A 64,188-nucleotide genomic window follows, 5' to 3' on the forward strand; every position below is an offset into this window, starting at 1 on the left:
CCAGCAGTGGGGGCACTGTGCTGCTTCACAGCAAAGGCAGGATTAAATCCTCAGTGAAAATCCACAACAAACAATTACCATGCGGCAGATGTAGGAAATCCTACTGTCAAAGCTATAATCTAAGCACGTGAAGTTACAGACTTTGGAACTTCCTGAACTCTACTTCTCTGACAATAGACGATTCTTCTCTCAAGCATCCACATCCTCAGCCGCTGTTATCTGAAGGGCACTTGCTGGGTTACACGGTCTCTCATATCACTCTCACCTTAGTTGTTCACGGTAACAGACTTCTGCGCTTCCCCTCCAGATGCAGTTTAGCGGCGGCGTGCACAACTCTTGCATTCCCATACCGACTCTTAAGCAGCATCTCTGCGCTGTCATTCAGGGAGGAGCTAAACATTCCAGCAGCAGAGACATAGCCGCGGCCTAGCCCCGGCAGGAGCACCAGCCCCAGGGGCGTAACTATAGAGGATGCAGGGGATGCGGTTGCACCCGGGCCCAGGAGCCTTAGGGGACCCATAAGGCCTCTCTTCTCCATATAGGAAGCCTAGTACTATGAGTAAAGCATTATAGTTGGGGGCCCTGTTACTGGTTTTGCATCGGGGCCCGAGAGCTTCAAGTTACACCTCTGACCAGCCCGTCTCTCCTGCGCACACCTCTGACGACACACACCACACTACTCCATTACCCCACTAACCCCTCCCCCTTCTACTCAAACAACCAATCATAACACACTGACGAGACAGAGACAAATGAACTTATCTACAGACAAACAAACTCACAAAAGATGGAGGGCCCCTACTCTGGAGGGCCCCTACTCTGGGTCATTACACTTGTGAGTCCCTTTTTTTTCTTTTGCAGTAAGTGGTCTGCCTGAGGGCTCCTGCATACTGGCGAGGGCGATATCATCATGTGATTTACGCCCCGATATCGTTCTTGCAAACCTTCTAAAGGCCCCTCGATGTAAGGTGTTCCCCTTATCCCATTGCTTTCACTGGGAGAACATCGCTGCTGCCGCCAGCCGCATTGGAAGCAATGGGCAATGTCACAAAAAAGTGGGCATGCTGCTATTTTTTTGCTCGCAGCATCGCAGGAGTGAAGACATCGCAAATGAGGATGAAACCATGGAAATTCATTTGAAAATTGATTTTCTCGCCAGTGTGAAGGCGCCCTTATGGATACTGGGGGAGCGCAGGGGGTCTCCACTATTGGGGTTCACTTGTAGGGTGTAGGGCATCCTGCTGGATCGAATAGCGGCGTCACTAAGTCTGCCTTCACATCCGCGCTGAACCTCTGTCGCAGATCCGCCACAAAATACCGGACAGCTGATTATAGTCAATGGTGTCCGTCCAGCGCTGTTTGCTTCTGTCATAAGGCGGAGTTGTTCAGCCATAGGAATTCCACATCGGAACCACCGCCGCAGATGTGAAAGCAGCATGGCGCACTACACGTATCAGTGAGGTCGACACCCTTAAAGGGGTTGTCTCGCGAAATCAAGTGGGGTATACACTTCTGTATGGCCATATTAATGCACTTTGTAATATACATCGTGCATTAAATATGAGCCATACAGAAGTTATTCCACTTACCTGCTCCGTTGCTAGCGTCCTCGTCTCCATGGTTCCGTCTAAATTCGCTGGCGGCTTGCTTTTTTAGACGCGCTTGCGCAGTCCGGTCTTCTGCTCTGAGCACGAGCCGCTTCAGTGTGCTCACCGCTACAGCTCTTCTGCGCATGCGCAGACGAGCTGTATCTTCTCGGGAGCGCGCTGGAGCGGCCATTCTGCTACCATCCTCTCTTAGAGGAAGGTGCAGAGCCGCCCAGCCGCCCAGGTAAGTGATGGGTGACGGACTGACGCGTGACTGACTGCCGCTGTGGCCCCGGAGCCTACCGCTGGGCCCCGGGGCCTACCGCTGGGCCCCGAAGCCTACCGCTGGGCCGCCGGGTGCCTACCGCTGGGGAGCCGGGGCTAGCGTGGGGGAGCCGGGGGCTAGCGCGGGGGAGCCGGGTGCTAGCGCCGGTTACCTGCTGCCTGGCGGTGGGTGACTGGTCGGCCGCGTTCAATCCCGGGGTCCGGTCGGCGGCTGCGGGGGCGTCTGGTTGTCAGGGAGACACAGCTGGTAGCGTCTCGGGAGCGCGCACGTCGGGCTACAGCAAGCGACGGGAAAAGAGCCGGCGGCCATCTTGGGGAAACTTTTTATAAGTTGCTGAAACGCTGGAACTGTAAGTACAACCAGCTAGAAAAGTCATTTACAGGGGGGCTTAGTAATGTATGCTTAATTAGGGGGACTGGGCAAAAAAAAAATTTCACTGCTTCCTCGAGACAACCCCTTTAATATGCTGGATTTATGTGCAAGTCTAATGTTGTGTCTTTACTCTCCACTGTAAACTCCATCATGTGAAGCCCTTCCTTCCACATAGCGCCCCCACTGACCCTCCTCTGTTACACACCCTGCTCCTCACACTAGTAGTCGGAGTACAGCTTCCTCTATGGAATTGCATTAGGTGTAAACTCCTCACCTTCCAGTCCGGTCATGTGACCACAAAATCATGTGACTCACGTCATCAGCCCTCCTAGTGGCCAATACACTTTAGCCTGTATCCTAGGAGACAGCATGTGACGTGGCGGGCTGCCTGCGAGGCGGAAGCTGCGGTGCTGGGAGACTCCTGTGCAGGAATGGCTGGCTGGGCTGGCTTCTCCGAGGATGAGCTGAGGAGGATGAGATCCCCGCGAGGTACAAGTGCTGTTAGGCGGCGGTCCCGTGTGTAGCCGGGCAGCCCTGTAGTCAGCAGTCTGGCTCCTCGGAGACAAGTGGATGAAACTGTCGGAAAGAACAACTGACAGTTGCTATATACTAAACCTGCTGCGGCCAACTTACTCTGCAATGTATGACAGTTTTCTGGCGCAGATCGCACTTCTACTCACTTTTGGACACTTTTGTTTCTAGTTGATAAAAGGGGTGTGGCCTAAATTAGTGCACTTTTTGGGGGGTGAACTCAAGGGGTATTCCAGGGAAATCTGCAGCTTCCCCTCTAGCCCATGTATTTCAGCACTGATGGTGGGGTCTGATCAGACAGTCCCGAGCAGCAGACCCCACAGATCAACTATTCTGAGGATCGGTCATCAATAGTATTTCCCTGGAGAACCCCTTTAAATCCGCTTATAGGTGGCATAACGTTAGACTAGAGAGTCTTCAAGTTCAACAGACTTGTCATCCAGCTGTGATGGATCTGGTGGAAGACCCGCTGTCTGCACTGTCTAACCGTTAGACGGTATTAGTAAACGAGCGCCATAGTTTGTCTTTCACACTCTTTCATAAGTCTGCCCATTTTCGTACATTTATCCCCGCATAATTCTTATGAAAACAATATAAGACGTCTAAAAAATGGAGAGAAGCGGCGTGCCGTTGGGCGCTGCGGGGAGGAGCGGCGTGCCGTTGGGCGCTGCGGGGAGGAGCGGCGTGCCGTTGGGCGCTGCGGGGAGGAGCGGCGTGCCGTTGGGCGCTGTGGGGAGGAGCGGCGTGCCGTTGGGCCCTGCGGGGAGGAGCGGCGTGCCGTTGGGCCCTGCGGGGAGGAGCGGCGTGCCGTTGGGCGCTGCGGGGAGGGGCGGCGCGCCGTTGGGCGCTGCGGGGAGGGGCGGCGCGCCGTTGGGCGCTGCGGGGAGGGGCGGCGCGCCGTTGGGTCTGGGGAGGAGCGTCGCGCCGTTGGGTCCGGGGAGGGGCGGCGCGCCGTTGGGCGCTGCGGGGAGGGGCGGCGCGCCGTTGGGTCTGGGGAGGAGCGTCGCGCCGTTGGGTCCGGGGAGGGGCGGCGCGCCGTTGGGCGCTGCGGTGCGCCGTTGGGTGCTGCGGCGAGGGGCGGCGCGCCGTTGGGTTTATTTAATTCATTGCAATGAGGGACATCTGTAACAAAACCTGCAGGCAACGGCGATTGTGGATTTGTAGGCAGTCCAGTATTGTAATTGTTATGCTGGATATAACTTGGGGTTTAGGGTATTTTATCAGTTTGATTAGTCCAGGAAGATCACCGGTCTGCCCTCTCGGATAGGCCATCAGTTTTTAAGAGTTGGAATATCCCTTTAAGGGTACATGCACACAGACTTTTTTGCGTCTGATTTTTTTAAATTTTTTTTTTTTCTGCATCCGAATTCAGACTGAAGCAGGACCTGTCCATGTGAATAGGAGTGCGCACACGGGCTTTCTTTTAATTTGGACTGATGTCAGTGTGCCGTGTGCAGCACATCAGACACCACACTGATGGGATGTCCGATGCGAGATGCATCTGAGGATCTCGGTGCAACGTTTGAATCGGCCGTGTGCCTGTACCCTAAGGCCACTCTCGCACAGCGCGATTTTTACCGCGATTAAGGCATTGTTTCATACACAGCGCTAATTGCGGTACAACGCTTCCATTGATTTCAATGGGGCCTTGCACTCTAGCTCTCAAATGCGTTGTTTCTAATGCTGCGATTTTCGAGCGCTGTCTTTATTTTTGTGTATTGTAGCCCCACTGACGTGAATGGTGCGCTGCCTGTGCATGCTTGGGCAGCACTCCATTTTGACATCACGGTGGGGGGCACAGGTCCTCTATTCTCCAGATCCGCAGAGGTCTCAGCAGTAGGACACCCATCGGTCAACAAGTCGGTCCGCTATCCTGTTGTTGTAAAGCAAGGACAAGCGTAATTTTTTTAAAAAAGCAAATCTAGTTTTTGGGCCCAGGTGCTTTTTTTTAACCAAATGAAAACAGGTTTTTGGCGTCAAAAGTGCCATTGTAAGTTGAAATGTTTTATTGAAAAGTTGAATATTGCATTATTCATTATGATGGGAGTATTTCATTGAGTGTTGTTGGCTTTATTTAAAAAGGGGAGATGCATATGTTGTCCCAAAATGGTCACACCATACACTGAGATGGTTTACATTTCATTGTGTCATGTATGTTCATGCCCAGGTTTGATGTTAATGGTTTTTAGACAATAGAGTTGAGTTTAGAGGGGATAGAACAGCCCAATGAGTTGTCTCCTTTCCCCAGTCAATCAGCATTAAGCTGATCAGAGGAGCTAAAGTTATATAAATCGTTGCTATGTTCCAGAAGGGTGACGGTTGGTATGGTGACCAGTAACAAGCAGTTGGCTTAAAGGGGTTCTGACATTAAAAAAAAAATGCTATACTTACCTATTCCTTCCCCGTCAGTCTACTTACCGCATCTTCACCTCACTGATCTTCTTCTGTCTCCTGCAGTCTGGGGGGGGATCACCTCACCTCCAGCTGACTGATTCTTCTCTTTCTTGTGGGGTTACGTACATTGCCGACAGTCTTCTTCCTGCCAGCCAATGTACGTTACGTCACAGGCCAGCAGGGGGAGTCCCGATCTACTTCAGAGACTGCCCATGCGAGCTGTCTCGACAATAGATCAGAATTCCTTGCTAGGCAGTGAATGCTACAGCACAGCAATATGACTTTCACTGACCCGGCCGGAGGAGAATGCGGACTTCATAACAAGCCGGCCGGCGTGCGGTGAGGTGACCCCGGGGGCACTGCAGTAGCTTAGCAAGGAGAAGATGTGCTAAGGAGACTGACGGGGAGGAATAGGGGAGTGCAGAATTATATATTTTTTTCTTTTAATGACAAAAACCCTTTAGGAGGACGTACCATTTTGACTCCTGGCCAGTCGTTCCCTTAATAGCGCAAGGTGCTGGCTGAAAGTATCCCGGGGTCATGGTGACCAATCCAGGTTAGCAGTACCGGAGCAGGTAGAAAGACGATAGCACTGAATATCTACCAACCCTTAGAACGGGCATTAATAACTAGACTATAACAGAATGCTGGCTGTTTGCACTGCTTGAAAAATGGATAAACATGAGTTTTTAGGTTAAAGTGTCTGATTCCTTGGCCCACCATGCTACACCACGACATCATACCAGGGAACAGCAGCCAGCCCGTACCACCAGCCCCCAACCTTTTCAGTGTGATGTATCTCGGTGGGAGTCGAAACTAAACAACCACCGTGATCCAAGCCTCCCACTCTGGGACATCTATTCCCCCAGCGCTACTGCTCCCGTATTCCTCCCTGGTCACCTACCTCCTGCAGCGGTTACATGCAGTTCTCCCAGCATCTTTATGGTTTGGACCAATATGTAGTCATCACCCAGTCAACAAAAAGCCTAAATTCAAGCGTCATCTGTTCACCGAGTGAAGGAGAGTTAACGATATTGGCATATAAAACATTTTAAATGTTTTTTTTTTCCTATTTTTCCTTTTACCAGAATTGTCAGACGTCAAGGGTCTGGGGGCTTGTCCACCTGAAGCATTTTTAAGTCGCCAACCATCTCGAGGAAAAAAGGGTCCAGTTCAGAAGTTGGCTAAGCCAGATAAAGTCCCTACTGCACAGGATCATTCCCCATCCTTTCAAAACAATACTTGCCCTCAAGTCCACTTGTCCAGCTCAACCCAAGTGAGAAAACCACCAGAGGAAAAACCTAAGCAACCAATAATGGACAATAAAGTCCCATCCGAATCGCCTACCATGAGGGCTCAAGAAGATAAAGAACTGTCAATAAAAGACGTGGAACTGTTAGTAAGTCTTTTCTTCATCTTATTGTAAGCTATCTATGTGTACAAAAGTCCCAGGTGAATCCAAAGTTCACTGTGCATGGGAACGTCCTCTGTAATACCAGCCCAGACCACTGCAGTGGGACCGGTGTCCGAGGTGTCTGCTTCCTGCATGCACGAGCACACTAGCCCGGCAGACCCCCACTGCACTACTAGTGATGGCCTATCCTGAAGATGGGCTATCAGTAATAGTGTACTAGCTTATAGGGGATATCCAACCTTGTAAAATTGGTAGCCTATTCTAAGGCAATCAGTATCTTATCAATGGGAGTGTGCCGCTTGGGATCCTTACTGATTGAAGGGGCCGATTGCCATGGCTACTTCAATGTTTACATCTGAGCACAGTCCTGCTCATATTGTAGACCACCAAAGTATTGATAGCGGCCATTCTGAGTGCTCCAGGCTTGTCCAATTGCAGTAAATAAGCCAACGGTCGTTGTCAATAATACAGCGTTCTGCAGTGCGAACCCAGTTGTAAACCTTGAAGAGATTGTGACTCTTGTACAAGCACTGTGACCCCTTCAGTCGGCTGAACGGCAGAGATTCCGAGTGGCAGACCCCCATCGATCAGCTATTAATGGCCTACCCTGAGAATAGACCATCAATTTTATAAGGTTGGATAACCCCTTCAAAGCTGGGACAACCCCTATAAGTAGGATTATTAAACGTGCCTGCGTGTGCTGTATAAACTATTCAAAATCCTGTAAAAAGTAGAGAACTCTCAGTAGAGTCGGGTGATTAGTGAAACAGTTAATTAAAGCGAGCCTCTGGTCCTGGAGAAACAAAGATGGCCGCATCAGCTTCTCTGACTACCTGATGCACACTGTTCATAAGTATAAATTGGTAGTCTGAGACCCTGCATGGTGATCTGACTGGGCGGCAGCACTGGCCAATCAAAGCAGATGTAGAGTCTTAGAATAATGATGCTTAATAACACAGTGTGCGTCAGGTAGTCAGAGGAGCTGGTGCGGCCATCTTTGCTTGTCCAGGAACAGACAGTTGCTTTAATGACAGACATTGTCCCATTTAAGATATGTCCACCCTTTTCTTGTGTGTTTAATTGCATTTGTTAGACAATTTTTCACAATGCGAATTCCATAGAATTTTGCACCATCCAGTAAAATAGTATATGTTTGTTTAACTTTGGAGATTATGTATGTGTGTGTGAAATAAATAAATATATATATGCACGCGCATACATACGCACGCACGTGTGCTATAGGTCTTGGAATGCGGCAACTCAGAAAAACATTCTATGGTAAAAAATAGTTGTTTTTATTGTACAAACGTAGTAAAACATGAGGGCTTGTTTTTTGTGGGACGAATTGTACTATTAAATGGTACCATTTGGTACCAATAAAAATGCACAAGTCATCTTGCAAAAAGAAATATATATAATTTTTTTTTTTTTTTTTTGCAAGATGACTTTCTATTGGTACCATTTTGGGTACACGTGACTTTTTTTATTACCTTTTATTCCTGTAGTTGGGAGGAGAGATGATCAGAAAATGGCTATATGGATGCGGAAATAACAGTGTGTAATTTTTTACTTTTGATCATTTATACATTGTAAAACATTGTGTAGCAGTAAAAGAAAAAAAAAGCTTAGCTGCCGCAGCCAGCTGGGGGGTTAAACAACTTCTATTTAGGCACAGAAGATTGATTAGATTGGGGGAAAAACTAGAAAGATCAGCAAGTGTGACATTCGGAGAGCAAGTACGCTCCCTGATGGAACATGATTGGCTCTTCTGCAGCATCTGGTAAGCACGGGATTGTTTTCTTTGCTGTTTCTGTTGGCATTATACTGGATGTTATATTTTGCTTTGTAGTTAATCCTAGAGGTAAACATTTGATGTTCGGCGCCACGTGTTTTCCGTTGATGGTCATTTGTATTGCAGTGATACATTGGAAACTGACAATTAGCTCTTGTACTAACAGGAGAGAGAAATCTCGTTTGGAGCAGCTTCAATTAGAGCAGCGTTTAATGGAAGAAAAAAATAAACGTAAGAAAGCTCTACTTGCGAAAGCAATTGCTGAAAGGTGAGATAAGCGTTCTTTATTTCATTTGAAATCCCTCTATATATCAAATTTTTTTTTTTGTTTCTAGTTTTCCCTTTTATCCTTGTTAATCTTTTTTGATCACCGTGTGGGGAGCTTACAGCTGATGGCCTGTTCAAATCAGGTTTAGTCTGTATGCTTAGAAAGCTTTTGTTGTACTTGCTAAATGTGTCCATAGCACTCCATTAGACAAAGTCAAGGGTTTCTTTTTGCCCTCCAAATGGTCACTATACACCCCCCCCCCCCCCCCAAAAAAAAATTAAATAAGTAAATAAAAAATTAACTGGTGTAGTTGAACCATATACATACAATGGTCAACCATTGGCTACCACGTTAGAAACACAATGCCATTGTATGACATCCTTCACAGCTATCCACTTTTCATGACCGCTTCATTAAACAAAAGTGACCTGGGAGACTCTGCCAGACATAATCAATAAATTCGGACAAAGATCTCACTTAAGACCCACCGGACTATGGCACTGGATGATCCTATTTTCGACGTTAGCAGCAGAAGCCCATGAAGGAAGTCACACGTTGTGGGCTGGGTGTGTATATAAGGTGTGCGATAAGCTGTCGGCTCACATATCTCTTCATAGGTTACAGGGATGATTTTATCAGAGTTGCAAAAAACAATGATTATTGGCTTTTGGGCCAAGGGTGAAAGTATTTCTCCAAAAGTGCAGTTTGTGAACTCGTCACGTGCTGCTGTAATAAAAGTGGATTACGAGTGGAGAAATGACACCATTGGGAATAACCAACATGAAAACCGCGGAGCACCAGGTGCCATTGATGTGAGAGATGAACGTCCGCTATGAAGGTGCATGATGGCCGAACGATAAGCTACAGTGGAGAAGCTCACCTTTAAAATGAACCTGGGGGGCTATCGGATGTGTGTCTAAAACAGCAGTTTAGCAAACCTTCTGCGTATGGGGCTCCGAAGCAGACAGATGGTCACTGCAACTAGGCTGTATAGCCATTAAAGGGTGTCATATCTACAAGATTACTTGGTTTCTTTTACTGAGAGCAATCGCACTTTGCAACTATGCTAACATAGGTGCATCGGAAGGAAAGGCTTTAGTTTGCACGGCAGTAATGGAATTGGACCAATGAAAAACTAAAAGAAAAATGCCAGTAAGCAGAAATATGCAAGGAATCGGTGTATTTTAGTCCATGAAAGACCCCTCCCTCTTTCCCGTTTTTACGAGCCCTTCTGAACAGACTGTAACCCTGTTAGTTCACCGCCCAGTCACATCTTTCATCCAACCAGGTCTCTGTTACTTCCCACTATGTCATAGTTTTCCTCAAACATTATTACTTCCAGTTCGTCAACTTTATTTGGTCAGACGTCTAGTGTTAGTCACAATACAGTTTAGAAAGGTTTGGTTATTTTTCTTATAGAAGGTAATTTTATTACATAATAAAGGTTCGGTCAGTTCTAACTATACTAGCCTCTCCACCTCCATTTTCACTACTTAGTCTCAGGTCCCTGTCTATACTGTCTTCCCATCTATCTCTCTGGTTGCCCCCCTCCCCAGTCTTAGTTTGAACACTTCTCTAACCTTCTAGCCATCTTCTCCCCCAGCGTAGTCGGCTCAGTTCTCCAGAAGCCCATACACCTCCTTCCTACACTAACTCTTGAGCCTCTTATTTGCCGCCCTAAAAACCCCACTGCCTTTCTGTTGTGGTACAGGTACCACTGTCCTTGTCTTTGCAGCAGACTGCCCTGTCTGTCCTCCTAATATTTGAGTCTCCCACTACCATAATATGTCTAGCCTGCCATGTACTCCTATTCCCCTTCTCGCTGGAGCAGACATTCCTCTCTGGTGGTCAGAGGCCTTGTCATGCTGCAGCAGAGCTAATCCTGTAATGGCATCCCCTTCATCTGTCAACTTTGCTAACTTCTTAGGGTCTAGGACTAGCTGCCCTGGATCTCTTCCCTCTACCCCTTCTTCTATCTGTCACCCTGCCAACTATCTGATCATTCCACCCCCACATTTGCTCCATGAGCAGCAAACTCCTTTCCATGTTGCCAATGGATCTCAGTGTTGCAAACTGCACCTTTAGGTCCAGGATCTGGGCTTCCAAATGCGCAATAAGCTCACATCTTGTACAGCAGTATGTGCCCTCCAACGGCTATTCAAGGACTGCATACATGCTCTAAGATGTACACTGCGCATCCTAAATGGGGATCGTACAGATAGATTTAATGTAACCTATGTAAAATATTAAATAGATCAGCAATACATAAATGCAAGTAACTCTTTCAAACTCCCTAATTCCAAAATCCCTAATCTCAAGTCATGCACTCAAGAAACAGCACACTTATGTCCCTGTTACATGGGGCAGCACTCGAGTAAAAAACTGCAAGAGCACTGATGTTACCGCTGAGGTCATTGGCGCTCGTGCAGACCGTTTACACTGACAGATTTCACCGCTGGATAGCGGGTTTCTCGCTCAGTGCGTCACTTTCTATGTGAAGCGTTGACGGGGGGATGTTAACATGTGACAAGAAGCCAGCGATCAAGCAATGGTTTTTATGCTGTCTGAAAGCCGGCCATAAGAACCTGTGAACGAATAGTGAGCGGTTTTTTTTGTTTTTTTTTTTCTGCATTTACGATTATCGCTTAAATTAGTTCGTGTGACTGAATTTTGAGCGAATCGCCCCGTATATATGGCTCCTTAGACTGCAGCGCACACATAGTTTGCTGTATATATCTCTTATCTGGAATACTCCTCCTCAGACTGATGCTTATTCTGAAAAGTCATCTGAAAGTGCAGATACACGTTAACCTTTTCAGGACCAGAGATTTTTCACTTTTTAATTTTGTTCCTCTCTGATTTCAGAAAAATCCTAACCTTCTTTTTCTTTTGATTTCAGGTATATGAGGGCCTCTTTTAATCAGCATTTAATTTAGAGTCTGAAAATTGGCCACTTCCTTGCAATGTAGAACGGTACTCTGAGGACTTGTTCAGCAGAAGAGTAAATGCCCATTTGCACGCAACGATTCTCACTCAAAATTCGTTCAAATGACCAGAAATGGGTGAAAATCGTTACATGTAAACACTACCATTGTATACTTTTCTTCTGAAAGATGATTTTATGGTAAACGTAAAATCCATCATTCAGCCGCAGAGAGATAAAGTATCTCTCAACAGACTGCATGCTGTGTTCTCCACAGGACCCTGGAGATTACATTGTAATCTGTCAGCAGCCCCAAAGAGAACAAAGCAGCTGTGCTCACAGCTGGGCATGTGATTAGTCATGATAGCTTGTAGATCTATTTCTGTCATGTAATCTAGACCATATGATATCCCAGGACCTATTAAATCCTACTGATGCCACGTTAAGAGATCTGTACTGTATTTATGTAATCCGAGTTTAGTGCCATATCGTGGTGCAGATCCGGATTGTATTTGAAAATGGTTTAGCCATTCGCCTTTGCAAATCTGTTTTACTTGTTGCAAAACAAGACTGAAGATTAAACACTTCTTTCATAAGTTTGGTGCGCATTACTGTATTTCTAGTACAGCTTTCACTGCCTTTCTGGCAAATTTTCAATCTAGAATATGTTGCATTTACATTTGTTTTATTTTTTTTCCATTAAGATCAAAAAAAACCCAAGCAGAGGCCGTGAAGCTCAACAGAATCCAGAAGCAGCTTCAAGCTTTGGATGAGATGGTGTCCACAGATATTGGTATTTTGCGAAACCGAATTGAGCAGGCGTGCATTGAGTTTTCCCATGCCAAGTGAGCAATATTACATTTAGCTGTGTCACCAGAGATAATCTTATTTCTAGAATATAGACACATAGCACTTTAAATATATGTATTCTATTACTTTAGCATATAATTTTACTGTTTTAGGTTTTCCTCAAATTATAATTGGCAGATACGGAGTTCAATGTGTGTGTATGCCTTTTTATGGTGGTGACTAGAGATGAGCGAACGTACTCTCTTCGGGTATTTTTGCACTCGAGCACCGCTTTTTCCGAGTAACTCACTACTCGGACGAAAAGATTCGGGGGGCGCCGGGGGTGAGCGGGGGGTTGCAGAGGGGAGTGGGGGGGGGAGAGAGAGAGAGAGAGAGCTCCCCCCTGTTCCCCACTGCTACCCCCCGCTCCACCGCGCCGCCCCCCGAATCCTTTCGTCCGAGTAGTCAGTTACTCGGAAAAAGCGGTGCTCGAGTGCAAAAACACCTGAAACGAGTACGTTCGCTCATCTCTAGTGGTGACCGAAAGGCCTTCTTCTATAGTTTTTTTTACAGCACTGTAGAATAAGTCTTGCATGGGTGTCCAGGTGAGCGGGTGGGCAGCTGTCTCATGACTGCTTAGATCCTGCTAGATCAGCCTATTGATCCTTTGATTGCATGGGTTCATAGTGACTACAGCAAGATTAAAGGTATGTCGGAAATGCTACCATGAGATACAAACAGATCTGCTCTAGCCCAACAGACAAGAATGAACATTTATACCATCTTAAAAGGACTTGTTAAATCAGGGCTACCATCCCACCTCAATTGATGATCAGATCACAAGAATCACCAGGATACCCAAAAGTCAAATACTTTGGTATGCAGCTAGGGGTACTAAGGAAAACTGCAAGGAAACTCCATTATACTCTACACAAGGATGACCGTCTGAAAACCTCCAAATTTGAGGACGACACACAAAAAGGAACTTATCCCTGCAATGTAAGGAGCTGCAAGGCCTGCTCACATGTACTGACTGATGACAGGATACAAATACCCAACACACAGCAGGACTAGAAGATCCCGGGGACATTCACATGTTCCACTTTCAATGGCGTGTACCTGATCCTGTGCAACAAATGTCCTATTAGGGGTTTTTATGTTGGAGAAAAAGAACTAAAACTTAAAGCAAAGATGAAATTCTCATCGCCACACAATTACCTGCGGCTGAGCATTCTTCTAGTCACGGACACAACATAGAACATATGAAGGTTACTGTATTAAAGGGCAACTTCAAATTTCAACGTCCTAGAAGAATTTGGAAGTACAAGTTTATAACCATCTTTGACACACTTGACATAGGCATCAACATTTCAAAAGGTTTCATGGCAGAGAGGGCTATATGAGAAATCTATAGCAGAGAGCACACACAGGCCTGGTACTCCTTTAGGCCTCCTTCCCACGAGCGTGACGGGCTCCACCGCGTAATATTACGCAGTGAAGCCCGTCACGGCGCCCCCCAGAGCCCCTATACTTACCTGCGGGAGATAGCGTGAAAACGCTTCCCCGCCCACCGCCGTCGCGTCGTGTGACACGCCCACCGCGTCACGTGACGCGGCCGGCAGTGTCACGTGACGCGCCGGCCGCGTCAAATGACGCTGCGGCGGTAGGCGGGGAAGCGTTTTTTCACGCTATCTCCCGCTGGTTACAGCGGGAGATAGCGTGAACGGACGGCTTCCATTGACTGCAATGGAAGCCGTCAGCGCGTACAGCCCGTCCTCACCCGCAGCAAATAGAGCATGCTGCGGGTGAGGACGGGAGAAATCGCGGTGCGTAATTCCGCGGTGGAATTACGCATCGTGAGCATTGTGCTATTAGGTTCAATAGAACCTAATAGCAGGGGGCCACGCAGCGGATTTTTGCCGCGAATTTACGCGGCGTAAATCCGTTCGTGGGAAGGAGGCCTTAATGCTACTGCAGGCCTCTTAGATCAATTTTCTTATGGTCTTCATCAATTTTTGAGGCACACCTAGTTCTTGGCAATGTCACTATTGTGCCAAATGTAATCCACTTCTTGACCGTCTTCACTGTGTTCCATGGTACATGTAATGCCTTGGAAATATTTTGATACCCTTCTGACTAATACCTTTCAATAATGAGACCCCCTTCATGTGTTGTAAGCTCTTTATGGCTTTTGCTGAAAAATGCAAGTAAGGCAATGTCAGGAAAATCCTACTAGAAGAACTGAGCTTGATATGGAATAAATCGGAATCACTTTGCATAATGGCAGCGGAGTGCTGACTACTATTTATCATGAGTTTAAATGTGGTTGACTAATTTTGAACACGACCACATCCCTGAAGATAAGGGAGTGTGAACATTTACTTTAGTTTTTGTTTTATTTGATTTTTCCACCCTAAATGCTTTGTCTTTTTTTCAATGGAATTGTACAGATAATGGGTCACATTGATGGTAAAAATAAATCAGAAATGGTTCATTTTTGACAGATTTTTTATTTTTTTTTAAAGACATTTTAGCAGGGGAGTGTAGAGGTTTGTTTTTTTTTACTGTGTGTGTGTGTGTGTGTGTGTGTGTGTGTGTGTGTGTGTGTGTGTGTGTGTGTGTGTGTGTGTATATATTATATTATACTGTACTATAAACACTCATTTCTTAAAAGAAATCAAGCACCTAGAAGTTGTTGGAATAGAATGAAACTTTATCTGAATGATTGTAACGCTGATTATATGTAAGCAATTACAATATTGTAACTGAGCCTTTAGATCATGCAAATTTGTAGGCTGTCAAAGTTAGCACCCCAGCTGCTCACATACATGTCATATTGGCGATGAATCTGGCGATTGGAAAGACCCCCTTGTTTGTGCGGCCGACCATTATTCTACTGGAAAATGCCTCTTGGAAGCCATAAGAGGAACACATGTAGCTGCAGGATGTCCTGAACATATCGCTGAGCTGCACTGTCCCTCGTAGCACTACTAGGGGTCACCAACTGTCATATGCGATGGCCCCCCAGACCATCATACCAGCTGTGGGGGCAGTGTGCCACTTCACAGCAAAGGCAGGATTGTAGGTCTCCAGGCACGTACACCTGAATTCGTTGCTGAAGACAACCCAGTTCCACTGCATAGCAGTCCAATTTTGTTGTTCACGACACCACTGCAGATGGAGGCAATAATGGGTAGGTGTCAAAGGCGGTACACATAATGGGTGCCATGAAACCAAATGCCCTTTCACCAAGCACCTGGAAATGAGTTTGACAGATACAGGGATCTAAAATGATGGTGCCACCTGTTTCTGGATGGCGGACAACAAAAAAGTTGGAGTTGCTCATGTTTGTCGGACGATCAGATAATCTTTTTTACTGGTGGTCTGTCGAGGGCACCCTGAGTCCGGTCACCTTGTGTGCCATCACACATACACTGGTTCCAACACCTTCTAACAGTCTGTTTAGAACGGCCTAAGTGGTGGTAATTCATCAATACCACCATCCAGCTTATTGCATTCTAATAATGCGCCACCTCTCAAACTATTGCGCTGTAGAGGCGTCTAGTGGTCAACAAGCTCTACACAAGCGAGAAAAAGTCCACTATACACAAATAGCCTTTGAGAGCCTTTTCATAGGCCAAGGGTGGAATCACTTTTAGGCCTCATCTAATCACTCCACAACACTAATCACTTGCATATATGCCTGAGATGTAACTGCGTGCCGATTTTTGCTGCAAAACAACAACTTCTAGGTGCTTCATTTTTTTTTTTTTTTCTTACTGTGTGTGTTTTATATATGCTTCTTCAGATCTATCCTATTAAGCTGGAGTAACAAACCTAATTAGGTTTGAAAGCTGTAACATAATTTCTTTTTGTTAGCCATTAAAAAGGTATTCTATCTGCAAGATTACTTTGTTTCTCTTAGAAGAACAATCCCAAATCACATTGCAGTCATGTTTCATGAGTTGATTGTGTAACGGTCTTACATTTTGTTTATCCAATAGGAAACGCTATGACAGAGCAGAATCGGAATATGTTACAGCAAAATTGGACTTGCACAAGAAAACGCAGGTCAAGGAACAACTAACTGAACACCTATGCACCATAATACAACAGAATGAACTTCGTAAAGCTAAGAAGCTTGAGGAGCTCATGCAGCAGCTAGAGGTAGAAGCTGATGAAGAGAGACTCGACTTGGAAATAGAAGTAGAGCAAATGTTACAACTACAAGAAGCTGAAGCAAGGAAACCTCCGGAGTCATCTACATCAGAAGACAGCAAGGAGGTTTCAAAAACAGATCCTAGTGAGCCGCCATCAGAAAAAGATTCCGGTGCAGAAAGAGATCCAGGAAAGTCTGGGCTTACGATTAAACCTACAAGTGACTTGGGTGACACTAACTTACTTAGTCAGACAATTGCTGCTCCTAGTTCACAAGGAGACAATCCTTCTTAACACAGAATTTACATGAAGTGTATATTGATATATGTGCTTTAGAGATAAGCGAGCATACTCGGCAAGGCGATATACTCGAGAGAGCATCACCTTTTTCCAGTACCTGCTGGCTCGTTCCTGAAGATTCGGTGGGTGAGCGGGGGTTTGCAGAGGGGATCGGGAGGCGGAGAGAGAGAGGGATCTCTGTCACTCTCCTCCCCGCTGCCCTGCGCCGCCCCGAATCTTCAGGCACGAGCCAGCAGGTACTCGAAAAAGGCTATGCTCTCTCGAGTATATCGCCTTACCGAGTATGCTCGCTCATCTTTAATGTGCTTCATTTTTTAGGTAGGTGTTGGGAGACTGGACTTTGAAGAAAATTATCCTCTATGTGGAAAAAAAATTGTTCTGTTTCAGGATCTTATGGTATTGATGGTTTTCTTTTGCACAAAGTTCAGCTGCCTGTTAATCACAACTTTATTGTGGACTATAAAGTCATTTTAAATCATGATTACTACCTTGAGACTTTACAAGCTTGGGTCAGTGTCTACTGAACTGCATGGCAATGTCATTGTTTGAAAACACTACTCTGTTTTCCTGGTTATTTCTGGTGCTGTCACTTTTTATAATATTTGGAACAAATAAAAACTTTTATGTTTCAAAGCATCGCATGTGTTTTCTTTACATTCATACTATTTTAGCATGCGTTTTAAAGGGAACCTGTCACCCACTTCCTGCTGCCCTCTCTGAGTGACTTTCAGCTCCTATCGGCCCCATAAACTAAAGTTATGGCCTCGTAGGAGTTGGAACGCTGAGTCATAAGTAGTCTACTGTATGCAAGGTGCAGTGGCAGTGCCAAGGAAGGTAAGTATGAGAATGAGATCCCTGGACTCGGCATCCCAGCTCCTATGAGCTCATAACTTGAGTTTATAGGGCTTGTAAGAGCTTGATGGTTGCTTTAAAAGTTATAATAAGCACAGAACTCTTACACTTGACAGCTTCCCTTTAACGATTTGCGTGTGCTATGTGTTGCTCTCACTGAGTGCAGCATAAAATAGTGACAGACACACTGATTTCAGCAGTCTATCACCCATGCAGTGTAATATGTAGTGGTTTTAAGAACTTACGGCTTGTTTCTGCAGCTCCCAGCAACAGATGAGTCTAGTTTATTCATGAGCTGCTGTTAGCCCCACCACCCTTCATGATTGGCTGGCTATTACACTGCATACTAAGAAAAACTGCCATCGCAGTGCTGACCTCAATATATAAATAGCACAGAATGCAGTTCATCTTTGGGCATAGCTGCCAGGATCTGAGCAGTGTATACCCAGGCGATTCATGCATGTATGGTGCAGAACAGTAAGACATACAGTTTTTGCTGCGTGTATGTATGGAATTCCCTCCGTTCCCATAGTCTGCTCAAAGTGCCAGGAGGGTGGCAACCCTGAAAATCAGCCAGAAGTGCTTGGGCAATATCCTTGACCAAGATCTTTCTGATGTTTAAGCTGGATTCTGCAAGGGCAGAGGGACTCGTGACCACATCGCAAACCTGATGTGGATCATGGAAAAGGCAAGAGTATCAGAAGAAACTCTACCTGCGTTTCATTGATTACACCAAGGCTTTTGACTACATTGAGCATAATAAGCTTTGGGAAGCACTGAGGGAGGGAGGCGTACCAGCGCACCTGATCATATTGATCAGCTCCCTCTACAGCAGTGTCTCCAAACTCCAGTTCTCATGGACTCCCAACAGGTCATGTTTTCGGAATATCGTATAGTAAGAACACCTGTTACAATGTTTGAAGCACTGACAGTAATTGTATCACCTGTGCAATACTGAGGAAATCCTGAAAACATGACCTGTTGGGGGTCCCTGAGGACTGGAGTTGGGAAACACCGCTATACAGTAATTCTGGACAGAACCCTGCATAGTCGATGAATGTAAAGAACGAAAATATAATAAATAAGGATCAAGCCTTAAAAACTAGAATCTGCAATTAGACTCCTCCTAACAGTTCAGAGAGAACAGCAAATCACAGGTACAGGCTCATTCACACGAGGACCTACACGTGCAAAAAAAACCAAAACGCAGGGCTATTAGAACCAATTGTTTCCTATGGGAATGTTCAGATGAAGGAGTTTTAGACGTGTAAAAATCACGCATCTAAAAAGATAGGACATGTGTGACTGAAATGCACGCATCTTGAAGTCCATGTTGCTTGTAAAGATAGGACCTGACCTATCTTTGGTACGCTATGCCCAGGAGTTTAAATGGAGGGGAATGGAGATTAGCTAAGCATTCCAATTGTTTAGTTTAAATTTCTAAACAATGGGAATGAGAGACTAAGGCCTCATGTCCACGGGCAAAATATGATTTAAGATCCGCAGCGGATCTCCCGCATGCGGATCCGCATCCCATAGGGATGCATTGACCACCCGCGGGTAGATAAATACCCGCGGATGGTCAATAAAAGGGATTTAAAAAAAAATGGAGCATGAAAAAATCTGGACCATGCTCCATTTTCGTGCGGGTCTCCCGCGGGGACGGCTCCCGCGGGCTTCTATTGAAGCCTATGGAAGCCGTCGGGATCCGCGGGAGACCTAAAATAGGAATTTAAAAGTATTTACCCATCCGGAGCGGACCGGGAAGGTCTTCTCTTCCTCACGGCCGGATCTTTCTTGCTTCGGCTCGGCGGATGTGCCCGGCGCATGCGCGCGGCACGTCGACGACGTGCCGGCGATGTGCCGCCGGCGTGACAAATTCATCCGCCGGCCGAAAAAGAAGATCCGGCCGTGAGGAACAGCAGACCTTCCCCGCCCGCTACGGATAGGTAAATTCTTTTAAATTCTTATTTTCAGCCCTCATGTCCGCGGGGCAGGAGGGACCCGCTACGGATTCTACATGTAGAATCCGTAGCGGGCCTGATTTTTCCCGTGGACATGAGGCCTAAGGGTGCCTACCCACTGGAGTTTTTTTTTCCCTGCGAAATTCGCAGCATTTTTTTCCTGCAAGGTCTATGGAACTTGTAATGTTAAAATCGTGATCGCGCAAAATCGCAATTTATTGCAGTTCAAGACTTCATCTTCCCCGGATCGAAAATAGACCACAATGGAGAATCCGGACACAAAATAAAATGACGAAACGTGCTGGGCCACAACACGACGTTAAGTATGGAAAAATAAAGACATAAGCATTGCAATGAAATGATGAATAGTCAACACAGTCATCTCCCCACAACCTATGGCTGCAAAAGTCAGACACTGAAGAAAACAGACCAGAGGAAGATTGAGGCCATTGAATTTTGGTGCTGGAGGAAACTCCTACAAATTCCTTGAACCACCAAGATCACGAACAAAACAGTTCTAGACTGCATCAAAACAAAGGTTTCACTGGAGGGCAAAAATTACGAAACGGAGACTCTTAATACTCTGGCCACATAATGCAAGCTAATTCATTAGCAACATTAACATTGCTTGGAGTGGTCATTGGTGAAAGAAGACCCGGCTGCCAAAGAATGCACTGACTTGATACTATCAAAGCCGACACCAACATGCAAATGATTGAAATGAAAGAAGCAATGCAAAACAGAACCCCGCGGAGAGGGCTGATCCATAAAGTGTCCCAGAGAGTTGTCCCCCACTAAACGGATAAAAATAGATTAGATTAAATTCATATACTGTCTACACAGTATTGAAAATAGACTAGCTATCCCGAGGAACACTTTCACTTCAACCCATAATGGAAAATTCCTTAACCTCCGCTCCAGCAAGCTAAAAATATCAATTATTTTCCTGTGATGCATTTGTTTCTTCATTGCTAGGGACTCTTGGTTTTGAATGGAGGATATTTAAACAACATCTGGCCCACCCACTGAGTCCTAACGTATTTATAACTTTTTATGGTTCTGCTTTTGCAATTTATAATTTACAGTCTAAAAGCTGAGTTAATTTAATCAGAAATATATTGAAGTTTGCCAAATTTTCAGTTGTGTAGGGAAAGTCCAAGGTGATTGGATGCCTAATGAACATTTCCTACTCAATGCATTAATAAGCAGCTATATTGTTCTTCCTTTTTTCTTACTCTGTTTGTGCTCAAGGAGAGGACAAATTTTTAGCACTGCAGAGGCATTGTTCCATCTTCCGTATTGGCATATTCTTCAGAGGAGCAAGCATGATCTTATAAGTCTCCTGACTCACTTTCCAGGTGTCTCCTCACACATCTTCTAGGTGCTCTCCTTAAAGGGGTTGTCCCGCGAAACAAAGTGGGGGTATACACTTCTGTATGGCCATATTAATGCACTTTGTAATGTACATTGTGCATTAATTATGAGCCAAACAGAAGGTATTCACTTACCTGTTCCGTTGCTAGCGTCCTCGTCTCCATGGTGCCGTCTAATTTTCAGCGTCTAATCGCCGGATTAGACGCGCTTGCGCAGTCCGGTCTTCTTCTTTTCTGAATGGGGCCGCTCGTGCCGGAGAGCGGCTCCTTGTAGCTCCGCCCCATCACGTGCCGATTCCAGCCAATCAGGAGGCTGGAATCGGCAATGGACCGCACAGAAGCCCTGCGGTCCACTGAGGGAGAAGATCCCGGCGGCCATCTTCACCAGGTAAGTAAGAAGTCACCGGAGCGCGGGGATTCAGGTAAGCACTATCCGGTTTTCTTTTTTAACCCCTGCATCGGGTTTGTCTCGCGCCGAACGGGGGGGCTATTGAAGAAAAAAAAAACCCGTTTCGGCGCGGGACAACCCCTTTAAGGAGAGATGATAACCTTTCCAATCCACATCATAGGGCTCTCACTAGCCAAGCCAGAAACCTACTGGATGCTGATGAGGGGCACAAAGGGTCTGACATTGATTTGCAGGAATGCTGCCTTCCAATAGGTGGTGCTGAAAGGGTATTGTTCCATCTTCTTTATTTGCATAAACGGAGATGTGAAATGCCTTTGAATGCATGGAATGTTTCTGTTGGATGTGGAGGGTCAGATTCTGAGGGAAAATGTACCAACCTATTAAAAACAGTAGAATTGCGCCCCAGGCAGAGAAGAATTAGATTAGGGAATGTGATAGACCTGTCAAAAAAAATCAAGCACATAGAAGGAGTTGTTGGCATTGAATGAAACTTTTTTACACAAGTGGATTGTCATTTGAACGAACGCATGAGCGAGTGATGTCTGTGCTAATTCTTTTGCAGTTGTTTGCACTTGTGCACAATGTTTAGACAGGCAGATCATCATTGAAAATTGTTCACTTCTTGCTCACGTCTTATTCAGTGCCTCACATTCCTATGCCAAACACTGAGCGGGGAGCGTTTAAACGTTATGAGAAGCAAGCGAGCCGCCAATGATTTTTATGCCAGCTGAAACTGAGCAACAAACAAAAAGCAGGCTCTGTATGGTATCCTGCGGCATGTTGATCCACATTTGCTGTAACTGAACCTCTAGATCATGCAAACTCATAGGCTGTTGAAGCTGGCGTTCCAGATGGTTCCATACATATACTATAAATTTGGTGACCAGACAGGCCACGGAAGTGTGACAATGTTGTGGAGGTATTTCTGTGACCCCCTTGTGTGTGCAACTGAGCTGGAAAATACTGCTTGAAAGCTGCTATGAGAGGAACACATGTGGCTGCAGGATGTCCTGAACACATCACTGAGCTGTCATTGTCCCTCATATCACTACTAGGGGTGACTGACTGTCGTATGCGATTGCCCCCCCAGACCACCACACCAACAGTTGGGGCAGCGTGCTGCTACACAGCAAAGCAGGTTTGATGCTCTTACCCCTAGGTCGCCAGACACGAACACGGCAATTGTCAGTGCCCAAACTAAACCTGGATTTGTCGCTAAAGCCATCTCAATTCAACTTCGCTGCAGTCCAGTTTCATTGATCATAACACCACTGAAAAACGGAGGCAATGGGGGTGGTTGTCAAAGGCAGTACACATAATGGCCCCCGTGAGACCAAATCTTCTTGAGCCAAGCACCTGGAAATGGCTCTGACAGACACAGTGACCTGTAATGATGGTGCCACCTGTCTCTGGATGGCGGACAACGAAATAGTTGGCATTGCTTGTCCTTGTCGGTTGATCAGATGATCCTCTCTGCTGATGATCTGTCGAGGGCATGCAGAGCCCAGTCGCCTTGTATACATGCCCTCGCATATCCACTGTTCCCAATACCTTCTAAGGGTTTCTGTCCAGCAGCGAATTTTGATTGCATTCCCCACAGTGATAATCCGGCCGCAAGGAACACAGTAAATGCTTCCATAGCGTTGCTATGGAAAGCGCAGCCCCCCTGTCCACGAGTGGAGAATCATCTGCGAGACCCGCACAGAAATAGAACATGCCGCAAATTGTTTTCCGCATGTATTTTCATGCGGACAAATCACCTCCATCTGCCTAGGATTGCATTATCTAATCCAATCCTATGCAGGCGGGCACGGGTGGAAATTCTGTGTGCAGGGGGCCCAAAATAGCACAGCTGCTCCAGGAGAAGAGAGAGATGAAGCCCCGCAGGGCTTCGTGATTTCCCCATAGCAGGGAGAGAGTGAGGCTCTGGGGGTATTAATCCCTCTCTCTTACTACTATGGGTTAATCTCCCCCCATAGCCCCGCTCTCTCCTTACTATGGGTTAATACCCCATAGCCCTGCTCTCTCTCTCTCCCTGCTATGGAGGATTAACCCATAGCCCTGCTTTCTCTCTGCTATTGGTTAATCCCCCATAGCCCCACTCTCTCTCTCCCTGCTTTGGGGATCCCCGAGGGATATCCCATAGTGCATAGAGACAGGGCGGGGCTATAGGGCTTCTCACAGGGATTCTCCATAGCAAATAGAGAGGGTTGGGGCTAGAGGACATATCCCTGTAGCCCCGCCATCTCCTCCCATGCTCTCGGGGAAGCCCTGTAACTCTGCCCCTCTCTTTTTCCTCGCTATAGGGAAATCCCTTGGGGAGAGAGGTGGAGGGAGTCCCAGGTCCCAGTCCAGGTCTTCTTTTGCCACTGATCTGTCCAAGCATTATAGATTTTTCTAGTGACTCTGCTCACATTAAATGACCAAAGTCCGTGAGTCTGAGTATGGTCATGTTGCCCTCCAGTGATATATCAGGTCTTATACGATTCAGGACTTCTCTGCTTGATACTCTCGCTGTCCAGGGCATACGCAGCAGCTTTCGCCAGCACCACAGCTCAAACACATCAATCCTCCTACCAGCTTTTTTCGCAGTCCAGCTTTCACATCCATACATGGCCATGGGAGAAACCATGTCTCCATTATAGTGTTTGAGACCTATTGTGGTCCAACTATTTATCCATGTTAATGTAAAAAGCCATTTACGCGTAACAAAATTCATTCAACCGAACGAAAATGCGTGATCATTGTTATGTCTAAATGCAAAGTCATCCTGCGCTATTGGTTTACTTTTTGTTTGTCACTCAGTTTCAATCAACATCATTCGCTCACTTCTCGCTGCGTCTAAACATTGCCCACTCAGTGTTCCACCATAGAATGTGAAGCGCTGAGCGAGAAGTCAACGATTCTCAGTGACGATCAGCCTGTCTAAACATACTGTATGAGTGCAAACAACTAGCAGTGACGTCACCCGTTCGTGTAGATGACAGTCATCCCAAGTAAATGTACCCAGATTGGGTGGGTAACAGAAGGTACCCAGTTTAGCAGTTAACAAGACCAAACCAAGGATAAACTGCATAGATACTTAGACAAGGTCTGGCTGGAGTCCCAAGACATATAAAGTAGCTGACGAGTTTATTAAGAGTAACTGTGGCAACCCAGACCAAACACAGAGATTGTTAACCAATGCATTGCTACAGTGTAGCATACTGTCAAAACTTGCTTGCCCTGGCCAAGAATTCAGTGGCATGTACACAGGGCCTAGCAACATGGCATGACCTTCAAAGAGATGTAGACAGATGGCACCAAAAAAAGAGTGCAGAAGCCTCCATATGATTGGCGAAATGTGTGACACATATGATGATATTTGGAGTTTACATTGAGCTTATAAGAAACAAAGGAGCTTATTGACTCTTGATCTGATACTATGTATAGAGACAATTCAAGTTTATAAGAAACACATGATTTCATTATACAGTATTAAGTGACACTTTTAAAGTCTGTGACAGTGAAAAGGGTATAAATAGAGGACTTTTAATTGCTTTAAATAGTATCTTATTATAGTTATCCTGTTTAGGAATTCATTTCCTACCGTGAGGTCCCTGCAGTGGTTGTTTCCTTTAAGTAATTTGTGACTATTTTCTATTTTATGTATTTTATCTAATAAAGTAGTTTTTATATATGTTTTTTTAATCCTTTTGTTTATGTTGAAACCAAGACATATTTTACAAATACTTGAGCTTTTCCAAAAGACAATATACATTAAGCAAACTGTTCCATTACAATTCAATTACAAAGTTCAGCAAATATGTGAGGTAGATGAACATGTGTTGTCTCTATGGGTGAAGATTAGAGATGAGCGAACGCGTTCGTCCGAGCTTGATATTCGTGCGAATATTAGGGTGTTCGGTATGTTCGTTATCCGTAACGAACACCATGCGGTGTTCTGGTAAATTAAACTTTCTTCCCTGAGACGTTAGCGCTTTTTTTTGGCCAATATAAAGACAGGGAAGGCATTACAACTTCCCCCTGCAACGTTTAAGCCCTATACCACCCCCCTGCTGTGAGTGGCTGGGGAGATAAGGTGTCACCCGAGTATTGAAATCTGCCCCTCCCGCTGCTCGCTATGGATGCATTCTATATGCGCTCAATGGGGCCAGCGGCAGCAGCGCTGACCCCATTGAGAACATATAGAAGACAAATCCTTCTTCTCTGGCACAGCTGTAACAGCTGTAGCAGAGAAGAACGATGTTTGCCCATTGAATTCAATGGAGCGGCAATACAGCATGTTCCACTGAATGCAATGGGCTGCCGGCGATCGCAGGATGAATGGTCGGAAAGGGGTTAAATATATAACCCCTTTCCTGCAATTCATCCAGAAATGTGTTACACTAAAAATATATACCGGCGTATAAGGCGACAGGGCGTATAAGACGACCCCCCAACTGTCACCTTATACGCCGGTAATACAGTGGAGCAAAGAATAAAAATCATTACTTACGTTTTTAGATGATCTGCGGCGCTCCTGCAGGCTGTCACTCCCTCCTGGTCCACGGCAGAGTATTGCTTTCTCCACGAAAGACTTTAAATCCCTGCCTCCAGAAGCACACGTGCCTTCAGCCAATCACAGCCAATGACAATGATGTCATTGAATGGCTGTGATTGGCTGTGTTTCTGGAGGCGGGGATTTCAAGGCTTGAAATCCCCGCCTCCAGAAACACAGCCTATCACAGCCATTCAATGACATCATTGTCATTGGCTGTGATTGGCTGAAGGCACGTGTCTTCCTGGAGGCAGGGATTTAAAGCCTTTCATAGAGAAAGCTTGTCTGCCGTGGATTAGGAGGGAGTGACAGCCTGCAGGAGCGCCGCAGATCATCTAAAAACGTAAGTAATGCTTTTTATTCTTTGCTCCACTGTATTGCCGGCGTATAAGGTGACAGTTGGGGGGTCGTCTTATACGCCCGGTCGCCTTATACGCCGGTATATATTTTTAGTGTAACACATTTCTGGATGAATTGCAGGAAAGGGGTTATATATTTAACCCCTTTCCGACCATTCATCCTGCGATCGCCGGCAGCCCATTGCATTCAGTGGAACATGCTGTATTGCCGCTCCATTGAATTCAATGGGCAAACATCGTTCTTCTCTGCTACAGCTGTTACAGCTGTGCCAGAGGAGGACGATCTTTATGCTGACAGTGGGGGGGGGGGGGGGGCACTCTTGCCGCTATTGTGGCTTAATAGTGGGACCTGTGAACTTGAGATGCAGCCCACCATGTAGCCCCTCGCCTGCCCTATCCGTCACTGTGTCATTCCCATCACTTTCCTGAATTGCCCAGATTTTCACACATGAAAACCTTAGCGAGCATCGGCGAAATACAAAAATGTTCTGGTCGCCCATTGACTTCAATGGGGTTCGTTGTTCGAAACGAACCCTCGAGCATCACGGGAAGTTCGTTCCGAATAACGAACACCCGAACATTTTGGTGTTCGCTCATCTCTAGTGAAGATACATGTAGGGGAAAAAAATAAAATCCTCATAAGGGTTTTCTATAGGCCACCAAATATGACCGAAGCCACCAAAAATGTATTACTGAGGCAAATAGATGAAGCAGCAAAACACAATAAGGGAATTATTATGGGGGACTTTAGCTATCTGGATATAAACTGTAAGAAGGTTCTGTTAATAACTTAAGATAATTACCTTTTCCAACTTGTTCAGGACCCAACTAGAGGGACAGCTATTTTAGACTTAATATTAACCAACAGACCTCACAGAATCACAGGGGTGCAGGATAGGGGGCACCTGGGAAATAGTGACCACAATATAATACATTTCAACTTGTCTTTCAAGAGAGAGTTTTATTGGGGAGTTACAAAAATACTAAACTTTAGGAAGGCCAAGTTTGATCAGGTTTTAACCTTATTGACTGGGACCTCATTGTTGTTTTTTTTGCCTTCCTCTGGATCAACATTGGGGGGGATGGGATGGAGGCTGAACTATATGGACTTATGTCTTTTTTCAGCCTAACATACTATGTTACTATAAGGTAGAAACCAATTCTTCCCATTTAGGTGAAAATATTTCTTCCCGACTCCAATCTGGCAGTCAGAATAATCCCCGGATCACTGACCTTTCTGAAGTAATTAGGGACTATAATGTTGTAATATTGTAACACTCAAGAAAGACGTCCATGCCCTTCTTAAACTCTTTTATTGAGTTCACCATCACTATGTCTTCAGGCAGAGCGTTCCATAGTCTCACTGCTCTTACAGTAAAGAACCCCCTTCTTTGTTGGTGTAGAAACCTTCTTTTCTCTAAATGCAGAGGATGCCCGCTTGTTACAGTTGCAGTCCTGGGTATAAATAGATGATCTCTGTATTGTACTCTGACATAGTTATACATAGTTTTTAGTCTGCCACTCAGACGTCTTTTTTCTAAGTAAATAGGGTCCAATACTGCCTCATGTGGAACCCCTAGTAACGGTGACCCAATCAGAATACCTACTATTAATAACCACCCTCTGATTTCTATCATTGAGCTAGTTACTTACCCACTTACCGACACATTTTTGCTCAGACCAAGCATTCTTATTTTATATACCAACCTTTATGTGGCACAGTATCAATACAATTGAATCCCCTCAATGTCTGTAGGGACCCCGGGTGACAGATTCATATTCACTTATGCAGAGGTTGATACTAGACCCTATCTAATCTTATGTATCTACTTTCCATCACATAACAATACTCATGCTTTACAGGCAGCTATTACATTTGCGCACCAATATCCTCTGGCAAAGTTATATGTATGAGAGACTTAAACCAGGTAATGGACCCTCACACGGATAGATTTCATGCGAATCCACATCCTATTGGAACATATGTCCCCCCCTTGCGACAACTGGTTGATGGTGTGGGCTGCATCGATCTATTAAATTTTTGCCACCCAGAAACCTGTCAATATACCTGTCATTCTCCTGGTCAAGAATCCCTATCACACATATACTACATATTCAGCTTCCCTATGCTGGCTATTCATGTCTCATCCATTAATGACTGACTTACAGGTGTATCTGACCATAACCCAATACTTCTGCATTTGCAATTCCCCGGCAGGACGATGATCCCTACTTGGAAACTTCACCACTTTTGGCTTAAATTAATAGGCAGCTAGACTGTGGAACTCTCTGCCGGAGGAAGTGGTGATGGCAAAATCCATAGAAGAGTTTAAAAGGGGACTTGATGTCTTTCTGCAGAGGAAGGACATTATAGGATACAAGTCTTAGGTTAATTGTCAATCCGGGTATACAGGCAGGTAGGAACTATTAGGGGTTGATCCAGGGAACAGTCTGACTGCCATTAGGGAGTCGGGAAGGAATTTTTTCCCCAAAAGGGCTAAATTGGTTTCTGCCCTTGGGGTTTTTTGCCTTCTTCTGGATCAACACAGGAGGATAGACAGGCTGGACTAGATGGACATTGTCTTCATTCAGCTTTACATACTATGTTACTATGTAATGGCCACATACCTGATGAGATCTTCCTGTTTCTTCGGATCCATGATAATGTTACCCAATATGCGCTAAAGTGGGATTCCCTTAAGGCCTATTTTAGAGGATGTTTCAGATCCACTATTTCTTTTATTTAAAAAATCCACCTCTCAAACAGACCTCCTAATAGAATCTAAAGTAAGTAAAGTAGAAATATTATAACTGTACAGATACTAGCAAAACAAACAAACTATTCTTCACAAAGTATTACTTTGAATTGGGTAACCAGTCCAGTCACCTACTAGCCAATTTAATCAAACAAGACAGTCAATATAACTCCATCCTTAAAATTAAAGACCCCCATGGTTTAGAACTTACAATAGCACAGACTATCACTGACCGTTTTAAGAAATACTATACTAAATTATACAGCTGTTCAAGCAATAAGTAAATATCTGACACTCTCACCTATCTGGAAGATCTTATATTCCCAATCCTCTCTACTGAACAGGTGGCTCTTTTGAATGCCCCTAAATTAGATGAGATACAACAAGCCAACTCAGACATGGCATTAAATAAATCCCCTGGGACAGATGAATTTCCTTTAGCGGTCTAACAACTCTCCACATTATTGCAAGACACAATGCGACAGGGCCATTTGGAAGGTTCCCTTCCATCCTCCTTTTATGATGCTGCTATAATTGTATTATTAAAACCCAGTAAAGACCCCACCAGTTGCGATTCCTATCGATCAATTTCACTAGTGAATGTTGACTATAAGATTCTAACTAGAGATAAGCGAGCGTACTCGCTAAGGCAAACTACTCGAGCGAGTAGTGCCTTATGCGAGTACCTGCCAGCTCGTCTCTAAAGATTTGGGTGCTGGCGGGAGAGAGCGGTGAGTTGCGGGAGTGAGCAGGGAGGAGTGGGGGGGAGAGAGTGAGAGAGAGATCTCCCCCCCCCCCCAGTTCCTCCCGGCTCTCCCCCACCGCTCCCCGCCCCCCGCCGGCACCCGAGTCTTTAGAGACGAGCGGGCAGGTACTCGCTTAAGGCACTACTCGCTCGAGTAGTTTGCCTTAGCGAGTACGCTCGCTCATCTCTAATTCTAACTAAAGTCTTAGCTGCCAGACTAAACCAACTACTTCTTTCTATTATCCATCCTGATCAAACAGGCTTTATGCTTGGTAAATCCACAACAATAAACATCCGTCAGGTCCAGACAATTATTCAACTTGGCAAGTCACATAATATGCCCTGGGCATTAGTATCATTGGATAAAATGAAAGCCTTCGACTCATTGGAATGGACCTTCCTAGAAGCTTGTCTTATTCCCTTTGGGTTTGGTCCCCAATTTTCAAAATGGGTCAAAATTATATGAAAGTTCCCAAAAGCAAATGTCATAATTAACGGCATTCCATCCAGTAGTTTCTTCCTCTCACACAGCACTCATCAGGATTGCCTTTTATCTCTTGCCTTATTCGATATAGCCATAGATGCTCTGGTTATCCAACCACATTGCATTCTGGCTATTACGGGCATTTGCTATGGAGGATGAGAAAGCATGGTAGGGCTTTCTGCTTATGATATGATCCTTTTTCTTCAAAACCCAGATCAGTCATTTTTCCGAGCTATAAAACACATAAACTCCTTCTCCCAATACTCTGGGTTATATGTCAATTGGCAAAAATCCACTGTTATGTACGCAGCCCACAACCCGATTATTGACCCTTTTATCTCCAGATGTGGCCTGTCAGTAGTCTCTAAATTTATATCTCAGAATAACTGTGGTATGTGACAATGAAAATGCGATTGCAGAAACTATCAACCCTTTACAAGTTCTCATTAAAACCAAATTCAAATTATGGTCTAATTTACCTCTTTCGGTGGCAGGGTGTATAAACTTAATTAAAAGGGTAATACAACCTAAATGTTTATATACTTTGCAACACATCCCAGTAAAAGTTTCGGTAAAATTCTTCCGGTCCTTAAATTCCCTTCTTACTACATTTAACTGGGGCCCATGTCGCTCTAAATTGAAACTTTCCATTTTACAAAGACCGAATAATCAAGCTGGGATGGCTTGTCTTCAGTTTACTGCGTGTCTGCTGGGGGTAGTAGTCCTAATTAATACGCAGCTAAGCGTTACAGCAGGCTTGCGCAAAATTGTTTCCTGGATCTGCTGTCTCTGTTACATCAGAGCCGTCATCCCGCCAGAGGGAAACAGTATACATAATATTATACGCTGCCTACAGTATCTATCTGCTGGGGGTAGTAGTCCTAATTAATACGCAGCTAAGCGTTACAGCAGGCTGGCGCAAAATTGTTTCCTGGATCTGCTGTCTCTGTTACATCAGCGCCGTCATCCCGCCAGAGGGAAACAGTATACATAATATTATACGCTGCCTACAGTATCTATCTGCTGGGGGTAGTAGTCCTAATTAATATGCAGCAAAGTGTTACAGCAGGCTGGCGCAAAATTGTTTCCTGGATCTGCTGTGCGTTCCGTAAGGGAAGTCAGCCTCCAACCACAGGCCAATAAGCGGCACATTTAATTACAGCGTTCTGTTTCTGCACTACTGGTAATACAGCATTCTGAGGGGTAGGGGTAGGCCTAGAGGACGTGGACGCGGGCGAGGACGCGGAGGCCCAAGTCAGGGTGTGGGCACAGGCCGAGCTCCTGATCCAGGTGTATCGCAGCCGACTGCTGCGGGATTAGGAGAGAGGCACGTTTCTGGCGTCCCCACATTCATCTCACAATTAATGGGTCCACGCAGTAGACCTTTATTAGAAAATGAGCAGTGTGAGCAGGTCCTGTCGTGGATGGCAGAAAGTGCATCCAGCAATCTATCGACCACCCAGAATTCTGCGCCGTCCACTGCTGCAACTCTGAATCCTCTGGCTGCTGCTCCTCCTTCCTCCCAGCCTCCTCACTCCATTACAATGACACATTCTGAGGAGCAGGCAGACTCCCAGGAACTGTTCTCGGGCCCCTGCCCAGAATAGGCAGCAATGGTTCCGAATCCTCTCCCACTGGAGGAGTTTGTCGTGACCGATGCCTTTGGAAAGTTCCCAGGGTCCGGGGGATGAGGCTGGGGACTTCCGGCAACTGTCTCAAGAGCTTTCAGTGGGTGAGGAGGACTATGACGATGAGACACAGTTGTCTATCACTCAGGTAGTAGTAATTGGAGTAAGTCCGAGGAAGGAGCGCACAGAGGATTCGGAGGAAGAGCAGCAGGACGATGAGGTGACTGACCCCACCTGGTTTGCTACACCTACTGAGGACAGGTCTTCAGAGGGGGAGGCAAGTGCAGCACCAGGGCAGGTTGGAAGAGGCAGTGCGGTGGCCAGGGGTAGAGGCAGGGCCAGACCGAATAATCCACCAACTGTTTCCCAAAGCGCCCCCTCGCGCCATGCCACCCTGCAGAGGCCGAGGTGCTCAAAGGTCTGGCAGTTTTTCACTGAGAGTGCAGACGACCGACGAACAGTGGTGTGCAACCTTTGTCACACCAAGATCAGCCGGGGAGCCACCACCACCAGCATGCGCAGACATATGATGGCCAAGCACCCCACAAGGTGGGACGAAGGCCGTTCACCGCCTCCGGTTTGCACCGCTGCCTCTCCCCCTGTGCCCCAACCTGCCACTGAGATCCAACCCCCCTCTCAGGACACAGGCACTACCGTCTCCTGGCCTGCACCCACACCCTCACCTCCGCCGTGCTCGGCCCCATCCACCAATGTCTGTCAGCGCACCGTCCAGCCGTCGCTAGCGCAAGTGTTGGAGCGCAAGCGCAAGTATGCCGCCACGCACCCGCACGCTCAAGCGTTAAACGTGCACATAGCCAAATTTATCAGCCTGGAGATGCTGCCGTATAGGGTTGTGGAAACGGAGGCTTTCAAAGGTATGATGGCGGCGGCGACCCCGCGCTACTCAGTTCCCAGTCGCCACTACTTTTCCCAATGTGCCGTCCCAGCCCTGCACGACCACGTCTCCCGCTACATTGTACGCGCCCTCACCAACGCGGTTACTGGCAAGGTCCACTTAACAATGGACACGTGGACAAGCACAGGTGGGCAGGGCCACTATATCTCCCTGACGGCACATTGGGTGAATTTAGTGGAGGCTGGGACAGAGTCAGAGCCTGGGACCGCTCACGTCCTACCCACCCCCAGAATTGCGGGCCCCTACCCACGCTTGTCAGACCTGCTCGGAAAGGTGCGCCGGCTCTGCGCACATTTCCGCAAGTCCCACACGGACGCTGCCACCCTGCAACATCGGTTTCATCTGCCAGTGCACCGACTGCTGTGCGACGTGCCCACACGGTGGAACTCTACGCTCCACATGTTGACCAGGCTTTATGAGCAGCGTAGAGCTATAGTGGAATACCAACTCCAACATGGGCGGCGCAGTGGGAGTCAGCCTCCTCAATTCTTTACAGAAGAGTGGGCCTGGTTGGCAGACATCTGCCAGGTCCTTGGAAATTTTGAGGAGTCTACCCAGATGGTGAGCGGCGATGCTGCAATCATTAGCGTCACCATTCCTCTGCTATGCCTCTTGAGAAGTTCCCTGCAAAGCATAAAAGCAGACGCTTTGCGCTCGGAAACAGAGGCGGGGGAAGACAGTATGTCGCTGGATAGTCAGAGCACCCTCCTGTCTATATCTCAGCGCGTTGAGGAGGAGGAGGAGGAGCATAAGGAGGATGAGGAGGAGGGGGAAAAGACAGCTTGGCCCATTGCTGAGGGTACCCATGCTGCTTGCCTGTCATCCTTTCAGCGTGTATGGCCTGAGGAGGAGGAGGAGGAGGATCCTGAAAGTGATCTTCCTAGTGAGGACAGCCATGTGTTGCATACAGGTACCCTGGCACACATGGCTGACTTCATGTTAGGATGCCTTTCTCGTGACCCTCGCGTTACACGCATTCTGGCCACTACGGATTACTGGGTGTACACACTGCTCGACCAACGGTATAAGGAGAACCTTTCCACTCTCATACCCGAAGAGGAAAGAGGTTCGAGAGTGATGCTATACCACAGGACCCTGGCGGACAAACTGATGGTAAAATTCCCATCCGACAGCGCTAGTGGCCGAAGGCGCAGTTCCGAGGGCCAGGTAGCAGGGGAGGCGCAGAGATCAGGCAGCATGTACAGCACAGGCAGGGGAACACTCTCTAAGGCCTTTGACAGCTTTCTGGCTCCCCAGCAAGACTGTGTCACCGCTCCACAGTCAAGGCTAAGTCGGTGGGAGCACTGTAAAAGGATGGTGAGGGAGTACGTAGCCGACCGCACGACCGTCCTCCGTGACGCCTCTGCCCCCTACAACTACTGGGTGTCGAAGCTGGACACGTGGCCTGAACTCGCGCTGTATGCCCTGGAGGTGCTTGCTTGTCCTGCGGCTAGCGTTTTGTCAGAGAGGGTGTTTAGTGCGGCTGGGGGAATCATCACAGATAAGCGTACCCGCCTGTCAACCGACAGTGCCGACAGGCTTACACTCATCAAGATGAACAAAGCCTGGATTTCCCCAGACTTCTCTTCTCCACCAGCGGACAGCAGCGATACATAAACAATACGTAGGCTGCACCCGCGGATGGAAGCATCGTTCTCTATCACCATCAAAAACGTGGACCTTTTAGCTTCATCAATCTGTGTATAATATTCATCCTCCTCCTCCTGCTCCTCCTCCTGAAACCTGACGTAATCACGCCGAACGGGCAATTTTTCTTAGGCCCACAAGGCTCAGTCATATAATTTTTGTAAACAATTTTTATACGTTTCAATGCTCATTAAAGCGTTGAAACTTGCACCTGAACCAATTTTTATTTTAACTGGGCTGCCTCCAGGCCTAGTTACAAATTAAGCCACATTACCCAAAGCGATTAATGGGTTTCACCTGCCCTCTTGGTTGGGCATGGGCAATTTTTCTGACGTACATTAGTACTGTTGGTACACCAATTTTTTGGGGCCCTCGCCTACAGTGTAATCCAATTAAATTTTTGCCCACCTGCATTAAAGCTGACGTTACATCAGCTGTGATGGGCACTGCAATGGGATACATTTATGTACAGCCGGTGGGTTCCAGGGAGCCACCCATGCTGTCAGTCCACACGGAGTTGTAACTGCATGTGTCCACTTCTAAAGAACCCCAGTCTGACTGGGGCATGCAGTGTGGGCCGAAGCCCACCTGCATTAAACATGACATTACCTCAGCTGTGATGGGCAATGCAATGGGATATATTTATGTACCGCCGGTGCCTTCCTGGCACCCACCCATGCTGTCGGTCCACACAGAGTTGTAACTGCATGTGTCCACTTCTAAAGAACCCCAGTCTGACTGGAGCATGCAGTGTGGGCCGAAGCCCACCTGCATTTAATCGGACGTTACCTCAGCTGTGATGGGCACTGCAATGGGATACATTTATGTACAGCCGGTGGTTTCCAGGGAGCCACCCATGCTGTTGGTCCACACGGAGTTGTAACTGCATGTGTCCACTTCTAAAGAACCCCAGTCTGACTGGGGCATGCAGTGTGGGCCGAAGCCCACCTGCATTAAACATGACATTACCTCAGCTGTGATAGGCAATGCAATGGGATATATTTATGTACCGCCGGTGGCTTCCTGGCACCCACCCATGCTGTCGGTCCACACGGAGTTGTAGCTGCATGTGTCCACTTCTAAAGAACCCCAGTCTGACTGGGGCATGCAGTGTGGGCCGAAGCCCACCTGCATTTAATCGGACGTTACCTCAGCTGTGATGGGCACTGCAATGGGATACATTTATGTACAGCCGGTGGGTTCCAGGGAGCCACCCATGCTGTGGGTGAACACGGAATTCCCATTGCGGAGTTGTACCTGCCTGTGACTATTTATAAAAAACCGCCGTCTGACTGGGGCATGCAGACACCTTGACAGAATGAGTAGTGTGTGGCACATAGGTTCCCCATTGCTATGCCCACGTGTGCAGCTCCTGATGGCGGTGGCACAGGATTATATTTCTCATTGCTTCTGTACAGCATTGTGGGCTATCGCCCCGCCGCTTTTAAAGAGGGTCGCTGCCTAGCTGTGCCAACCCTCTGCAGTGTGTGCCTGCGGTTCCTCCTCATGGCAGACGCACTTATAAATAGACATGAGGGTGGTGTGGCATGAGGGCAGCTGAAGGCTGCGCAGGGACAATTTGGTGTGCGCTGTGGACACTGGGTATTGCAGGGGGGGGGGGGGGGTTGGGCAGCATGTAACCCAGGAGAAGTGGCAGCGGAGTGTCATGCAGGCAGTGATTGTGCTTTGTTGGAGGTAGTGTGGTGCTTAGCTAAGGTATGCATTGCTAATGAGGGCTTTTCAGAAGTAAAAGTTGTTGGGAGGGGGGGGGCACTCTTGCCGCTATTGTGGCTTAATAGTGGGACCTGTGAACTTGAAATGCAGCCCAACATGTAGCCCCTCGCCTGCCCTATCCGTTTCTGTGTCGTTCCCATCACTTTCTTGAATTGCCCAGATTTTCACAAATGGAAACCTTAGCGAGCATTGGCGATATACAAAAATGCTCGGGTCGCCCATTGACTTCAATGGGGTTCGTTACTCGAAACGAACCCTCGAGCATCGCGAAAATTTCGTCCCGAGTAACGAGCACCCGAGCATTTTGGTGCTCACTCATCTCTATTTATTACTTAGCAGCAGTGGCAGCTAGCAATAATCTCTTACATTTCCTAGAATACCCGGGATGCACTAAATCCTTCAACATACTGCCACTATATAAACTAGCTTTATCTATATTGCTACAACCAGTGAACATTTTACAGAGACCATGGCAGATCTCCCCTTGTGATTCCATGTTTCTGGGGATAAATACTATATTTTAACTATTTCAATAAACTTTGCTTAAAAATATATTTTAAGACTTCCATGTTCCTTCAATGACAATGATTGGCAGTTCAGCAGGGTCTCATAGAATAAAAATTGCAGAATTAAGATTTTTGTTATATATATTTCCCGCATGGACAACTTATTAGTACTTTTTAAATTAATTTATACATTTCGGTTGTTTGGAGTATTTGATATTTTCCACTCCGCGTATCAAAGGCATTTACATTTGGCGTCAGAATGTTCACTCAGTCTGAAAGAGGCACTTTGAAGTGTTTGTGGTTTTGCTACATGTGCATGCAAGATGTTTTCTCCTAGTTCACAGCTTTCAGTTAGCTACGAATCCCAGCATCATGTGACAATGAACAATATGTCTTAAAGGGAACCTGTCACCTCCGAACAGCAGCATAAACTAAGTAATGGTGCTGCTCGGAGACGTGACGGGGAGTTGGGGAAAGTATTTTCATACTCACCCGCTCTTCTGTTACCGCGTTGTCCATAGATGAAGTGTGCACGCATTCTGAAAATTAGGCTCTTTTCAGACCGCTGTGCGCGCATCTCTATAGAATTCTATGGCAGTGCACATGCATGGCGGCCTGAACCCCAGTCAGACCCTGGCTATAGTCACAGTACTTTGTATAAATAGATGATTGGAGAGATCTCTGTATTATCCCCTGATATATTTATGCATAGTTATTAGGTCACCCCTCTAAAGCAAATAACCCCAGATTTGATAATATCTCTGGGTATTGTAGTCCACCCATTCCATTTATTAATTTAGTTGCCGGCTTTTGTACCTGCTCACACTCTGATGTGTCCTTCTTGAGTACTGGTGTACATAACTATATACATTTCATGCGTGCACTAAAAAAGTGATTTCTAAAGAGGAACAACAATGTTCTAGTCCCGTGTCCCTAGACCTCTTTTGATGCACCCCATGATCCTATTTGCCTTGCCAGCAGCTGCCTGACACTGGTTGCTTCAGTTGACATTATAGCTAACTAACATTCCCAAGTCCTTTTCCATGTCAGTGTTACCCAGTGGTTTTCCATTTAGTGTGTAATGGTGACATGTATTTTCTCTGCCCATGTGTATAACCTTACATTGATTTGCCACTTTTCTGCCCAATCCCAATTTGTAACTACATTTTATTCTCTCTTGTGTTTATTACTTTATAATTTTGTATCATCTGTAAATATTGATATTTTACTGCACAATCCTTCTACCAGGTCATTAATAAATATATTAAATAGAATAGGGTCCAATACTGACCCCTGTGATACACTACTAATAACAATGAACCAATTAGAGAATGTACCATTTATAACTACTCTCTGCTTTCTTTCATTGAGCAAGTTACTAACTCACACATATTCTCACCCAGACCAAGCATTCTCATTTTATATACTAACTAGAGATGAGCAAGCAGACTCGTTTAAGGCTGCTACTTTATCGAGTAGCAGTCTTATCGAGTAACTGAGTACTCGTCCAAGCAGCATGCAGGGGGGCGGCGAGGGCCAGTGGGGGACAGCAGGGGGGAGAGAGAGAGATCTCTCTCACTCTCCCCCTGCTGCCCCCTGCCGCCTGCCTGTAGTTTTCAGGCTAACTTTCAACTCCTTTTTGAATATTGGCACCACATTGGCTATGCGCCAATCCAGTAGAACAGACCCCGTCACTATAGAGTCCTTAAATATACGAAAAAATGTTCTGTCTATTACATTACTTTATTCCCTTAGAAGTAGGAGGTGTATGCCATTGGGACCAGGCGATTTGCCTATTTTAATATTTTTAAGGTGGCTCTGCACTTCTTCCTGAATCATACTGGGGACATTTAGTGGAAAGTTTACTTTATCATTCTGCATCTCATTCAACATTTTCTTTTCCTTTGTGAATACACTGGAGGAAAAAAAAACTATTTAATAGATTTGCTTTCTCTTCTTCATCCTCTACAATTTTTCCTACAGTATTCATTAAAGGGCCAACACTTTCAGTATTAATCATTTAACTATTTATATAATTGAAAAACAGTTTAGGGTTGGTTTTACTCTCTTTTTGCAATGCGTCTCTCTGTCTCCATTCTTGCTGCTTTTCTCTGCTTTATACATAATTTATTTTTTTCCTTATGGGTTTTTAATGCTTCTTCATTGCCTTCTTGTTTTTGTAGTTTAAACAATTTATTTTGTTGTTTATTGCCCCCTTCACATCTTTATTGAGCCACATTGGATTTCTCATATTCCTAATACTTTTATTTCTGCCGCTCACAGTATTTAAGATGTTTTTAAACATTTCCCATTTGTTGTCTGTACTCTTATTTTTAAGGACATTGTCCCAGTCAATAAGGTTAAGGGCATCTCTGAGATGATTGAACTTTGCCTTCCTAAAATTTAATATTTTTGTAGCTCCCTGATAAAACTTCCTATTGAATAACAAGTGGCAATTTATTATATTCTGGTCACTATTTCTCAGGTGCCTCTCAACTTGCACCCCCATTTTTCTGTCAGGTCTGTGGGTTAATATAAAGTCCAAAATGGCCGTCCTCCTAGTCAGGTCCTGTACAAGTTGCGTAAGGTAATTATCTTAAGTTATTAACAGAAACTTGTTACCTTTATAAGATCCACAGGTTTCGCCTTCCCAGTTAATATCCAGATAATTAAAGTCCCCCATAATAATTACCTCATTGTGATTTGCTACTTTATCTGTTTGCCTCATTTATAGATTTTCAATGGCTTCTGAACAATTATGTTTGTTTAGTGCAAACTCTGCCAACGGCAGGAATTCTGCCCACTGATGAGCCTTTTCGCTAGCAAACAACTGTAAATATTGCACTAAATCTTGGTTCTTCCACTCAGTCTGACCATTAGTTTGCAGGTAGAATGGTGACAAGAAGGAAAGTGACGTTCCCAGGTTTCTACAGAAGGCTGGCCAAAATTGTGCAATAAACTGAACACCGCGATCAGATACAATGTTCTCGGGAACCCCATGTAGACGAATGATTTCTTTTACAAAAATCTTGGAAAATTCTATCGCAGAAGGTAGCTTCTTTAATGCCACGAAATGTGCCATCTTTCAGAAACGGTCTACAACAACTAGGATAGTGGTGAACTTCTGACACCCAGGTAGATCGGTGATAAAATCTGCCGATAAATGCAACGACGGACGAAAAGGCACCAGTTACGGTCTCAGAGGCCCCTTCAACGACAACTTTTACCGCGTGCACAGACCGAGCATCCCTTAACAAAGTCACAGATCTCCCAAAACATGCCTGGCCACCAGTAGTAGATCTACTACAAAGATCCAGAGTCCCCTGAGCACATGGACTAAACCCAGGTCTCCTGCTGACTTCCTGAGACAATACAGCCCCCGCCCCCACCTCAGACGCATCGACCTCAATGAAGAATGGTCGCCATGCGTCAGGCTGTACTAGCACCAGGGCAGCAGTAAACGCCCTTTTGAGATGACTAAAAGCGTCTAGGGCCTCAGGCGACCATCTTACCAAGTCAGCACCCTTCTTGGTAAGATCAGTCAGGGGTTGAGCAATAATAGAATAATTCTTAATGAATCTACGGTAGAAATTTGCGAAACCTAAAAACCGCTGGAGAGCTTTCAGGTTATCTGGTCTGACCCATTGGGAGATTGCTGCCACTTTATTAGACTCCATTGAATCTCCGTGGGTGAAATCCCATAACCAAGGAAAGACACTTGTTTAGTACCAAAATGCATTTCTCCAACTTGACAAAAAGTTGGTACTCACACAAATGGGTCAGAACCAGCCTCAGGTGCCGCACATGTGAGTCCCAGTCTGGGGAGTACACTAGAATGTCATCGAGATATATGACCAAAAATACCCCCAAGAAGTCATGGAAGACCGCGTTCATAAATCCCTGGAACACAGCGGGGGCATTACAAAGTCCGAAGGGCATGACTAGACATTCAAAATGTCCAAACGAGGTGTTGAATGCGGTCTTCCACTCATCTCCCTTTCGGATGCAAATTAAATTGTATTGTTCTCCCTTGTTCTCCCTGATTATAGCCGGCGTCCCGCTGTGAACTACCAACTGTGATAACAGCCTGAACCGCTGATAAGAGTTCATTGCTCAATTCAAGAAAACTAGGATTGAACGAAGAACGACTTGTGCATCAAAACTGCACGATGTTCATTCATTTATACCCAACGATTCTCGCTCAAAAGACGGCTTTGAGCAATTTTTGAGCGAGAATCGTTAGGTCTAAATGGGCCTTAGAGCATTGTTGCTCAATGGTTTGCCCTGTTGCCTTGCAGTGCTGGGGTTTTGGGTTCAAATTCAACCAAGGATAACATCTACATGGAGTTTGTATGTTCTCCCCATCTTTGTGTCGATTTCCTCCCACACTCCAAAAGCATACATATGGGTAAGTGATGACAATTTGTGCACAGTGCTGTGGACTATATACAGTGTATGAAATAAAATAACATTTGCTTTGTTTTAACATAGTAACAAGTATGTTAGGCCAAAAAAAGCATATGTCCATCCAGTTCAGCCTATTTCTGGGAACAATACTACAGGCTCTCAATAAGATAATAATTAGAGATGAGCGAACGTACTCGTTACGAGTACTTACGCACCCGAGCACCGCCATTTTCGAGTACAGCAGTACTCGCGCGTAAAGATTCGGGGGGCGCCGTGGCGGCACGGGGGGTAGCAGTGGGGAGTGGGGGGGAGAGGGAGAGAGAGAGGGCTCCCCCCTGTTCCCCGCTGCTACCCCCCCCCACCGCAGCGCCTCTCCCCGCCCCCCGGCGCCCCCCGAATCTTTACGCCCGAGTACTGAAGTACTCGAAAATGGCGGTACTCGGGTGCGTAAGTGCTCATTACGAGTACGTTCGCTCATCTCTAATAATAATACATCAAGTTAGCAAAAAAAGTCTCTTTAAATTATGGCCTATTCACTTTGCTATATAATAATCTCCTTAAATGTTAAATGGTCACTGCGCTTTGAGACAACCTGATAACTCGCAAGTCACTTTGAGCCAAAGTGCAAAATCGCTATTAGGTGATGGCCACTAGGGGTCTCACTTCCTTCTAATTTGCTGACCACTTTTTTTGTCAAGTGAAATCAATTTCTAGTAACAGGTATAATAAAACAGAACACAGGAAGTGAAGGGGGTGGTGCTCATTAAAGTGTATTGAAAACAGAGGGGAGGGGGAGAAAGTGGAAGAATGACATGCCATTGCATGTCATATTATCACAGCTCCCAATCTCACTGACAGATTTTCATGAAATTTGGTAGGATAGTAGACGGTACAAAGGGACTTATAGATGTAAAGTTTTAGTCCTCAGTAATACGGGGTATTCGTACAGCAAGGTGGCAAACATGAGAAAAAAATGTGAAATGTATGCTTACTAGGTCAACAAAAACAATCATAACTTTGCTTCTAATTATTATAGAACTTTTATCCTGGGCTCATTTTGAGGCTACTGGAGCACACTTTTCATAAAAATGTTTAAAAATGTTCCAGAATAAAATAGTATATTCTTTATTTCAAGGTCACCTGATGTAAACTTTTACCTTGAATATCTAAAAAAAAAGTATATTCAATTTTTGGGAATAAAGTATGTAATTTCATTTGGGTAAATTCAAATTTTCCTTGGTGTAAGTTTAATTTTGGGATGGTTTTGAGAATAGGAGTAGAAAAAAATATGAAAGTAGTATACATCGCATTGAGTGAAATACTTTACCACTTGTTCAGGAAACTACTTTATCTTGGAATACAATATAAACACTAAATACAATTTTGAGGAAGCGTTACAAGTTGGCACCTTCTCCTCAGCAGTGCTTCTTCTTTGCTTCAGGAGTCTGCAGCAGTTAGTGTGCAGGTTTGCCCAGTTGCACTACATAGATCAACCTCAGTGAGAACTTGTTCTCTTGGATTGTTCAATATGTCTGGCTGATGGGAGTGCACATATGATGGGGGTGGACCATTGAAATGTAGAAACCTGATCAAAACCTTTTATAATGTTGTAGTATTTAGATCATCCATGGCAGCACCTTCCTTAATTGTTTTCTATTGTTGCTGTGCCCTTTAATATAAAATGTGTTACAGCACTATGTCTTAACCCATTAAGGACCAAGCGCCATAAATATACAGGTCTTGGTCCTGGGTTTTAATCCTCTCTGATATTGAAAATACAGTGAACGTTTAACCCTTTCCAATCCAATTTGTATCCTGGTTTTCCTAGGGGGCTTACTCTTTTTCTGCCGTTATATAATGGCGCTATATGCTGGCTAAAGCAAGTACTGCATGAGGTGACACGTTGTATAGGCTCTGACAGCAAGAGGCTGGCAATATACAGTAAGTGAACTGCGACGGATGTCTTCCAACATCGGAGCTGTACAGCCTTAAATCATAATGTCTTCAGAGGTCAGACAGTGGATTGGAAAGGGTTAAAGTTCCTGTAATCTAGCAGGAGCAGATCGGGTGCTGGGCTGTCAGTTACAATTTTAGACCTGGATGAGAAGAAAGAAGCAGTTTATAAGCACTTTTGCCTTTTTTTTTTGCAGTTTACATAGCACTACGTGAGCGATATGTAGTGAATAGGAGAAACGGCAGAGCTGCTGGGTCTTAGTCTTTAATATTTTTTTTACTCATGTTCCTAAAGCCGGAGCAAAATGAAACTTGCACCAAGGAGAGATTGCATTTACCTGTATTACATACTTAATTGCTTAAAAATATGAGCATACACTTTTTTTAGATATTCCAGGTCAAAGTTTATGTCATATGACCCTGAAATGAGGCATGAAATATTTTATTATAAAGGTTTTCTATAGGCCACCAAATATAACAGAAGCCACTGAAAATCTATTACTGAGGCAAATTGATGAAGCAGCAAATCACAATGAGGTAATTATTATGGGAGAACTTTTTTTTTTTATAAAAATTTTTTATTAAACTTTGACAATTTTTTGATACAGAAAACAAAGCAAAACTTGAGTTTAGGCATAGTCATTAATAGTCAAAAGTTTCAATGTTTAAATTAAAATGGTTCAAAACAGTCTTAATTAAAAGGTAAGTAAAAGTGAACTGGTCAAGTCGTAAATTCTCGAATCACGTGTAATAGTTCTCTCAATGGGACAAATGTAAACTAAATATAATTACTAAACTAAAATAAACTAAATATAAATATAATTACAGTATGATTATTATGGGGGAACTTTAACTAATCCGGGATATGAACTGGGAAGTTGAAATATGCGTATCTCATAAAGGTAACAAATTCCTGTCAATAATTAAAGATAATTACCTTACCCAACCTGTACAGGACCCAACTAGAGTAACAGCCATTTTGTACTTAATACTAACCAACAGACCAGACAGAATATCAGGGGTTAAAGTTGAAGGGCATCTTGAAAATAGTGACCATAATATAATACATTTCCACTTGTCAAAGGTGAGCTGCAAAAATACTAAACTTTAGGAAAACCAAGTTCAATCAGCTAAGAAATGACCTAAGCCTTATTGACTGGGACAATGTCCTCAAAAATGAACACAGACAATAAATGGAAAATGTTAAAAACATTTAAATACTTACTTTGTTAAATACTTACTTTGAGAGGTCCATACCTTATAGGAATAAAAGGGTTAGGAATAGGAGAAAATCAATGTGGCTCAATAAAGAAGTAAAGTGGGCAATAAACAACAAAAAGAAATCATTTAAACGATAAAAACAAGAAGGCAGCAAAGAAACACTGACAACCTATAAGGAGAAAAATAAATTATGTAAAAAGCAGAAAAAAGCAGCAAAGGTGGAGACAGAAAGACTCATTGCCAAAGAGAGTAAAACTCACCGTAAACTGTTTTTAAATTATATAAATAGTAAAAAGATTAATACTGAAAGTGTTGGCCCTTTAATGAATCATATAGGAAAAATTGTAGAGGGTGATGAAGAGAAAGCAAATCTATTAAATTGTTTTTTTTCTCTCCGGTGTATCCACAGAGGAAAATTAAATGTCAGATGAGATGCAGAGTGAAAAAATAAAATTTCAACTAAATGTCCCCTGTTTAACCCAGGAAGAAGCGTAGAGCTGCCTTAAAAAATGTAAAATAGACAAATCACCAGGTCCTAATGGCATACATCCCCAGATTCTTAGGGAATGAAGTAAGGTGATAGACAGATCATTGCTTTTTTTATATTTAGGGACTATATACTGACAAGGTCTGTTCAACTGGATTGGCGCACTGATTACACTGATAAATGTATTGTTATGCACATGGATAGGGAAAATACATGTCACCATTACACAATAAATGTGAAAATATTGGGCAAAACTAACATGGAAAATGACTTTTAGTTTACTGTTACTGACAAAGAACATATCAAAGCTTGAGCGGGTTCAAAGGCAGGCTACTAAAGTAATGAATGGAATGGATGGATTAGGATATCATAACATGAAAGCCACCCTAGAGAGCAGTTTCTGCGCCACTCCCACTCACAACTGACTTTCCCATACTTTCAATAAAAATTCTATAGTTGATTCTTAGCATCTAACCTAAGTCTCTGGCACGGCTTCACCTGCCATCGCCAGCCATTTCTTCCATGCCTTTACATGACTGTTCCATGTTGACGATGCCACAGACTGCTTCACCAAGCTCACAAGTTGTTCCCGACCACATCCCATGGATGTTTCTGGCATGACTCCCCACTCTCTGAAATCCTCAGGTGTAGACACTTGAATAAGGTAAACTGAGACCAAGACAATGCATCAGCCATTAACCAAAAGCAATCCTGTCTTCACTTAAGTTGGCTGAAAGAAGTTTGTGTACAACACACAGGGACAGCTCTGATCTTACAAGGTGTGGGCCAACAGTCTCTAATACAAGCTGAGACACTTTTTGGTACTGCTGTCTGTTACAGTGAAATGCGAGGTGCTTCCAGCTGTACTGTCCCCAGCAGTGATGCTGCATGTTGTGCACCTCAAAAAGACTCAAGAGAAAGGAGGGATTAATTTACATTTACTTGTTTCTAAACTTGATGGTTTCTCATCTGCATTGCAGAGACAACAAACTTGAACAGTTACTCCTGTCTCTTAGTCACTTGGTTAAAGCCCTTTAACATGGACCAATAATTGTTTGGATTCTTGCAATTCAGCAAGAATCTGAACAATTATTGTGCGGCGTAACGTATTCCTGTGATCCAGCGAGAATCTGAAGAATTATCGTTTAATGTAACGAATTCCCGTGATCTAGTGAGAATCTGAACAACTATCTTTCAATGTAAATACATACACAAACCTTCACCCTGTCCTCCCTAAAAACCATATCACTTGCCTGCAGACCACCAATAGCTCTAGCACTCAGTGCAACCAGTTCACCAATCTGCAGCACCGCATAAACCTGGGAAAAGGTCGTCCTAAAAAGAGTGCACTTAAACTCATCATGCCCAACTAGCGCGAACACAGATAAAAGGCCCTGTAGTAAGGTGAACGAGAGTGGCCTCTATCTATCCTTCCTACCTCTTTCCTCCAACCATTCAGCACATGTTGTATAGCAATCTGCTTAGTAACATCCACAAACCATAAAACTTCAACATGAAAACCACCCTAGAGAGCAGCTTCTGTGCCGCTCTCACCAACAGCCCATTCTCCCATACCTTCAAGTAAATTATATATTTACTTAGCTTCTAGCCTCAGACTCTGGCACAACTGCACCTGCCATTGTCAGCCATTCCTTCCACGCCTCTCCATGACTGAGACTGAGACAATGCATCAGCCATTAAATTCTCTGAGCCTGAAATATGTTTTGCCCTGAACCAAATATTACTCTCCAAACAACGCAACACTAAATGCCTCAATAAAGCCAACACAGGCAATGACCCAGATGACAAACTATTGATTGTCTAAACCATGGACATGTTGTCAGTCCAAAAACAAATGTGTCTATTCTCCATCTCCTTACCCCATATCTTCACTGCTACCATAATGGGTTAGAGCTCAAACATTGTCAGTTTTTTTGTCAAGCCCAAAACAACCCAACCTTCTGGCCAGGAAGACCTGCACCAACACTCACCGAAAATGGCACCAAAACCTTGAACCCTGCCGCATCCGTAAACTGCTCAAGGTCCACATTCGACACCTTATCCAGCTGACAATAATTCCTCCCGTTAAAGGGATGCAGAAAAACCTTCCATACCAACAAATCATCTTTCATGGATTTGGTGACTCTCATAAAATGTCCTGGTCATTTTACAACTCTTGAAGTCAGAAACAGTCAGCGTAAAAAAACTCTTCCAATTGGAATAATTCTTCAAGCGTAAACCAACAATCCCAGTAGGGACTGCAACTGCCTGAGAGTCATCTAACGAGCAACTTTAAATTCATCTACCAGGGAACTAAGCTGTGGCAATTTGTCATCCAGCAAGCAAAGCGTCCCTTTCATCGAATCTACTTCAATTTCTAAGAAACACAACTCTGTTCACAGTACCCTCTGTCTTGTCTTCAGCAACCGACATCACAAATCAAGCCAAGATTCTGCAAAAAACTTGCAACAAATACCCACACTATCCTGACTCTGTGGGCCCCACAAACAAAAAATTGTAGAAGTAGTGCAAAACTAAGGCGACCCCTGTCTGAAATTAAACAACACATTCAAGAAAACTGTAAAATGTTTCAAAATAGCTACACAAAATGGAACAGCAGATAGGCAAACACTTATCTACATAGAAAAACAGGAGACAGAAAGCAAACTTGATGTCTTATTTTGCTAACAAAGTCCTATTCCCCGTTTCCTTGACCAAATGTACCGCCATGTCGAAAGAGGTATAAGAAAAACCGCATAATCCATTGAAACCCTGTCATTGACCAAATCCCCTTTTAGGAAGGATAGATAATGTATTAAACCAAATTTCCCTACCTGATTTTTAGGTACCAAGCCAAGAGGGGACACACACACGTTAGGGACCAGTGGTTCCAAAAACAAATCAGGCATCCAACCCAATTCTGCCTCTTTACAACGACCAAATTCTCTTTAAGCAGACTTAAGATTATCAGACAATAACTAGGCAGCAGAGGGCTCATGAGGAATGAAAAAACCTTCACGAAAGCCATTACTGAGAAGATCTGCTTTTCTCCTCTTGGGTATAGTGCAAGCCACCACTACATCTCGTCCACGCTTACTGGCATTCTCTTGCTGACCACTACCACCCAGTTTAGCAGGTTCTATCGATCTGCGGAAGCACCGCACCAGCAAAATGCACACCATCCACCGATGGAACACTCATGTTGAAATTTACATATGACGAGGAAGTAACAGTGGCTCTTGTTGAACAACTAACAGGCTCCTGTAGACTTATGTGTCACTGCTCTGGGCAAAGGGCTGAGGCAGCAGCTTTGCTGGGAAAGGGGCAGGTTTGCTTCTCCAAGGTGATGCCAGAATTCCTTACGATAGCACCACCAAGCCATACCACCATGAAGCTTGTAGATGTCATGGATGATATTGTGATAAACAAAATGTTCTACCCCTTTTTTGGGACGATGTTGGTACAAAACTTGTGCCAACACCGAAAAACCCTGAAGCTAGTTACTAAACATTAGTAATCTTCAACTTCTTATCAGAACTCTGATCAAAGGACCTCTCTTTATCCAATGTCATCTTTCCCACCACGATGAGGGACTAAACAGCTATGCGATCATGCGTCCATATCTTCTCCCTCATCGCAGTGGAAAGATGAGTTCCCAGTGGAGCTACTCTACAAAATATAGAATCAGTAGACTTCAGACATGCCGTGTCAACGAACCTCTCCGACGGAGGCTGTGACCCCTCTATGGAAGCCACCGAGATACGCAACTCAACTTTCCTATCATACTGACTCAAAACACACCTCATAACAGCTACAAAATCATAACTATTATCATTAGCTGTTGAAGAACATGCATGAAGTGACTGGCAGGACAGATGTCATTAACCTTGGGGGAAATGTAACAAGGTGGTTGACAGGAACTGCCTTCAATCATGAACCACATTCTCTTACCAAATACATGTCTGAACTAATGGTTACTATGTCATGTTATGAACTGTGACATTGTGCATATTGAATATATGCCATTTGACACACATTTCATTAACAGGTACTGTTCCTTAAATGTTGATAACGATGACTGTCAGTACTGTGGTGGATTCAGTCAGTGTTCTTCGTTTTATATTGAAATCTGCTGTTTCATGTAGTGCTCCGCCCCATTTACACATATTATAATGCTTGTTGTAATATTCACTCCAGACATTAGGTGTCATTGCTAGACAAAATATAATAGCTCACGTGGTAGAGTAGGGAGTAGGCTGTGTAGTTGAAATTGGTATATAATCTGGTCTAACAATATAGTGTTCATTCCATATGCTGTCCGTGTATTTCATGGACAGCACATGAACACATTATAGCCTATGAAGTTATACACATGGGTGAGTTTTCGCACAGACTGATGGTGCATGTGAAAAAATTGCAGCATGTCCTTTTCTGGTCTGTATCAGGGACATCAATCACGATATCAATGTCCACTGCCCATCGTTATTGGACAGCATACTGACACACATCTGTGTGCTGTCCGATGCAACTTGCACCCGAGAATTTTGGGCACAATTCACACATGGCCGTGTGAGTGCAGCCAAGTGCAGAGTAGGTGGCTGGCACTACATGTGCAACTAAAAACATCTGCAGCACTGGGAAAAATAATCTGGAGACCTATAATTGTGCCCCAGCATAAGGAACAGGGGGATGTAAGAGAGAGCTACAGCTGGCTGTTGCCCCTTTAGGTCAGTGAGGCTCAGAAGGCACCCACAGTGAAACGGTACATTTTGATCTTAATCAACAACCTAGCCACTGGTGTTCTCCAGAGTTTACAGTATGTGAAGATTTCTGTGTGTCGTTATACTCTGTCAAGTTAAATTGCACTTTAATATTGCTGAGAAGTGTTCCTCTGTAAGAACTGTACAAGATACTTAATGAGCGAGTCTTAGAGTGCCAGTAGCATTCAGGATTTAAAGCAACCCTCTGGTTTTGGGATAGAATTCTGTCCTGGAACAGCAGGGGAAAGGGATTATATTACAGATGTATTTTTCTTTAGCTTGACTATTTAGGCTGATTTAGACACAATGAGAATCGCTCAAAATTCGCTCAAAAGAATCTTTTGAACGATTCTTGCTCTGTCTAAATGCACTGACATTGTACAGTTTCCGTGCACGAGTTGTTGATCGCTCACTTTAAGTTTTCTTCAAGTTATCACAGCCGGCTGCGCTGATAAGATTCTCTCTGCCTGTGTCCCACTGTTAATTCACAGCGGGGCATGGGCTGTAAGCACAGAGAATACTACAGCTGTTTGCTTATGAAAAACAGCTGTATTGTTTGGCAAGAGATAGTGGCGGTGTTCCGCTGTGCCTGCATAGCTGTATAGTAACTAATTAGCTTCTATAGAGTATGCAAAGATGATCGCTCAAAACTGTCACGCAAATTGTCATTTGAGCGATCATCTGTCAGTGAAAATGGGGTATTAAAGCCATGTTTTATCACATCTTGGCATGTTATCAGGGGGGTTTATTTACACTTTGAATTACTTTACAATGGGTTTTGTTGTGTTAAGAACAATAGGTTTTTAATTTGTAAAGATAAGATAGCTTTATATGCCATGCTATCACCATAAAGCAAAAATTTGCTGCATCGATTCCTGCAATTGTTCTTCTTTGCCGCCTTCCCTATGTGCCAGTTCTGGGCCCCATTTTCGGCCATCCAAGATGGCTGCAACAATTTTCTAAGTATCTAATGCACACTGTTCACTAATCGGTGATTGGCCAGTTCTGATCACATGAGCAATCTAACACTACCAATGCCCTGTGAGGATCAGGTAGTCTAAAGATTGCATTGGCCATCTTGGATGGCAGAAAATGATACCTGGAACTGGCGGATTGGAGGGAGGACAGAAAAGAAGAACTGCAGGTAATATACCCCTTTTTCCTCTGACCAAGGACAGAATTTTGTCCTGAAACTGGAGCGTCATTTTAAGACCCAGTTGAACTGCACTAAAAACTGTTTGAGAAACTGCACCAAATCCATCACCCTTTGTTGCAGTTAATGAAAGTTGAACAACACTGTCTAGATTGCAACTTGTTTGACAGCCATCACTTCCCATGGTTTGATCAAAGAGAGGTCACCCTTCATGTGGGTGGTCCCTTTACAAGCTGATTACTGCAGGTCTGGCTTTGCTAACCCCCATGATTGTGATTAGCTATTATTGCTGGGGGAAGCTGCATCTACCTGTACATTTCCGCTGTAGGGGAAGTGTTGCAATACAAGATGTCTATTCACAAGGACAGGACAGGGGTTACCTTTATAAAACAACATCTTTAAGAGTAAAATGGAAGTAATGATTCGCATTGCATGACAGCAAGATGAATGCGTCTGGGGAAAAAAACTGTACAACTTCGGCTAAAGTGATTAAATCAAGTTATTTTTACATGCTTTACAAGCATAATGATGGGCTTTTGATACATTTGGTCTTGATTTGCAATATTACATTAAAGATGCACAAACTTAATAGACAGAACTACAAAAACCTCAAACTCTTCATGTTTTTATAATGCACAAAGAAAACAGGCTTCACATCCATTTTACATGAATTTTAACATTACACTAGAGTAATCAAACTGAATTGCTAAGAAACTACATTATGCTTTTGTGTAAATCATCTCTGACAGTTTGAATCCCAGCCAGAGTAGATAAAAAAGGAACATTGTATTTTTAACTAAGGGTAGTTGTGTTTTAGTATCATAAATGGCATCTGTAAGCAATTTAGCAGAACAATCTGGTTTCAGATTGGTGTTTAAATATGTTCCAGAACTGTGGGACTTTTCTCTTTAATAAGAACTCAAATTCATCCAGTTATCTAACTTATTTCCAAAGATGGCTATTTGCTAATTCCAAAAACTCACATGGGTTTCATGAGTAATGTATACTAAACTTAATAGCGCATTAACTGACATTTCAGAATCGTTCGCTTATGCCAGCAAGTTCACTTCTTACCACTTGTACTACTGCTAAATAATAGAAGCTCTATGTTCAGAGTTCTAGAAACCACTCCATTTCTTGGAGTTTTCTGTTATTTTAAGAAGGTTTCTAGGAGGAAGTAATTGCAAATTTTGATGTTCTTCATGTGAGTAAAGTCATAAATCTAGATTTTGCAAAAGTATTCTCTATTATACAATTCGACAGATGCAATAACTAGGGGATAAGATGTGCACACGGGTGAAGAATTGCCTAAGGGTATATTCACACAAATGATTTTTCCATACGATTTTTGACCCAAAAAATATTTCATAATTGGACAGAAGTACCCTCATTGTCAAAACAAAACAAGCACCTAGAAAGAGTTTTTGGAGTAGAATGGAACCTTCTCTGTGTGATTGTAACGTTGATATAAGTGATTACAATATCAGAGCAAATGGATAATTTATTGTGGAAATCTGAACACTTGAAGGGAGGCTCTAGTACCCTGTTGTACCGCCTTTAGCTTGTATACAAGATGTGATAAGGACAGGCATGGAGGCTCTAATACCCTGTTGTACCGCCTCTAGCTTGGATACAAGATGTGATACTAGCAGGCATGGAGGTTCTAGTACCCTGTTGTACCGCCTCTAGCTTGGATACAAGATGTAATAAGGACAGGCATGGGGCTCTAGTACCCTGTTGTACCACCTCTAGCTTGGATACAAGATGTGATATAGGTGGGCATGGGGCTCTATTACCCTGTTGTACCGCCTCTAGCTTGGATACAAGATGTGATAAGGAGGGGCATGGAGGCATACAGGTTCCTTATGGTATCCTACGGCATTATGGTCAACATTTGCTGTAACTGAGCCTCTGGGTCATGCCAACTCATAGGCTGTCAAAGTTGGCAACCCAGATGTCCCATACATGTTCTACTGGTGATAAATCTGGTGATGGTGCAGGTCATGGAAGTTTGGCAATGTTGTGGAGGCATTCCTGTGACACCCTTGCCATGTGCAGCCAAGCATTATCTCATTGGAAAATGTCTTTTGGAAGACCTGCCATGAGAGGCAACACACGAGGCTGCAGGATATTCTGAACATATCGCTGAGCTGTCATTGTCCCTCGTACCACTAGTAGGGGTGACTGACTGTCGTATACAATGGCACCCAGACCATTACACCAGCAGTGGGGGTAGTGTGCAGCTCCACAGCAAAGGCAGGATTCAGGCGTTCACCCGGAGGTCTCCAGACATGAACACGGCTGTCATCAGTGCTCAAACTAAACCTAGATTTGTCGCTGAAAATATCCTGGTTTCTTTTTGTAGCAGTTCAGTTTTGCTGGTCATGACACCACTGCAAACAGAGGCAATGGTGGGTGGGTGTGAAATGAAGTACACATAATGTGTGTACTTCATTTCACACCAAGAATTTGGAAATGATTTCAACAGTCACAGGGGCCTGTACCTATGGCGCTACATGTCTCTGGATGTTAGGACAATGAAACAGTTGGACCTGCTTGTGCTTGTCAACCAGACAATCTTCTCTACTGGTGGTTTATCAAAGGCATTCTAAGTCTGGCCACCTTGTGTGCGTGCCCTTACATATTGTGGTGGACAATTCGTCGATACAACATCAAGCTTCTTGCATTCCAATAATGCGCCCCCTCTCAAATTCTATCAACTGGGCGAAATCTCTTCAATTGCATTGTAGAGGCGTCTAGTGGTCACCGAGCTCTACATAAGCAAAAAAGAGGTCCACTATACACAAGTAGCCTCTGAGAGCCTTCATGTACGCAAAGCGTATAACCATTTTTTGGGTCTCTTTGGCAAGACCAATCATCTAAGCCAAATGCAATTCTAATCATTTGCGTATCTGCCTGAGAAGTAACTGCATACTGAGTTTTGACGCAAAGTGACAACTCCTTCTAGGTGCTTGATTTTTTTCTTACAAAGAGTGCAGAACACATTAATTTGAATGTGTGTATTCACTTGGGTTTTTTGCACTCGACGAACAGCAGCATCTCCTATTATTGTGCTATTTTTGAATTTGGGTACTATTGAAAAAGGATTGCACTTGTTTGATGCAATTGCGACCCATTTTTATTGCATGTAACCATGGTAACCATTAAACCGTAATTACGTCATTTGGCCAATCATCCTATTTTTTTCAGGTGCATAAAAATGAAATACAAAATGGATGAAATCTGTGTAAAAAAAAATCACAGAAATGCAAAAAAAAAAAATCACATGAAAATCACAAAAAAAATTAGTCCAATTTTTTAGTACTAAAAAATTAAAAAATGCCTGTATGGGTATGCCCTTAGGAACAAAAAGCATAGAATGCTTAGAATGGTGGTATTGAAAGTAAATGTAACTGAACCTTTTGGAATTACCTGCACTTCTGCATTCATTTCCAATTGTTACATACACACTTCCCCACCACGTGATATTGAGGCGACTGTGAGGGGTTAATCTATTTTCATTCATTCAATCTTGTGCCCACCTTCCACAGAAAAAATGGTCAGAAGTCCCAAATATGCTGTCTCGCTGCTCTTTAGCAGTCAAAGAATTAACACTATATCAAAGGCGATAGGTTCAAAACACAAGAACTAAGCATATTAAAGTTTTAAGCTAATACAAAACAATGCATTGTTTCCAAAAAGACAAAAAAGTAGATCAAATGTCAAAGACAGACAAAACAAGAATAAAAGTGAGGGAGAAATTACAGAATTACGACAATTCTTTGAAGGGATATTCTGGACTTGTCTCAACTGATGACCTATCCTCTAGATGGGGCATCAGCAGTTGATGAATAGGGGTCCAATGCTCAGGATTGCTGTCCATCAACTGATCGTCTGGCCAGACATCCAGTGCTGGACATTGTCATCAGCAGATAGGGAAGAAGTGGGGGTGCTGCCTTCACTCCCATTGAAATTAATTGAAATGCCGCTCTTCTATTCTACTTCCGGCTCCTCTTAACGGACAGGACATCCAGGCCTTCCAGTAGTAGGAGCAGCAAGTGTAATAGCAGTTTGGCGCTCCCATTGATTTCAATTGGAGTAAAGCTGGTGCTCCCACTTCTTGCACTGACCGCTGATGACGAAGTACTGCATTCTGCACTGACAGCAGGCCAGATGATCAGATGATGGATGGGGATCCTGAGTGGCCAACGCCTGTCCAGAGGATAGGTCATCAGTTGAAAAAAGCCCAGAATTACCCCTTGAAGTTCTTGCTTCCCTGGAGGATAGGTGAAAATGACACACGTCTCAGCATTGCCTAACCTCTCAAACTGTGAGCATACTTCTATTGTCCAACACTTGTTTTATAGTTCCAGTCCCTGACTCAGGTTTCAGAACTGCCCATTAGTTCATGATGTAAATCTTTGGTTTAAAACTGGACAATAAGATAATAATTAGAGATGAGCGAACGTACTCGGATAAGCACTACTCGTCCGAGTATGGTGCCTTATCCGAGTATCGCTGTACTCGTCCATAAAGATTCGGGGAGCGCCGCAGCTGACAGGTGAGTTGGGGCGGGGAGCAGGGGAGAGCGGGCGGGAGAGAAGGAGAGAAAGATCTCCCCTCCGTTCCTCCCAGCTCTCCCCTGCAGCTCCCCGCTCTGCGGCGCTCCCCGAATCTTTCAAGACGAGTACAGCGATACTCGGATAAGGCACATTACTCGGACGAGTAGTGCTTATCCGAGTACGTTCGCTCATCTCTAATAATAATTGGTCAAATGCCATGAATATTCAACAGTCCATTTGCGGTGTCCGAGCTCAAGGCATGCCGTTACGGAGGAGACCACAGGGATGTTCTTTAGATGGTTGTCATGGGTGTCTCTATGATCTCCCCCTGGCAATGGCGGCAAGGGCCTAGCTTGGTTGCGCACAGGTGTAAAAAAACAAAAAACAAAATGTAGATGGTGGCAATAAATCTCCACACAAAGTTAACTTTCAAAACTGGAGGTACACGGTTTCCTTTACTCATGGTATTCAACCTTGATTTTCTAAGAATATAGCAAGATGACAGTTCAGACACGACACTTCTCACAGGCTTTCTTCCTGACTTGTCTCCGTTACACACACTCTCACACGTTCTTCTAGGAGGCACTTTTCTTTTCTGTTATTAGGTGTCTTCAACCTAAGTTATCTGATTTGACAATTCCAGGGTTTACTCTCCTGATGCGACATTCCTCTCACTGTCTCTTGCCCTTTGGTGTCCAGCTATACGTCTCAAGTGGCACTACTACAAGCTATTGCTTCTTGTTTTAGTCCTGTTGTCAGAATGTTTCACGGAGTGTGAGACAAACCCACGGCTCTACGGGGGCAGAAGTATGAGTCAGCTTCAGCCTCACGCTGACACATCCTCCTCCACCAACTACATCTCTGCAACCCTCTTTTTTTCTCACTAAAGGCCCATTTACACGGAGTGATGATCGCTAAAAAATTGCTAATCAGTGATCGTTTTAGCAATAATCAGTGCGTGTAAATGGGCGCCCATCGTCCACTTTTCCGGCACTGTTAGCTGATCATTAAATTCAAGCTAACCTAAAAGTCGTCCGTCACTTTTATCAGTAGTTCTCTACGGGGTGCGCTAATAACATTGTTTTCCCGTGGAGAACAAAGGATCTAAGCACAGATAATAGCCTGGGGCTATTAACTGCATTCAGGGAAAGCTTCATTTGCACATTTAATTGGTATTTAGGCAGCTGAGTAGCTATTTAAATACCAATTAATACTTTATGCAAAATAATTGCTCAAAGCTGTCACTCAAACTGTCGTTTGAGCGATTTTTGAGCGATCATTTGCTGGTGTAAGTGGGCCATAACTCTGCCTTCCCTTTCCTACTTTCTCCTCGCAAGACTAAACACAACTCACAAGTTAAGGAAGGGGGGGAAGGGCGACAAAACAGTTTATTAGTACTCACATAAAACATCTATTCACAAAACAGTTCACACGAGACAGACATACACCTACCATAAAGACAATCCAACTACAGGCCACTGCATATTCTTTTGTATTCCCCTTACTAAGGGGATGGGGGATGTTTGATTTGGATAGACAGATGTTTATCTGCTTTTTCTTTGAAGCTTGCAGAACCTAAGTTTAGGTGTCAAGCACTATACTCTAGTGCTCTTCCTGTAGCCCACATTTAATAGTAGTGTTCCTGTCTGCTTAATAATAGTGCCCCCCTTTGTGGCACTAATTTAGTAATAGTGGCCCATACCTAAAAATAGTGTTCCCTTTTGTGGCTCCGCTCTGTAACAGTGCCACCCTTTGTGGCTCCTGTTTAGTAATAGTGTCCCTCTTTGTGGGCCCTGCTTAGTAATAGTGTTCCTCTTCATGGCTCCTGCTTAGTTGAATTGAATAGTGACCCCATTTGTGGCTCTGCTTACTAATAGTGTATCTCTTTTTGACCCGCAACCCTCTGGAGGAGACTTTACTCTTCTTTATATGCCTCAAACATTATGTCCCTGTCTTCAGGAATAAAAACCTATTTTAATGGTCATCCCATGTTTTTTTCTAAATCACTGATATTCAATGCATTGGGTGTACAGTTCTATATGTCACAAACCCAGTGTACTGATACACTGACAGTGCTTTGGGTCCAGCGTGGAACTGTTGCACTGTTAAGAGAAAAAACATCTACAGCACGGATCGGCTTCTGTTGCACTGTACACTGTACACTGCACTGGAGGACAGAGGAGCAGAAACAGGGGAGCAATAAAAGCAACCCTGGTGGAGAAATCATGGTGGCGCGGGAGCAATAAAGTACTAGATGAAGTAGGCTTTATAAATAAACTGCTATATAGAACCACATATAGAATAATGCAAGCACAGCTGGAGCTCTGTGTTCAGCTATGCAGTTGACTAGCCCAAAACAATGGATTTCTTAGCACCATCTTCACCTAGCTACATAGCTGAAAAGGGGTTTATACAAAAATGCACAGAATAGATTAATACAACCTATTGCAAAAATGCTTATCACCTGTCAATATGTAGAGTAAAAAAAAATTAAAGTCCAGTTACTCATTTCATGCTTAAATTATATAATTATCCTCTCATTTCATTATTTCTGTAAACACGTTCAAGGCCTCCAGTTCGAGAAGCAGCAGAACAGCCCACCACATTATGGATCCTTTATCATGTTTCATTGTACATAGGGTGCATGTTTTCTTTGTCTGCATCATTTGGTTGTCTATAAACATAACACTAGTAAGCACTGCCAAAGAGCTCTAGTTTGGCTTCCTCTCTACATAGAACATTTTCCTAGAAGGATTGTGGTTTGTGCATGTAACTTTTGGCAAAGTTCAGTCACTCTTTTCTTTGCCTTTCTTTAAACATGCATATAACTCAGTTTTGTTCATTGCGTGGAGTTCGGAGGGGTTGAAACCAGGGGCGTAACTAAAGGCTCAGGAGCCCTGATGCAAAACGTGAGCTGGGTCCCCCCCCCCTCTATCTGTACCCGTACCCATACCTAAACTATGCTGCACAGAGACATAACTTAAAGCTTCTGGGCCCCGATGCTAAACCTGTAACAGGGTCCCCAACTATAATGCTTTATTCATAGTACTGGGCTCCCTATATGGAGAAGAGAGGCCTTATGGGTCCCATAAGGCTCCTGGGCCCGGGTGCAACCGCATCCCCTGCACCCTCTATAGTTACGCCCCTAGTTGAAACCATCACTTAAGATATCTCCAGCTCAGCCTGAAGGTCTTTGGATATTATATATTTGGTTTTTTTGCCACATTTTGAAGAAACTTACATAGGTTTCTCTTATCAATTTTCCTCTTCCCACCACGTACTGGAAGGTTCTTGACTATTCCATGATTAGCAGACTTCTAGATAACATTTTGAACCATTGAAGCCATGATGTCCAGGTCCTTAGATATAGTCTTGTAGCCTTTGGCCTACTTGTGCTTGGTGGCAATAACATTTCTGAGCTGCTCAGACAACTGTATTGTCTTTGCCATTGTGAGTAAGGAACTGGCCTTTTAAATATCAAAGTCACTTTTCATAGGCTGATTAAAGTCATGTGAGCACTGACAAGGTGGGGAGAGGCAAGTCTAATTTCTAATTAATCACAGATTAGTTTGATTTTGTCCTTTGCTTCAAAATGAACAAATGGTGCTGTTAATTGTACCCTGGGATTGATTTCAATTTTATATCCTTTTTTCAAGTCAAGTTTTTTTTTTGTTATTTTTGTGTCTTGTGCTTTTCTGTATTAAACATAAGTTTAGATATATATTCAAGTGCTTTCACTAAACACTTTATTTCAGAAGATATTTTACATGGTGTACCTAATGAACTGGGGTGCCAATAATGCTGACCACAGCCCTGTGTAGAGTTTGTGATCACATACATCGGTATACAAAGTGCCATTGATTCTTAGCATTACCAATATTCTGATTATAAGCTCCGAGGTGTGAATATGAGGATGTATTTGTACAAGTCCTGACTCTTATGTATCCAGTTGTCAAATATTGAAGTTTTTTAGAGTCAGCAAGATTACATGCACATGATTATCATTATACCACTTTTTCTCCCTTTTGCCATTGTTCATAAAATCTGAATCTAACATAAAGCCATATATTACCAGTAGAGATGAGCGAACGCTTGATATTCGTGCGAATATTAGGGTGTTTGGGATGTTCGTTATTCGTAACGAACACCATGCGGTATTCGGGTTACTTTCACTTCCTTCCCTGAGACGTTAGCGCGCTTTTCTGGCCAATTGAAAGACAGGGAAGGCATTACAACTTCCCCCTGTGACGTTCAAGCCCTATACCACCCCCCTGCTGTGAGTGGCTGGGAAGATCAGATGTCACCCGAATATAAAAGTCTGCCCCTCCCGCGGCTCGCCTCAGATGCCTTGTGAGTTAGATGAGGGACAGTGCTGCTGGTACCGGAGCTGCTGTAGGGAGAGAAATAGCAGTTAGTGTAGGCTTCAAGAACCCCAAAGGTCCTTATTAGGGCCAGTAATACCTGTGTGTTGGCTGCTGTTAGCAGTGACTTTTTTTTTTTCTTCTCAAAATCGCCTCTGCAGAGCGTTGCACCCGGCATTAGGGACAGAAGTGTTGGATAGGCAGGGAGAGTGTTAGGAGTGAGTGTAGCCTTCAAGAACCTCAACGGTCCTTTCTAGGGCCATATTTAACCGTGTGCAGTACTGTGCTGGCTGCTGTTAGCAGTGCTGCATATTTTTTTTCTTCTCAAAATCGCCTCTGCAGAGCATTGCACCCTCCATTGATACTACAGGGAAAGAATTGTGTAGGCAGGGCCACAACACAGTTATTATTCATTGAATTTACGCAGTGGGTCCTTTTGGTGTAAAAAAAGGGAAAAGAAATCTATTTGTCCTGCCTCTGTCCGTCCTAAGGGCTGTGGACATGTGTGAGCTGCGTGTACAACGTTAAAAAATCAGACGCACCCAGCTACGGTTTACTGCTGGCTTCGCCATTTGCTTTCCTTAATTGGGAAAAAAATACCTGCTCTGCCAGAGTTAATAACTCTGCTACCCTCAAGTTCTGTGACACATTAGCAGGGCCACAGCACAGTTATTAAACTTCTCATGTTCATTGAATATACGCAGTGGGTCCTTTTGGTGTAAAAAAAGGGAAAAGAAATCTATTTGTCCTGCCTCTGTCCGTCCTAAGGGCTGTGGACACGTGTGAGCTGCGTGTACAACGTTAAAAAATCAGACGCACCCAGCTACGGTTTACTGCTGGCTTCGCCATTTGCTTTCCTTAATTGGGAAAAAAATACCTGCTCTGCCAGAGTTAATAACTCTGCTACCCTCAAGTTCTGTGACACATTAGCAGGGCCACAGCACAGTTATTAAACTTAGATTAATCATTCACTAGAGGCAGTGGAGCGTTTCGTTTTCAAAAAAGGGAAAAAATTATATTTGGCCTGCAGTCTTGCGCCAATTTATTTCCTGCCTGTGAAATCAAATCACTGGTAATACAGCATGCTGAGGAGTAGGGGTAGGCCTAGAGGACGTGGACGCGGCCGAGGACGCGGAGGGCCAAGTCAGGGTGTGGGCACAGGCCGAACTCCTGTTCTAGGTGTATCGCAGCCGTCTGCTGCGCGATTAGTAGACAGGCACGTTTCTGGCGTCCCGACAGTCATCGCACAATTCATGGGTCCACGCGGGAGACGGTTATTAGAAAATGAGCAGTGTGAGCAGGCCCTGTCGTGGATGGCAGAAAGTGCTTCGAGCAACCTATCGTCCAGCCACAGTTCTGCGCCGTCCACTGCTGCAAATCCGAATCCTCTGTCTGCTGCTCCTCCTTCCTCCCAGCCTCCTCACTCCACTACAATGACACATGCTCAGGAGCGGGAACACTCCCAGGAACTGTTCTCGGGCCCCTGCTCAGATTGGGCAGGAGTGGTTCCTCTCCCACCAGAGGAGTTTATCGTCACTGATGCCCAACCATTCGAAAGTTCCCGGGGTCCGGGGGAAGAGGCTGGGGACTTCCGCCAACTGTCTCAAGAACTTTCTGTGTGTGAGGAGGACGATGACGATGAGACACAGTTGTCTTGCAGTGAGGTAGTAGTAAGGGCAGTAAGTCCGAGGGAGCAGCGCACAGAGGATTCGGAGGAAGAGCAGCAGGACGATGAGGTGACTGACCCCACCTGGTGTGCAACGCCTACACAGGACAGGTCTTCAGAGGGGGAGGCACGGGCAGCAGCAGGGCAGGTTGCAAGAGGCAGTGCGGTGGCCAGGGGTAGAGGCAGGGCCAGACCGAATAATCCACCAACTGTTTCCCAAAGCGCCCCCTCGCGCCATGCCACCCTGCAGAGGCCGAGGTGCTCTAAGGTCTGGCAGTTTTTCACAGAGACGCCTGACGACCGACGAACAGTGGTGTGCAACCTTTGTCGCGCAAAGCTCAGCCGGGGAGCCAACACCAACAGCCTCACCACCACCAGCATGCGCACCCCACAAGGTGGGACGAAGGCCGTTCACCGCCTCCGGTTTGCACCCCTGCCTCTCCCCCTGTGCCCCAACCTGCCACTGAGATCCAACCCCCCTCTCAGGACACGGGCACTACCGCCTCATGGCCTGCACCCACACCCTCACCTCCGCTGTCCTCGGCCCCATCCACCAGTGTAGTTCAGCGCACCGTCCAGCCGTCGCTAGCGCAACTGTTGGAGCGCAAGCGCAAGTACGCCGCCACGCACCCGCACGCTCAAACGTTAACCGTCCGCATAGCAAAATTCATCAGCCTTGAGATGCTGCCGTATAGGGTTGTGGAAACGGAGTCCTTCAAAAGTATCATGGAGGCGGCGGCCCCGCGCTACTCAGTTCCCAGTCGCCACTACTTTTCCCGATGTGCCGTCCCAGCCCTGCACGACCACGTCTCCCGCAACATTGTACGCGCCCTCACCAATGCGGTTAGTGGCAAGGTCCACTTAACTACGGACACGTGGACAAGCACAGGCGGGCAGGGCCACTACATCTCCCTGACGGCACATTGGGTGAATTTAGTGGAGGCTGGGACAGAGTCAGAGCCTGGGACCGCTCACGTCCTACCCACCCCCAGAATTGCGGGCCACAGCTCGGTGGTGGTATCTGCGGAGGTGTATGCTTCCTCCACTAAAGCACCCTCCTCCTCCTCCGCAACCTCTGTCTCGCAATCAAGATGTGTTAGCAGCAGCATGTCGCCAGCAGTCGGTGTCGCGCGGTGTGGCAGCACAGCGGTGGGCAAGCGTCAGCAGGCCGTGCTGAAACTACTCAGCTTAGGAGATAAGAGGCACACGGCCCACGAACTGCTGCAGGGTCTGACACAGCAGACCGACCGCTGGCTTGCGCCGCTGAGCCTCCAACTGGGCATGGTCGTGTGTGACAATGGCCGTAACCTGGTGGCGGCTCTGCAGCTCGGCAGCCTCACGCACGTGCCATGCCTGGCCCACGTCTTTAATTTGGTGGTTCAGCGCTTTCTGAAAAGCTACCCACGCTTGTCAGACCTGCTCGTAAAGGCGCGCCGGCTCTGTGCACATTTCCGCAAGTCCCACACGGACGCTGCCACCCTGCGCACCCTGCAACATCGCTTTAAGCTGCCAGTGCACCGACTGCTGTGCGACGTGCCCACACGGTGGAACTCTACGCTCCACATGTTGGCCAGGCTCTATGAACAGCGTAGAGCTATAGTCGAATACCAACTCCAACATGGGCGGTGCAGTGGGAGTCAGCCTCCTCAATTCTTTTCAGAAGAGTGGGCCTGGTTGGCAGACATCTGCCATGTCCTTGGTAATTTTGAGGAGTCTACCCAGGTGGTGAGCGGCGATGCTGCAATCATTAGCGTCACCATTCCTCTGCTATGCATCTTGAGAAATTCCCTGCAAAGCATAAAGGCAGCTGCTTTGCGTTCGGAAACGGGGGCGGGGGAAGACAGTATGCCGCTGGATAGTCAGGGCACCCTCCTGTCTATTTCTCAGCGCGTACAGGAGGAGGAGGAGGAGCATGAGGAGGATGAGGAGGAGGGGGAAGAGACGGCTTGGCCCGCTGCTGACGGTACACCGGCTGATTGCCTGTCATCCTTTCAGCGTGTATGGCCTGAGGAGGAGGAGGATCCTGCAAGTGATCTTCCTAGTGAAGACAGCCATGTGTTGCGTACAGGTACCCTGGCACACATGGCTGACTTCATGTTAGGATGCCTTTCTCGTGACCCTCGCGTTGCACGCATTCTGGCCACAACGGATTACTGGGTGTACACACTGCTCGACCCACGCTATAAGGAGAACCTGCCCACTCTCATTCCCGAAGAGGAAAGGGGTTCGAGAGTGTTGCTATACCACAGGACCCTTGCGGACAAGCTGATGGTAAAATTCCCAGCCGACAGCGCTAGTGGCAGAAGGCGCAGTACCGAGGGCAAGGTAGCAGGGGAGGTGCGGAGATCGAGCAGCATGTACATCCCAGGCAGTGCAACAGTCTTTAAGGGCCTGGACAGCTTTATGGCTCCCCACCAAGACTGTGTCACCGCTCCCCAGTCAAGGCTGAGTCGGCGGGAGCACTGTAAAAGGATGGTGAGGGAGTACGTAGCCGATCGCACGACCGTCCTCCGTGACGCCTCTGCCACCTACAACTACTGGGTGTCGAAGCTGGACACGTGGCCTGAACTAGCGCTGTATGCCCTGGAGGTGCTTGCTTGTCCTGCGGCTAGCGTCTTGTCAGAGAGGGTGTTTAGTGCGGCTGGGGGAATCATCACAGATAAGCGTAGCCGCTTGTCAACCGACAGTGCCGACAGGCTAACACTCATCAAGATGAACAAAGCCTGGATTTCCCCAGACTTCTCTTCTCCACCAGCGGACAGCAAGGATACGTAAGCAATACGTAGGCTGCACCCGCGGATGGAAGCTACGTTCTCTCTCACCATCCAAAACGGGGACATTTCTGCTTCATCAATCTGTGTCTAATATTCCTCCTCCTCCTCCTGCTCCTCC

General features: G+C 45.2%; 1 protein-coding gene across 1 annotated transcript; it reads left to right on the plus strand.

Moving 5' to 3' along the window:
• The first annotated feature begins 2,606 nt into the window (after window positions 1-2,606).
• GORAB (golgin, RAB6 interacting) lies at window positions 2,607-17,446 on the plus strand. Its single transcript, XM_066597056.1, has 5 exons — window positions 2,607-2,733; window positions 6,258-6,564; window positions 8,542-8,643; window positions 12,271-12,411; window positions 16,360-17,446. Exons 1-5 carry the CDS (start codon window positions 2,676-2,678, stop codon window positions 16,805-16,807), a joined length of 1,056 nt encoding a protein of 351 aa, XP_066453153.1. The 5' UTR covers window positions 2,607-2,675; the 3' UTR covers window positions 16,808-17,446.
• The last annotated feature ends 46,742 nt before the right edge of the window (window positions 17,447-64,188 follow it).

The sequence above is a fragment of the Eleutherodactylus coqui genome, chromosome 3 (assembly GCF_035609145.1).
Source record: "Eleutherodactylus coqui strain aEleCoq1 chromosome 3, aEleCoq1.hap1, whole genome shotgun sequence".
NCBI classification, from domain to species: domain Eukaryota; kingdom Metazoa; phylum Chordata; class Amphibia; order Anura; family Eleutherodactylidae; genus Eleutherodactylus; species Eleutherodactylus coqui.

What these genes read in the sequence shown, in the direction of transcription:
- GORAB (XM_066597056.1), top strand. Translation starts at nt 2,676, where the DNA reads ATGGCTGGCTGGGCTGGCTTCTCCGAGGATGAGCTGAGGAGGATGAGA. An exon ending in TCAATAAAAGACGTGGAACT is followed by an intron (nt 6,565 to 8,541) that starts GTTAGTAAGTCT and finishes TTGTACTAACAG; the next exon opens with GAGAGAGAAATCTCGTTTGG. An exon ending in ATTGAGTTTTCCCATGCCAA is followed by an intron (nt 12,412 to 16,359) that starts GTGAGCAATATT and finishes TTTATCCAATAG; the next exon opens with GAAACGCTATGACAGAGCAG.